The sequence below is a fragment of the Hevea brasiliensis genome, chromosome 13 (genome assembly GCF_030052815.1).
Source record: "Hevea brasiliensis isolate MT/VB/25A 57/8 chromosome 13, ASM3005281v1, whole genome shotgun sequence".
Taxonomy (NCBI): Eukaryota; Viridiplantae; Streptophyta; class Magnoliopsida; order Malpighiales; family Euphorbiaceae; genus Hevea; species Hevea brasiliensis.
Genome location: NC_079505.1, coordinates 89,157,294 through 89,218,241, shown reverse-complemented (window position 1 = coordinate 89,218,241; position 60,948 = coordinate 89,157,294). Strand labels below are relative to the sequence as shown.

General features: G+C 35.2%; 2 protein-coding genes across 2 annotated transcripts; one reads left to right on the top strand and one right to left on the bottom strand.

The window, feature by feature from the left end:
* Positions 1-241: 241 nt before the first annotated feature.
* Positions 242-4,659, bottom strand: LOC110633836 (phenylacetaldehyde reductase). Its single transcript, XM_021782625.2, has 6 exons — positions 4,217-4,659; positions 3,666-3,835; positions 2,449-2,640; positions 1,569-1,731; positions 945-1,131; positions 242-547 (listed from the first exon to the last, which is right to left on the bottom strand). Exons 1-6 carry the CDS (start codon positions 4,335-4,337, stop codon positions 403-405), a joined length of 978 nt encoding a protein of 325 aa, XP_021638317.2. The 5' UTR covers positions 4,338-4,659; the 3' UTR covers positions 242-402.
* A 2,922-nt stretch (positions 4,660-7,581) lies between these two features.
* Positions 7,582-11,788, top strand: LOC110633850 (protein RETICULATA-RELATED 4, chloroplastic). Its single transcript, XM_021782641.2, has 8 exons — positions 7,582-8,441; positions 9,158-9,226; positions 9,399-9,530; positions 9,649-9,702; positions 9,794-9,838; positions 10,621-10,760; positions 11,314-11,439; positions 11,524-11,788. Exons 1-8 carry the CDS (start codon positions 7,869-7,871, stop codon positions 11,588-11,590), a joined length of 1,206 nt encoding a protein of 401 aa, XP_021638333.1. The 5' UTR covers positions 7,582-7,868; the 3' UTR covers positions 11,591-11,788.
* Positions 11,789-60,948: the final 49,160 nt, after the last annotated feature.

Below are 60,948 nucleotides of genomic sequence, written 5' to 3'. Positions count from 1 at the left end.
AAAATATTTGTAAAGTTGAGTAATCCTCAATAATAATTATCCAATAAATATCATAAAATTAGTCTGATTAGAAGAAACCTCCATGCTCCATTGCACATTGCACGTCAGTATTCAAATTGAAATTTCTCAAATTTTAAAATAATCTTATTTGGTAATCTCAAATTCAAGAAAGATGTCTTTTTTTTTTTTTTTCCAACAATTTCTTCAAATTGAAATTTCAAGTTTCAACATTATCCAAAAATAAAAGGAGCTAAATAGGGCAATTGTTCCATTTAATGCTTACAAATGTAAATCATCTTAGTAGAGACAGCAAACCAAACAAAGACCATAGAAGCACAGGTTCAGGAGCAAGGCAACCCATGTTTATTTATTATCATAAGATGGTCGGAAGGTTAGAGATGCTCAAAATATGATAAACCCTTTCTCCTTCAAGCTTTCAACTGTTTCCTTCAAGCTCACATTCAAGGGAATGAAATCAATACCCAGGCTCTTTGCTTTTTCCTTGGACAGCTGATACGTTGGCACGTAAGGCTTATCGTCTGCACACCTGCAAAGGTTTCCCAGCAAGAAAACTAATTTAAAATCTACCACTGATACAACAGAAAATAAATATGTAGAAAACAATTTAATTTAATAATATAATGCAAGCTAACATAAAAGTAGAAAACTTTTTCCTTCTTTCACATCTTTAACCAAATAATTGTTCTCTATGTGCTTATCAACCAGCACATGAATGGGAGGAACACACACATAGTTACATATTGCAAAAAAGCAACAAAAGAATGGAAAGAGACATTGTCATCCTTGTTAATTGCTGCCTGTTCTACCAAGTAACATGCACAACTTGGCTAAAACCACACAAAACAAGTGACAATTGCTACATAAATAATTAGTCGACATAAATACCCTTGAAAAGGAAGACAAAATGGCTGAAAAAGACTTACTTTTCTGGAAGTTGGAAATCAGGGTAAAGCTCTCGCAAGACGTTGACTAATTCTGAGTAGTGTGCAACTCTCTCAGCCAAACAATATCGTCCACTTGCTGACGGAATCTCAAATGCTTGTACATGTGCATTGGCAACATCTTTAACATTTACCCATCCAAAAGTTGCATTGGGGAAAGTGTGTGCTCCTAACATTCAATAAAGAGGTGAAAATAGGTAAATGCTTTCAGGAATGAGAAAACTGTATTAGAAGTCTGAATAATTTTTTTTCTTCACAAATTTGCACATTATGAGTTACAGCACTGGAAAATATAATTATTTATTAATTGCTCTGTTCTAGAGATAGAATAACTTTTAACATTCAATTTTCCCTGTTCATCTCCAAATATAATATTGGTGTAATGATGTAATAGAATTTTCAGCAACAAGATGCAGTTGTTAGGAAGAACAGCAAATTAATACAAAATGAACAATATACATACATGTCCTTTCTATGGAATATTATCCAGTCCAATTAATTCTATCCTGATTCTTTCAGAAGGGCCAATTAATAAGAAGAGATAAATGCTGATTTTATGTACAGGATAATAAATTTACAGTTGCTACCATAAAATAAATAAAATACCTTTTACCAAGCTTAAAATTGAAGCAGAACTTGTATTAAGCGTTGGTTGTAGGAGAGGACCAATCACCATTGCTGGATTTATGACAACCAGGTCTATGCCCTTCTCTTTTGCAAATTTCCGTGCAGCATCCTCAGCCAAGGTCTTTGAGAGCAAATACCAAAGCTGAAAGCAAAAATAAAAGAGAAAAATAATTAATGAGGAATATCATATACCAGAGTAGTAACATGGTACAAATAATGCTATGCTACCAATTAAGCACCATAGCTAGTGGACAGTAAATTGCCCAGAAAGATAAAAACCATCCATTGCATGCAACTTTGGAATTGAGAGCAAGTGCCATATTACAACAATGGCCTATTTGTGACAAGTTCAATCCACAATGATAATGTAAAACCACCAATCCCTTCAAAAAAAAAAAAAAGGAGAAAGAAAATCTCTTGTATTCTAAAAGGAGAAAGAAAATCTCTTGTATTCAAGAAGAGACTACACAAAGGAATATGGAGGCCTATATGGGTCAAAGGAAGGGAGGCCTTGTTTCCCTTTGTCAAGATCTCTCCCTGTTCAGAAGGAAGGGAGCATGATATGAAAAATAATCCCTCTTTACTCTCTGTATTTTGGAACTAACATTTTACGAACCCTAGCCCTAACCTATCAGTGTGTAAACTAACATTCAGGAGCTCTAAATCTACGACACTTACAGTAAGAAGCTAGGCCATGCTAGGACATAAAAACATGGTTAAGTTATAATTTTGGCAGAAGTATAAAGAATAAAACTTCACAATTGCAAAAAGCAAGATTTGGAGATGATAAATTTAAAAACATAAGCAATTGGTTTTTCTGGTAGATGATATTTTGAGATGATTTAGAGGATGTACACACCTTTGATTCCTTACAGAAGTCCGGATCAGAAAACCAAGTTTCATCCACTACTACCTCTGGAGTCCGAGGTTTTCCATTGTAAGCAACTGCAGCAACTGATGATGTCAAGACAACTCGTTTGATTGATGGGACCTTTGCACATGAGTTAAGAACATTAAGTGTTCCCTTCAAAGCAGGATCAATTAATTCAGCCTGAAATGAGAAGATAAGCTTTAGAGAAGAAGTTCTGCTTACACATTAAAAAGCAACAAATGGATATCCAATTAGATACATAATTACATTGCATAAGAGTCTGTCGCCATATGTTCATAAACACTTGGTAGAAGAGATAATTAAATGGTTCAACTAGGAATATTCCAACCAATTTTATAAGCAAGGTATCTTTGATATACTCAATTACAACCCATTCTCTTTTAGTAGAACAAACAATAGAAGGATGCTAAAAAATGATATGCATAATATAATTCTGCCAAAAGGCATAAAACCAAACATTAATATATAAGGGCCTTGGCCATAGGAGCAAGCAGCTATGGCAAGAAAAGAGAAGTTCCCAGATGAAAATGTCTACATAATCAAACATTGTAAGATTAAAACTATCCTGGATAAATTTTGAATTAGATACCAGTACAAGACAATGAAACCAGACATAAAACATAAAAGCTGTTGTATATTCTCAATATTCCAATGGTTGTGTTGTGAAAATGTGATCAGAAGCTCAAGACAATTTTATCATTTCAAAAAATAAAAGAGACAAGCAAGTCAGGTCTTCCCTACCAAATGAGTTTATGTAACACCTTAAAAGTTAAACATCTTTTAGAAAAGGTGACAGTGCAACCATATGGTGCAATAACTGAGATTGCAATGGGCTAAAATAATAAATGCTAAATCCAGGAGGCCAGCGTAGAATTGCTGGCGAATTTGAGAATTCTGAAATCAGTAAGAGCACTAAATGGACTCCGAAAGAGATCATCACCAGAGTCGTAACATTCACTGAATATCTTTAATTATCTATCTATTAACTTTTCATTATCATATCTACAGGTGCTAATTACAAGCTATACAGAACTGCACAGGTCCTGAATTCCAGAAGGAAGACAAATGTGAAAATACTTGTGGGAAACCATAAAGTTTCTTTCTTGTATTTCAGGAAAAATAAGTTAAGCACACAAGAAACAAGTAACCTTTTAATACGACCAAGTATGTAATGTAAGACTAACCTGTGGGTCCTTAAAATCATGATAAAAAGGAGATGCAGTATGGAAAACACCTTCACACCCTTCAACAGCAGCATCAAAGGAACCTTCTTCCAGTAGGTTTGCTTTAAACAGCTGAAGTCTCTCCTCAGCTCCTTTAAGTGCGCGTAAGTGTTCAGTCTTTCTGGGATCATCTGCAGAGAAAAACAAAAGAAAGCAATTAGCAAATCATTCAAACAGCATGCATTTATCTGTTCAGACATAACTTACGCTATGAATTATAGGCAGGCGGGCTCATCCCGTCATTATCAACTAAACATCCTGTCATCAATTTATTATTAAATATTATATACTAAATTTCGTTTAAATTTCAATTCGTCGGGCCTAACAGTGGAAAATGATTACAAATTGAATTTTATAACTATTTATCTACAGTCTAGTACATAATTGTGATCAAATCATCTAATCTTAAAAAAAAATGATGTAATCGTAATGTACATGTACATCTACAGTAATGAACCAAAAATGATAAGAACAATGAAAGGAATCGGATGAAGAAAGAGAAGAGACCGTACTTGGATCACGAACAGAGGCCTTGACAGTATAGCCACGGACGAGAAGGAGCTTCACAAGCCAGGAAGCAATGTAACCGGAGGCTCCGGTGACGCACACGATCTTCCCTGCTCCACCGCTCATTTTCGTTTTCTCTCTTTTCTCGTCGTCTCGTCGTCTCGTCGTTGTACTTGCAGTTGTTCTTGCTCGTATGGCAATCAGCCACTGCTGCTTCTCCTCCTCTCAGCTCGCCAAATATCTGCCCTCTTTTAAAGCAATTACAATGGTAACCGTTCGTGCCTCTTACCTACCATAAACACGCCGTGCTGTCGTATGCACAGACGTAGGCAATGATTCGGTGATAATATGATGGGTAATTTGCCTGGTGCTGAGCGTGAAAAAAATTTCTAAATTGGTAAATAAGAGGCTTATCTGCTGTTTCTTGCAAAAGAGTAAAGTTTGAAAAAGAAAAGGGAAATAAAATTTATATGGAAAGTTTCTTCCAAAAGCAAGTAATTTATTTATTTTTAATATTTTGACAAAAAAAATTGATGAGGGAAAATTATCTTACTATTATGCTTGTATTTAATAAGTAAAATTTTATTAAAAATTATTGAAAGAAAAAAAATATATAAATAAAAAATTGAAAATTAACACCATTTTCTATTCTGGCTCAAATTACTCCTTTTCGTCTCCTTTCCCCAATCAAGAAAGGCGGAATACTTGATTTTTATTTAGCCTGGGCTGTAGTCCAATCAATTAAACGGTAACGTGACTGCAGCAAATTCGAAATTCTATTCAAAATTTAATTTTCACTGGAAATATTGGCGAAATTGGAAAAAATTGGGCAAATTTTGCACACCTTTGAGGCCCATTTGCAGCTGGGCCACAAGTGTATTCAAAATCAGGTATTGTGCATTCTCTAACATGAATGAATACACTTTAAGCATTTTTCATATAAATTCTCATAATTAGTGCGCCTTTTTTTTTTTTTTTACGAAATTTTCATTTTATTTGATATTGATTTTCAAAATTTAAAATTATTTTTTAAATAAAAATATAAATTTAAATATTATTAAAAAAATATTTAAAAAAATTATTTTATTATTTTTATGATTAAAATTAATTAAATTTAATTTTTAATTATTTTTTAACTATTATATTTAAAAAATTAATTTTTTCAATATTAATTTCAATAGTAATACTAAATATACTCTTTATTATTATGTTAAATAATTACTTGATTAGAATGCCTGGACCTGGGCCCTATATAAGCATTGATTGCTTGCTCCTGGCTATCAAATTGGGGGCTGTCAGGGGCAATTAGGCCCAAATGCTGGAACTAAGTGGCCGAATTGGTCTTGGGGAGGCCAGCCGACCAAATTATTCTATTAATTGCAATTAAAAATGAGCTTCTATTAAAAAAAAATTGGAATATTAATAGAATCCCTTAGTTTCAACTTACTTTGACAGCATTTATACACATTATTGACAATTTTGCAGATGAAATCTATGTCTTCAACAAAATAATTTGGAGAATAAGAGCTCTCATTTTTGTTAATTAAATTTTTTTTTTTTAGAGAAAATAAAATATTATTTTGTTGGAGAATCAGATTGATTTAAAATTATTTATTATGTAATTCAAAATTGACGGTCTATTCATTTTTTTGGTAAAGGAAGATCTTATTAAGAGGATAAAGAAGGCAGCAAGTCTGATACAAAGTTGACTTACATAGTTACACCATGGGATTGCAAGTAAAAACAGATATCATGGGTTGTTTTTTTGAGCAATACAATGAGCAATTCTATTACAGTCCCTCTTAACAAAAGAAAAATCAGCCTTCACATAGCTACCAGCAAACCATTGAATAGATTGACGGTCCATTCAAAGGATAAATTTGGAAAATTAAAATTAGTGATTTGACTATGATTGCCCAACTTCTTGGAAGTCGTATCAATTTCCCTCATCTCTCTTATTTTTTATTTATTTTAATTAATTTTTTTCATTGATTTAAATTTTTAATTTTAAATAAATTACAATTTAATATTTATATTTTAATAAAATTAATTATTTAATTTTTATATTTTAAAAAATATATTATTTAATTTCTATATTTTATCTCTATTAAAATATTCAATCATTCTATTAATTTTTTTCTTAATTAATACTCATCAAATTATTATTTAATTTTTTTATTTTAGTGAAACTAATTAGTTAATCTCTATATTTTAGAAAAACATATTAGCTAGTCTTGTAATTTGATTCTGTTAATAGTTTATTTCATAATTATTTTTTATACCTAAATTATTATAATTCTCTCCTCATTACTTTTTTATTATCTTCTCTTATTTCTATCTCTCTATATTACTTATCATTTCCGCTTGCATATTTCTCCCCTTAATTATCTCTTTTGTTTTTATATGTTAATAAAAATAATATAAATTATTTATAGAAAAAAATTAATTAATTTACTTAAATTTATAAGTAATAAAGGAAAATTATTTTTCAGTAGTGAAAATATAAAAGTAATGTTTGAGAAATTAGAAAATTAAAAAAAATATATAATTTTAAATTTAATCTCTCCATAGTAAAATTTTTATTTGTATCTAATAAGATAATTTTTAAAATGCTATATTTTTTAAAATATATTAACTAACTAATTAATTTCATTAAAATAAATAGTGTAATAGTAATATTTTTAAAAATATACAAATTAACTACTTAATTTTATTAAAATAGGGAGACTAAATAGTAATATGAATAATATAAATAACAAAAAATTTAATAAAATTATTAAATAATTTAATTGAAATAAAATATAGAGACTAAATAATATATATTTTAAAATATAAAAATTAAATAATTAATTTTATTAAAATATAAAAATTAAATAATAATTTTTCCTTTAATTTCCCTGTATTTAATTTTTCAAATCGAATTGTTATCCAATAGTTGCAGTTTGATATGTGGGCAGCTACTATGGTTTTTCGCTTATGAACACATATATCAAATGAATAATTAAAGAAATTAAAAATTTTAATTTATAAAATTAATTTAAAAACATTACATATAAATATTTAAAAAACAATGGTAGATTCAGAGGGAAAAAAACATCACAATTTAAACGGAGCCCACAATGCCCGTGCCACCCACTGCAAACCTGTCTAACTGTGTGCTTTCACCAACCATGCACCACTTGTCCTCACACGCCTCACGCGCTCTGTTCCATGTTATTTCTCTCACCTGCATAAAGTGTTTAAATTAGTTATACAATTAATTAATATAAAAAATTAATACATTATTTAAAATTGTTTAGTCATTTTATAATTTTAAAATTAATAAACGCTTTATAATATAAAAACTAAATATAAAGTTAATTTACTCCAACCACGTAACATTTAAATTTATAAATAATTTAAAAGAAAAAGTAATTGTAAACAAAGGAGCGTGACGACCAAATGCCAGAAATTGAGGTGGAGACGGACAAAATGTCTTTGAATTTTCCCTCAAAAGTTTGTCAACTAACGCCCACCCAATTGAGGAGCGATCCAGACAGACAACACAGAAAACATAAGTAGGAAACTGTGCTCTACTGCATAAACGACCAACCAAACCAACTTTATAAACCAAATCGAAAAACACGCTTCCACCTCCCACCCACCTCTTCTCCTATCATGGCCATCGCCGCCTGCTACTTCACCGCCTCCCTCTCCAACTTCAATCCCAGTCTCAATCTCCATCGACCATTTCTTTCCTCCCACTCATCACCTCTTCTCCACCTCCGCCTCTCCCTCTCCTCGCCCTCCATTTCTCCTCTTTCCCTCCGCCACCAACACACTAACCCTTTCCCCCTCTTCGTCCCTTCCGCTTCTTCTTCTGGCGGAGATGGAAGCTTCAATAATGGCCCACCTTCCAGCGGCGGCGGTGGTGGAGGCAATGACGACTATAATAGTAATAACAGCGGCGGTGATGAGGATGGTGATAATGCTGCGAACAGGAACACGAAAGAGGCGATGATGGTGTTAGCGGAGTCAAAGCGGGCACTGGAGACTTTGCCCAAGGACTTGGCGGCAGGGATCCAGGCCGGCAGAATTCCTGGTGCGGTGGTTTCAAGGTTTTTAGAGCTGGAGAAGTCGGGGTTGTTCCGGTGGTTTCTTCAGTTCGGTGGGTTCAAGGAAAGGCTGTTGGCTGATGATCTGTTTTTTGCTAAGGTCGGCATTGAGTGCGGTGTTGGTATCTTCACTAAGGTATATTTCTTTAGATGCTACTGAAAAGGAAATGCAGTTCTTTTACTTTCTTTAATGAATAAAGACGGAAATTGGGGAGATGCTTTAGCTAGTCGTGTGGGGAAAGGGAAGATGGTGCTTTGTGGAATTGAGTTTTCCGAATTAGGAAATTTTTTCATAGTGATTCTTCAATTGCTCTTTTACCTTTTCTTTCCTGATTTCCCCCTTTATAGTCTATTGGGTGTTTTCCTTGGTGCCTTTTGATTTCGAAGATTGCTTATGATGATGAAACTGGTATTCACAATTGGCTATCATAAGTCACCTTTTGGCTCGCGATTTATCGTTTTGCTTATTTTTGTTCTGAAATTTTAAAAATTAAGGAGGATGACTGTGAAAGTATGAAAAAGGATTTTGGAATATTACTTGGAATTTATCCAATCCCAAGCTCTCACCTTTACTAGGAGGCCAAGGTTCTGAGCAAGTGATCATCATGATCTCCTCTTGTTGCGATTTGTGACTAGCAGAAAACCAAATTAGGAAACTTTTCTTTTGCTGTACTTGTAATTATGACATGCTATTTGGAAAAAGGAAAAGAAAAAGAAACAAATGCATGCATATGAAAAAGATTTCAGATTGATTTTTTTTTATAATGTTTTATGCCTTAATCCTTCTTTCTCTCCATTGTTTATGGTTTATTCTAGCATCAGGGTTTTAACCTTAATATGATCTTTTTTTAGACTGCTGCAGAATATGAACGTCGCAGAGAGAATTTTTTCAAGGAGCTGGAAATTGTTTTTGCGGACGTGGTATGATTGCTATCATCAAGATTATGTCTTGTCAAATTGTTTCCCTTTTGTTTAGTTTGTAATCCTCATTGCATTTGGAAGGTACATTTTGATTGTATCAGCGTGAGCCAAAATGTTATACTTCATGACATTTGGGTGTTTTGAGAATTTCGTTTTTTTATTTTTCTCTTAGGTGATGGCCATAATTGCAGATTTCATGCTTGTTTATCTTCCTGCTCCAACAGTATCCCTCCGACCACCTCTTGCAAGCAGTGCTGGACCTATTGCAAAGTTCTTCTACAGCTGCCCTGATAATGCATTTCAGGTTTTAATTTTACCCATAAATTATATACATTACCTTTCATGCTCTAAAAAGCTTGTTTCTGACTTCTCAGAAAAAAAAAATTCAGATAATCACTCTGTTTTTCAAATCCTGTTTGTAGGTTGCTCTTGCTGGAACTTCCTACTCATTTTTACAGAGAATAGGTGCTATTGTGGTAAGGAATTGTTTGGGGTGCAGCACATGATCAGTTTAAATTTCTGGAGTTATATGCTTGAGAATAACCCATTTATATATATGTCATGCAGCGTAATGGGGCAAAACTTTTTGCTGTTGGCACCACCTCATCACTGGTAAGTTCTTACTGCTGAGAAGTTGCTTGACTAGATGTGGAATATTTGTATGCATGTCTGTACATCTATCTCATTTTGTGACCTTAATTTTTGCTTTTGGGAATGCCCTCACAATCATTGGGAAAATGATGCAACCTAATTGGGAGTTGTAATAACAGCAGATCACCGTAAAGCTAAATAGCTTGAAATACTTTGATTAACTGCATTATTTCCCTTTAAATATACAACTTAGGGTAAGCAATGAATGAAGTTTTTTTTTTGTCCTTTTCAAATTTTTTGCCAGTAAACAGAAAAATAGACTTATTGTTGGACCATGACTCATCCTTCAATGAATCCACTAGTGCACTTACTGTTAAATGTTACCTCAATGAAATTCATTCGGATAATGTGTACCTCGCCCCTCTTAACTAGCCCATTACAATGCTTTATGCTAAGGCTTTCTTTGGCGTTGTGCCAATGGCAACTGTCCATTTTATACATTGTGCAGGGAAGAACCCTTCTGCGGCTCAGGCTTTTACTTTTGAATAAATCTGAGCTCATTTTGAGCATTATATGATCTATAATGTTCTTCTTGTTGTGTACTGTAAACATTTCTATTTCTCTATCATTTTGGAAGTGCGCGTGTATATGTCCTTTTTATCATAGTTTTCATAATTTTATTCCTTTTTTTCTTGTGTTTGTCGCAAAAATCAGGTCTTCATTTTTTTTTTTATCATATCATTGATTACAAGGTCCTTAATTTTGAGCTTGCAAGTATTTGATGCAACTTATTTTGGTTTTAGGTTGGCACAGCTGTGACGAATACATTGATCAACGGACGGAAGGCTGTGGATAAGTCTTCAGCAGGTGAAGTTGAAAATGTGCCTATATTGTCCACCAGTGTTGCCTATGGTGTCTATATGGCAGTTTCTAGCAACCTCAGGTATTTGCTTTTGTTCATGCATGTGTGGTTTTAAATTTTTAAATTTTCTAGATGATGATAAGAAGTCCATATAGCACTAATGATTTAAGAAACAGCACAAGGTCCCATGCCCTTTTTGGGTGGCTAATTGTCTTTCTCACCTCTTAGAGGTGAGGACGGTCGAGGTCCAGTGTTTGAATGGCAGCCTACCTGCTTCTGGTCAGGGCCAGAGTGCATGGGTGGGGTAACCTATTTCATCATGGAAACTGAATGGATGTTGTTGTAAGACAACATTTTTATATATAAGTTTGATTTCAGGCGTCAACATGTTCAATATTAGAACCTATATCTTCCATTTTGTGTAGATTATAGCATTTGACACAGTAATTAGCAAAATAACTGTGATGCAATTCACCAAAATACTTTTCAACCACAAAAATGATATGCGAAATTCGAAAACGTTGCTGTTTCAATCGCATTGGAATTATTAATTGTTGTGACATATGCAATAGCTCCCCCATCGAGGGTTCTTGGCATTGGAATACATTACTGAAGGATCAACTCTTTTGAACAGGTATCAAGTACTGGCCGGTGTTATTGAACAGCGGATTTTGGAACCTTTATTACACCAGCACAAGTTTATGCTTAGTGCAATTTGTTTTGCTGTTCGAACCGGCAACACATACTTGGGTTCATTGTTGTAAGATTCTATACTTGCTGAATTTCTTTGAACTTAATAAATTTTCTATCTGTAGAACCTTATATACACAATTTGCTTGAATAGGTGGGTGGATTATGCTCGGTTGATAGGAATTCAAAAGGCTCAGGAGGAGCAGAAAGAATTGGCTTGATTTATGAATATTGGTTTGCAACATTATGGCAGTTGCTTGTAGTAGGGTATGTCAGTTAAATTTTTGTGAGAGCTTTTGTGGGTGTTGAAATGGTAGAATTTTGCAGATTGAAACGTCAGAATTACTTGATAAAGCTGACATTTTGAACATGTAGTGCAAGTAGTAAAGAATATATATATGTAATTTTTTTTATTTGAATATCTTTTGTTATTGTGAAAATAAGGGAGAATTTGCCATCTAGAATGGGTCCTTCCTCTTTCACTTGTTCCATTTCTATGCATGTGAGAGTGGATTCTAAAGCTAAAAAATAAGGATAAAATCGGAAAAGGGTTAAAAAGGACATTTGGGGAAGGTACCCACTTAGTTGGGAATTCTTGTAGGCACATGCCTTTAGCGCGCGTGTGTGTGTGCGCGCGCGCGCCTCGTGTTTGGATGCTTTTTCTCATGTTCCAGTATTCACAAACTTGTATGCTATACAGTGTCCGTATACGAGGAGCAAAAGAAGATACTTACGTTTATTATTATTTTTTTTCAAAAAATTTGAATTTCCAAAAAAAATAAGAAAATTAATATTATGAATAAAGTATTTCAATTTTAATAATAAAAATTTGAAAATGAAAATACAGCATTTACAAAATAGAAACAAAAATGTCAATTAAAAAACTAAATAAGAATAAATTAATAAAAATATTAGATGTTCTCTTTCATCTTAATAATCAAATACATAAATTTTTTAATACATATTAATTATAAATACTTTAATTTTTATTTAATTAAATATACATTAAATTGATATAATTTTTTTTAATAAATATTAATATATAAAGTCAGATCATATCGTGCCCAGAAGCTTAAAAAAAAAAAAAGAAAAAAGAAAATCATGCCATCAATCCTTGGCATATGATATATAGCAATAAAAAATATTGAACCTAATGCGAAATTGTAGGAGATCATCAAATATTTTTGATCCATTGAAAAGTATTATATTTTTAAAAAAATATAAAAATGGGATATTTCTTTTATTATTTTAAGTTATATATAATAGGATGTAATGAATTTGTTAAATTCTCTCAAATCTAATTGTATTAATTAATTTGATTTGGAAAAAAGATTAAACAACTCATGTCTTTTCGATGATAAAATAAGATCAAAATTAAGATTTTAAGTAAAATAAGTCTATATAATTTTTAATTAAGGCCAAATAAGTTATTATATAATAAAATATATTTTTATTTTTAATAATAAAATATTAAAAATAATGATTTTAATATTTAATAATTTTTATTCATCATGTCTGTAACAACCTGATTTTTTTATATATAAAATATATTTTTAATTAGATTATTTATTTATTTCTATTTTATTCATTGTGTTGAATTAGTATTTTCATAATAATATATATATATATATATATATATATATATATATATATATATATATATATATATTTATTTTTAATTTTATGAATATTACGACTCAATTTATGGGTCGGACCGACACTAAGACCTGGGCCGGCATAAAGCCTCTGAGGTCCGCAGTAAGCCTTATTGTTCTCAAATTCATAACCAATGCTTAAAAACTTAGGCCCAACATGTAAATAAAATAAAATTAAATAAAATAAAATATTTTTATTCGGTTCAATCCAATCCAATAACCATAAAAAATTGAAAAGTCAGGGGAGCCCCGCTCAACCTTGATACCATCACTTACAAATTGTTTAAATACCATGCAAATCTTCATTTATTAATCTCAAGAATTTAAATTAACACGATTTCTAACAAGGTCCATACTACTACTAACACATGCGGAGTTATAGATTTCATATTTTGAAAAATAATAAAATAATTAAATAATCGATGTTAAACCTGCAAAGAAGAAAGCAAGTTGCTCTGTAAAAGAACTCTTCCTTTAGCCTGGAAAAATAGGTGAACAGGAGTGAGCGTTCGACTCAGAGAGTAAAACACTAATTTTAACTACAAATTCTATAGCTATCTAAAACTAATGTATCGTAAGGAATTGAATGCAACATCATCATAAATTTAATACAAATCACATCATAATAGTAAAAAGGTAATTTAGAGCACTCACACACCCAATATTGTTCAAACAGTACATATATGGGAGCCGATTCCTTATACAGCTCTCTTAATCTAACCTCTGCTAGCGAGTGTCTCTCAAGCTGGACTTTCACTTAATAAACCAAATGCGGGGGCCAGGGAGTGTCTCTCAAGCCGTGCCTACCCCTACTTATCCACAAAGGAACGGGTCCCAGTAAGTGTCTCTCAAGCCACATCTACCTGTCCTATCCATATCTAATACCACACACCACACGCACGCCAACACACGCACACTACTCCAAATTACCATAAATAACAAACATGACACTTCATCAATTAAGAATGCCTTATAAAATATGCCTAGTGTTTAACTACATAGATACATATTTATAAGTGATGCATAGGCATGCTTGAACATATAATAATATTGAAATTATAATTAAAATTAATATTAGAAGACTGTAGAGGTTAGGTGAAGAAAGATGGTTGACCCTGATCACCTACATAATTTTATTGTGAATTTATTAGTGCTAATTCAAATAAAAATAAATTTAAAGAGGTAATCCTAATTTATACCAAAAATTTGGCAGAGTTTCCCTTATACCTAGTGAAGGAGCAAAAGCATGGTGAGTAGTTCAGTAGAGCATTGAATTTCAAAATTTTTCTTCTAGGGTTATATGCATTATGCCACATCTCTTATGTGCTGTCACGACCCAACCTATGGGCCGGACCGGCACTAGGACCTGGGCCAGCCTAAAGCCCCCGAGGCCCGTACTAAGCCTAACTATTCACTAATCTAACTCTAAGGCCCATTTGGGCCCAATTTCAAGAAATCAACAGGACAGAGTCTGACCATAAAATGAACCTTCCAACGGGGAGTTTTTGACTCACCCGACCTATAAATACAATAAATAATCAATTGGGGAGCTCAGCTCACCCTCCACATACTCATATCAACATAAAATAAATGGGAGCTCAGCTCCCTCATCCAGTCCATCAAACATGCATGTGATAAAAATTTTACAGTTTTAAAATAACAATTATATTACAGACCCAAATCAATTAAATATTTCTTACACATGCGGAAATTCTAGAAGTTTATAAAATTACACAAACATGAACAAACGACCTGCGAGGGAGAAAAGCAGGTTAACCTCAAAAATATCCTCCTGTGGCCTGAAAAAATATTGAACAGGAGTGAGCGTTCGACTCAGAGAGTAAAATATCAATTTTAACCATAATCTCTATAACTATCTAAAACTAATGCACCCTGTAGAATGAAATGCAACATCAGCAATAATTTCACATCACAACATCAAAAAGGTAATTTGGAGCACTCACACACACCAGTAATATCAATCATAATATATGGAAGCTGATCCCCTATATAGCTCTCTTAAATCCAACCTGTGCCAGCAAAGAACTCAAGTCGGACTTTCGCTTAATAAACCAAATCGGGGTCCCAGCGAAGAACTCAAGCCGTGTCTACCCCGAAGGACTGGGTCCCAGCGAAGATCTCAAGCCATGTCTACCCGTCACACCCACATAGTCAACACCACATCACACAGCACATAGTCAACACCACATCACACGCACGCCAACGCACGCACACTGCTCCAAACTACCACAACAACATCCATGGCACTTTAACAGTTATGAATGCAACATAAAATGTGCCTAGAGTTTAACTACATAGATACATACATATAAGTAATGCATGGGCATGCTTGAACATATAATGATAGTGAAATTATAATTAAAATTAATATTTTACTCACAGACTTGATAGCGGTCACTGTGGCGGCTGGGCGAAGGAAGAAGGCTGTACCGGCTCATCTGACAATTTTATTACAATCATTTAATAAATTTGACTCAATACAATCTAAGAAAAGACCAAATACGTCCTAAGTCGTGCCGAAAATCCGGTAGAGTCTCCCCTATACCTAGGACTTACCCGACTTGCAAAAGGGCTTAAAATACACTTTTGTATTCACAATTCATATATCCACAACTCAATCACATCATACAGCCCCTCCTGGGCCCATCCAAACAGTCATCCATCACAATATGTAAAATTTCAATTTAGTCCTTATAATTGACTCTTTTTGCAAAAACTACCCAAATGAACTCTAAAAATTCTAAAACTTTTCCCCGTAGTCCTTAGCAATATTACTAGGCTAATGCAAAAAGAATCATAATTTTCTGAGCTACCACGAATATTTTACGGATTTTTAATCTCATTTAAGCACTAGAAAATTACGAAAAAGTAAGGTTCGGGTTTACCTATGCTGATTCCGACTTCGAGGACGTGCTTGGGACGTCTAACAATGGTGGGGTAGCCAAAACCTCGATCCAATTCAGAGACTTTTTCGGTAATCGGTCTGTCTGGTCGGAAATTCACAGCCTCGGACAACTGTCGAATTTCTGCGAATTGAAGATACCTACATGAAGCCCACAACACGGGGGTTAGTACATAAATTTTACAAAATTTTCTAAGCTCAATTAATGCTCGAAAAAACACTATGAAGTTTCGTGGGACCCACTAAAAACGGTGTCGAAAAAATTTGAAATTTATATCGCCTCGAAGTTCTCGACGAGTGGAGCGCTCTGGTACTCTCGGTTTTCTTGTGGGGTTCACGGTTTACGAGAAATCTAGCCCAAAAATCAAAATGGGCTAAAACTTCCCGGGCAAAAAATTAGACAAATCACTTAATGGATTTCGGTGTTCTTGGTGTCAATGGAAAGCTCTTGACGAGTAGATGGATTTAGACACAAGACCCGGTCCGATTGGTGGCCGGATCGGTCGAATTTCAGCCGGGAAGTCGAAGAGTCGCGCGCACGCGTCACGTCGCTTCGTGCGATGTTTGCCACGCTTCTGACGGTGGCCGAGAGAGAGGCGACTAGGGGTTGCGCCGTGGGGGGTGGCGGGGAGGTAGGCGCGATGGGGCGGGAGAGAGAAAATGAGAGAGAGAGAGAGAGAGAGAGAGGAAGGAGGAAATGTGCGCGGGAGAAAAAGAGACGAAGAAGAAGGAGCCGGTCCGATTCTACTGGTCTGATCCGGTCTGGTTTGATTCAGCCAGTTCGATTCGGAATACAAAATTTTGAATTTTTACTCTGCCTTGGGACCGAAAATGAGGCCCAAAAATTCAAAAAATTCTAGAAAACTCAAAAAAAATGCGTAGACTACAAATATATTTTTAGTTTTGCCACGTGGTCTTTAAATTAATTTTTAAAAATCATCAAAGTTTATATTTTTGGAAAATCGAACCCAATTTCTAAAATATGAAAATTTCAAATAATTTCCTAAAATTCAAATAAAATAAAATATCAATATTTACCCAAAAATAATAAATTTTAAAAATTAGGGGTGTTACATGTGCCTAATTAATTTCAATGCTCAATTGCATATTAAAATACTTTTAATATGTATTAGAATCTATGTTTGCTGTCGACACCATATTTTGGCCGATCCCTAGAATCAATAAACCTTGAAACCGATCCCCAGAATTAATAAACTTTGAAACCGATCCCTAGCACTAAATTTTCCTTTGCCAGCCAACTACATTTCCGACCTCTCTTTGCCATATTACCGATCTCTCTTCACAGAGAATTGAATCAATGCTAAGCCCTCGTATCATCTAAAGTCTTGCCAAGTAGCTCACCGATCTCTCAAGCTAATTATCAAATTTCCTGACCGGTCGATTACATTCCCGATCTCTCCTGTCAAACAAAATTGAATCAATACTAGATCTTTATGTCACTGGTCTTATTGCCGATCTCTCATTTTAAGTTTAGGAATAATTAAGATTCCAATCCGATGTAATGATGATCTTGATTTTAAGTGGGTTCACCAAATTTTCAATTTTAATCAAGTCCCGATTAACGTTGATTCCCTATCGATCTCATGCTCATTATGTTTTCCGATCTCTCACACTTAGGATAATAATCTCTTTTAGTTACTTCGATGTACTCAGACAATCAAGTATTAAGTAATTTAGAGATTTTCCGATCACAATCATTCATTAAACAAAAGAGGCATTCCATTTCATTTCAAAAAAATTGTACAAGTCATTCAGCTGAAGGATCACCCCTAGTCTGATCTACATTTTGTCCGTCTTCTCCCTCACCCTCCTCCTCACTATCCTCACCCTCGCCTCCGGGAGCTAGGTCGGCCATCCAAGAGAAGTCCTCCTCTGGGTAACGCTTCTGGAGCTCGGCTAAGAGATCCTTGTGAGCATTCACGTAAGCACTGGCTATTCCTGTCACTATCTCTTTATCTTTTGCCTTAAGCTCCTCGGTAAGATGAGTGACCTGAGCAGCTTCGTTGGCCCAGAGCGCCTGGACTTCTCCAAGAGCATGATCCCTCTCAGCCAGAACATGAGTCTGTTCGGCCAGCTTATCCTCATAGTACTTCATCCTCCCCTCAATTTGAGATATGTAATCTTGAGCGGATGAGAGTTGGGATCGGAGGGATGCCACTTCTTGACTCTTCCTTTCGACTTCTTGACTCTTCTTCTCGACCTCCTTACCCAGGCGGTAAGCCTTTTCCTGAACTATATGCTGGTTCACCAGGCACTCTACATTCAGACTCATGGAGCGGGTTAGGATGTCGTCAAGATTGTCCGGAGACAGTCTGTCCCGATCCTCCCGAAGGCAGATGGAAGACCCCAAGACTTTGGCAAAATCGGGATTCTCCCGAACAGTCCGGTTATTCTCCAGAGAAGCGATCAGCACTTGGGCGCCACGAGAAGGGGGCCTCGCAGGAGGTCGAGAACGACCCCCTTCTGTGCTTGGAGCAACTGGAGGAGGTGGAGCCGGCTCTTCCCGTTGAGGAGGAGATCGGACAGCTTCTGCGATCTGCGGTCCCGAAGGTCGAGGCGGGTCCCCTTGTATCTCCCCAGGTTCATGGCCGGGTGTTTGAAGTAGTGCCGAACGCTTCATCTCCTTTATTTTTCGGGAAATCTCTCTTTCTTTCTTCCGCTTCCTGGAACCTTCACCACCCGCCATACCTGCACAAAAAAGAGGTCAGTGAGATCGCTAAGGTCCAAAGATCTGAGAAATAGAAAAATACCGATGCCAAGATCAGAGAGTTGAAGCCTGTGATTTTTGCCCGTGATCAACTCCATCGTCCAATGATGCAGCTCGGCAGTCACCGCATCTAAATAGGAGTACTTTAGAGTGGCAGCTTAATTCTTCAGTTCCATCACTACTAGGCTTTCCTCCTTATTCAGGGTAATACGCTTCGGAATCAAGGGCCCCTGGTGCCACCAGTTACGGGGGAAGTCCTCAAAGCAGGTCGGATTTTTGCTCCTCAGAATGAAGAAGCGGTTCTTCCAATTCTTAAGGGAGGAGGCGGTCGGTAAGAGCCGCAATGAGGCTTCGCTGAAAGAACCAATGCTCGTCGTCCTTTGGCGAGTTAGCTGTCTTGATTCGCGAACACCTTAGCCGTAGGTCTGATTCCCTTAGCTCGGCACAGGCCTCGGAAGGCTACCAAGATTCGCCATGAGTTAGGGTGAATTTGGGCAATGCACACTCGGTGAAATTTTAGGACCTCCTTGAAGAAGTCGTCCAGAGGGAACCGAAGACCAGCCTTTAACTGTTCCTCGTATACCATAACCATGTCATTCTCTTCAAAGGAGTGATCGGCTCGGTGATCGCCGTGACACCGGATAAGTTCATATGAATCGGGCTCAATGTTGTACTCCTGGCTAAACGACTGCAGATCGATTTCTTGCAAGATCGACGGCAGCTCGTCCATAGGAAGATTCTCCCTCCCTGAGGAAGGTACAGGCCTCGATGGTGCGGTTCGCCCCCGAGCTGGAATGGAGACCCTAGAAGGTTCTAGTCGTGCGCTTGGACCAACCACCTCTACTTCATCAGACGACCATGAAACATGGACGGAAGGTGGGCTTGCCGCTCTCTGACCTTCGGCGCCGCTCATTTTTAAGGAAAACAAAGAACTTAAAGCTAAAAGAAGGATTAAAACCCTTATCGGAGCTTGAACGGAGTCGGAAGAACTTGAGAAAACGAGAGAACTTTGAAGTTATGAGCAAGAGACTGAAGATCACATATAGGAGCAAATGGCTAACCCTTTACCCCTATTTATACTCGTCCGAGCATTTAATGCTCACGATGTCCCAGGCAATGCATCGGTTAATGGGATTCGTCAGCTGTTCTGACACGTCTCTCGAACACTCCAAATTCCATAAAGAGAACGACTAATTAGAGATCGGCATATTAAGATAAATGTTTCGAATTGTGGATCAGTTAAGGGTTGTTCAGTTAGGAACCAGATCGGATAAACACATCAGAGATCGGAAAATAATCAATGCAATGATAACAAGATGAGAATTGACTTTTAGATCGGATTACATCATTTGGGCGATCTCTAGGGATAGGAATAATAGAGATCGGAAGATGGGGGATCAGCATGAGAGATCGGAATATTAGTGTGGGAGGGATCGGAAAGCAAAAAGAATAAGACAAATCCCAAATAACCATCGTCAGAATCAGAGCCGAGGTAGTTAAAGCATGGCAGACGAGATCTCCACTGCACGCCTAAGAATCGCCAGCAATGCTGACAGGTGCCAGGGTATGTCATGGCAGTCGTGTACATCCCAATCTCCACCGTTGATCTCACTTGTAAGGACAAACCCGGAATCCTTGGATCAAGAGAGAAGACAACAAGACCAGCGTCTTTCGCTCTTAGCCCTCAGATCGTTCCGGACAAGAGGATTTGAGACCGTCAGATTGAAAGAAGAAAAGGACAAATATTCTGGAGAATAATCTCAGCCGTTCATTTTGGTTCTCTTTAATTCTCAAGCATCCGATCACGTCCTTCAAAATCCAGACCCTCCATCTCCCTCAAAATAAATCCTGACCCTTCATGGGGAGCACCCGATTCCTATAAATACCTGCCTGAAAACTGTTCAAAGGGGGACGAAAAAATATAGACAAGAGGCAGTAACTATAGCAGAATAACTCTGAAACTTAATTCGGTTTGTTACTCTGCTATTTTTCTTTTTTGGAGTTTTCGTAGAAAAAACTTTTGAAACTAGTTTTCTGAAGTGTTTTCTTGCAAAAAGGGATTCTTGAATACTGAAAATTTTAATTTTCAGTTCGTTCATTATCCTGTGGCACTCCCACTTTCTGTCTTTGTTATCCTCTATTTCCATTCATATTGTCTAAGCTCAACTCCACTCAAGCTCGGTTATTTTGACCTGTTTACATTTTAACAAAGGATACTTCATTTCAAGGCAAACCGTAGTCCTCCGGCTGCCAACTTGCAATCTTGCTACTTTTTGCGATTCTGTAGTTAGTTCAATAGACTCGACTCCCTACAGGTCAGTGTTAATATCGCCATTTCATTAAGTCTACTTCTCGTTTTACGTATTTCCTTTTGTCCTCTTTCTTATGCCTGTTGTTTTCTTTAAGTTCATGTCACGCTAAAAAAAATACAAAGGGAAGATATGCTCCAGTTTACTCCCGTGTTGGCTAATCCACACTTTTGTTAATCTTTATTATTTCTGAACACAAGCCATCTAGCCCCGAGTTACGTAGAAGCAGCTAGACAAAATGTAGGTAACTGTGTTTAAAGTGTCTCTTTGGAAAAAGAGAGTCTAAATAATACGTCAGGGAAATAGCAAGAATGAATCACTAGGCTGACGTGGGAAGCGATCCAGCATAATGCCATAAGGCAGAATAAAAATCAAAACTCAGATAAGTAAAAGGGTACAGATAGGATACTGGCAAAGTGACCTTAGGGGAGGTTAGCAAAATTCAGTCCGGCTTCCCTTATTTAGTCACAAAATATCAATCAGTTAAAAGAAGCCTTATCCCCAGCACCTTTGAACGCCAGAATCCTTAACCTTAGGTCCTTATGACATGCAGCTGAAATTAAAATTCGGGAGATTGGAAAGATCCCATTCAGGCTCCTGTTAATTTAAAAGAGATCGGAGGAGAATTCTTATCCGGTCTCAACTTAAAATTTAAAATAAATACTCAAAGGAGATCGGAGGAGAGTTCTTATCCGGTCTCAACTCAAAATTTTAATGAATATTAAATAGAGATCGGAAGAGAGTTCTTATCCGGTCTCAACTCAGGAGGATTCTTATCTGGTCTCAACTCAAAATTTTAATGAATATTAAATAGAGATCGGAGGAGGATTCTTATCCGGTCTCAACTCAAAATTTTAATAAATATTAAATAGAGATCGGAGGAGAATTCTTATCCGGTCTCAACTCAAAATTTTAATAAATATTGAATAGAGATCGGAGCAGAGTTCTTATCCGGCCTCAACTCAAAATTTTAAATAGAAATCGGAGGAGAGTTCTTATCCGGTCTCAACTCAGAATTTTAATAAATATTAAAGAGTTCGGAGAAGAGTTCTTATCCGATTCTTAAATTAAAATTTTAATAAAATATTCCTTTCTAAATAAAATTAACATACAACAGTAACTCACTAAGGTTGTCTCATTTACTTATGTATCTGGGTGATCCAAATTTAGTGAAAAATTAAAATTTCCTTTTGACAAAAGGATTAACATCTCCATTAAATCCCTCCTAACTAATGCAAAATTAAATCTACTTACCCTTATAAAGGGACGAGGTGGGGTGCCTAACACCTTCACCACCCGTTTACGGACCCCGAACCTAGAATCTCTGCCTAGAAGTGGTTTCATCTCAATTTATTTTCACAAATGGTTTTCTTTAGTTTCCCTCAAAACTAAGGTGGCGACTCCTCACTCTTTCCCACTTCGGTGAGGGTTCGTTCAGGCGACCGCAAAATCCCCTTGCGACATTTGCCATTCAAGATTGTGAATTAACAAATTAATTCATTTAAACCCTAGTTTAAAAGAGAAGTTAGAGCACTAAGCTCTTTGATGCACTATGGATGTAATTGGCATCTTTAGGAAGCACCTAGGACCCCAAGTGTTGTCCCTCTAGCTTGTCCATACCAAGATCACCAATGGGCAGCCCCCAATTTGCTTCTCAAGCCTTTGTCAACCAATTATAAATTGGGTTTTTGCCTTTAGAGAGGTAGTATGTATGTATAGGACACTAGAAACAATTTCTAGTAATTTTAATTCAAAGGATTTTGGGCAATTCTCTTTGATTGATGAGACAAGATGAAGAGGAGAGGGAGAGAGGTGTGCCGCCACACTTGAGAGAAAATAAGAGTGTTATGTTTTTTTCTTTTCTTTTTCCTTTTATATAATTAGGTCATTAAGTCACTTAAACCCTATGCCACATGTCACTACTTCATTGCATCTTATTTTTAAATGACTCAATCACATTAAGCCAAGTGTCAAAGTTAGACTTAATCTTGACTTTGATCATCTTACATGATAGGAAGACAAATGACAAGCTTATATGATACCATGTGTCACCATCTCATGGTGCCACATGTCACAATGTGAAATGACCAAATTACCCTTATGTTGTAATTTTGAGTTCTCAACCCAAAATCATTATTTTTCCTCTTCAAATCAATTTATATCAAATATAAATTAATTAATTAATCTCTATTAATTAATTTCTCACAATTAAATTCATATTTAGACACTTTAAATATAAATTTAACTTATGCTATACATCCAATAACCCAGATTTGGTTTCAAGTCATGCTAAGGACTTTGTAATGTTATTACAAACCAAACCTATTTAATTAATCAATTAAACTAATTAATTAATTAATTAAATCACATTTTACTTGGTAATTATTTTGTGTATGTGTGTGACTCACTAGGCTCATCATTAATTGGCAATGAGATATGATATTAACTCTTAATATCATCAGAACTCTTTTTTACTATAAATGATTTCTCTAAATCATTTTAGGCATCTCATAGACCATGGTTAACACCTAGCATAGCGTGCCATGGTCACTTAATCAGTAATAAGGAATACCTTAAATGAACCTTTAATCATATGTTACCATTCATTAGAATCTCTCTGTTACAAAATCCCAATTTGAGCTAGAGTCATGGTTTATGTCAAACCCCATTTGCTATGAATATTATGTTCTCTTTTAATTCCAATTCTTGATTAATTAGATTTTCTTGTCAGAAACTCTTTTCTAACTAAATCTGTCTGTCCTGACTAAAAACTTGAAACATCAAGAGCAATTAAATAAACATAGGATTTTATCCCTATTTACTTAAGGTAACAGATTCCATCTTGATTAACACCTATCTCCATATATAACTAGTAGGAGCCAACACATGCCCATATACCCATACACAGTATAAGTATGAAAACAGTATCAAACTCAAACCACCTATATACAAGATAACTGTATTATCTCAGGTCTAAAGATTATATGCATTGATATGATATATGACAATGCATTGACAAGAGTAAACTCTATGTGCTTGTCATATGCGTCACTGGTTCGGCCTACTTATCATGTATAAGTGCCTATCATATTTGTTATATGGCACAAGACTCACCATTCCATCTTATTTATATCTCATATAAATACCTTGGGAACAAACATGATTACAATATTTCTAGATAAGTTATGTCCTGTATGAAGCATCCTCGATTGTGAACCAATTTATGATACTTTGTGCTAGAAACACTGTCACTCATATTCTTAACAACTTAAGAATAGAATTTCTAATAAAATATCAATGGACCTTTTCTATTACACATAAATACATTATGTAAACAGAAAAGTGAAATTGCCTTTTATTAATAAAATATATATAAGATACATACTAAATGATATACTCTATGGCATACTACTAACAATCTCCCACTGGCACTAGAGCCATTCATTACAATATCTTAGAACCATCTTCTCAAGATGTCGGTCTAACTAAGCTTATGACATAGGCTTAGTGAATGGATCAGCTGGATTTTCAGCTGATGCTATTTTCTGCATGGCTACATCGCCTTGCCTAACTATCTCTCTGTTAATGTGGTAGCGCCTTTCTATATGTTTGGATTTCTGGTGAGATCAGGGTTCCTTATCCAAACAGTCTCTTTTACAGCATCTGATGCGGCAATATACTCAGCCTCTGTAGTGAAATCAGCAGTCGTACTTTGTTTGGAACTCTTCCAACTGACTGCACCTCCATTACAAATAAACACAAACCCAGAGGTAAACTTTTTATCATTGATATCTGATTGGAAATTAGAATCAGTATAACCATCCAATTGCAAGTCACCACTTCCATAAATCAAGAATAAATCCTTAGTTCTTCTCAAGTACTTAAAGGTATTCTTGACAGTAATCCAGTGTTTCAAACCTGGATTGGATTGAAACCTGCTAGTCAAACTAACAGCATGTGTGATATTCAGCCTATTACACATCATTGCATACATTAAACTTCCAATAGCCAAAGCATATGGAATCCTGGCCATTTTATCTCTTTCTTCAGGTGTCTTTTGAGACATCTCTTTAAAAAGGTAGATACCATGTCTTACTGGTAACAATCCTCTCTTGGAATCAAGCATGTTAAACCTCTTTAACACCTTTTCCAAGTATAGACTTTGGGATAAACCATTAATTCTTTTCGCTCTATCTCTATAGATGCGAATTCCAAGAATATAGGTTGCCTCCCCTAAGTCTTTCATGGAGAATGTATTTGACAACCATACCTTGATAGTTGTCAACATACCCATGTCATTACCTATCAACAGAATGTCATCCACATATAAACAAAGAAAGTGATAGCACTATCACTAACCTTCTTATATACACATGGTTCATCCACATTTTTTATAAAACCAAACTTCATCAAAACGAATGTTCCAATTCCTCGAAGCTTGTTTTAACCCATAAATGGATCGCTTTAGCTTGCATACCTTGGAACCATATTGGGATTCAAAACCCCTAGGTTATTCCATGAAAATGTTTTCATCAATGTATCCATTGAGAAAAGCTGTTTTGGCATCCATTGGCCAAATCTCATAATCATAGTATGTAACTATTGCTAATAGAATCCTAATTGATTTAAGCATGGCAACAGGCGAGAAAGTCTCCTCATAGTCGATTACTTGCCTTTGGCAAAATCCTTTCGCTACTAGCCTTGCTTTATAGGTCTCTCCCTTTCCATCAAAATCAATTTTCTTCTTAAAAATTCATTTATTCCCTATAGGTACAATACCTTTAGGTGGGTCAACAAGATTCCAAACTTGGTTCTTATACATGGAATCAATTTCGGATTTTATAACTTCAATCCATTTTGAAGAGTTTATATCTGATATAGCTTCTTCATAGGTAAGTGGATCATCTCCATGATCTACTTCTTCATGAGTAAACAACTCTTGTTCATCTTCATGAAGGAAACCATATCTCACTGGTGGGTGAGATATCTTGGTTGATTTGCGAGGAATTACTGTAGATGTTTCATCAATAGGTGTAGGTTGACTAAATGGATCTATATCCATTTGATCTGTTGGTTGGTCAGAATTCTCCAATTCTAACTCTATTTGCCTTCCCTTGCCACCTTCTTGAATAAATTGTTGTTCAAGAAATATGACATCTTTGCTTACCACAACCTTTTGTGATGTAGGCAAATAAAAATAATATCCAAAACTTTCTTTTGGATATCTAACAAATCGACCTTTTTCTGATCTAGTTTCCAATTTATTAGTGTTCAGCTTTTTAATGTAAGCTGAACAACCCCAAATCTTAACATGCTTAAGACTCGATTTTTTTCCATTCCATATCTCATAAGGTATGGAAGAAACTGATTTTGATGGAATCCTATTCAGAATATGCAAAGCTGATTCTAATGCAAATCCCCAAAAGGAGATTGGCATATCAGTGTAGCTCATCATACTGTGTACCATATCTAATAGGGTACAATTCTCGTTTCAGATACACCATTCAGTTGTGGCATTCCTGGAGGAGTCAGTTGGGAGACAATTCCATGCTCTTTCAAGTATTTATCAAATTCAGTACTTAAGTATTCACCTCCACGATCAGATCGAAGAGTTTTAATATGTTTTCCTATTTGATTTTCTACTTCACATTTAAATTCTTTAAACTTTTCAAAGGATTCATATTTGTATTTCATCAAATACAAATACCCAAACCTTGATTTATCATCAGTAAAGGTAATAAAGTAATGAAAATTGCCTCTAGGCATTTCCTTAAATGGACCACATACATCACTATGTATCAATTCCAAAATATTTTCAGCTCTTAACCCTTGTCCAATAAAAGGTGATCTAGTCATTTTGCCTTGAAGGCAGGATTCACAAGTTGGAGTAGGTTCAAAACCCAATGAGGATAAAATCCCTATTTTCTCCAGTTTTGCAATCCTATCTTCTGCAACATAACCTCATCTTAAGTGCCAAATATATTTTGAACTTGAGTTGATTTTCACCATGGCATTACATTCATTTAGATTGCTATACTCTGGGCAGTTCCTCTTCCAGTGCCCATCCTTCTGGCCGTGGAAACACTTTCCCTTGCCTTTATCAGCTTCGGTCTTGCCCTTCTGTTTGGCTATCTTCTTGGAAGGTCCTAGAACTTGAGATTTCTTTTTCTTATTGCCCTTCTTCTTGTTGGACTTTTCAGCAAAAGAAGATACAATCAAAGCTACCTCTTTTCCTTTATTGCCTGACATATTCTTTTGGGCAATAACCAGCGTGTTAAGTAAACCAACCAAGGTGTATTTCTGCTTAGTCATATGAAAATTTGTCACAAAATTCCCAAATGACTCAGGTAGGGACTGAAGGATCAAATCCGTCTGCAGTTGGAAATCCATATTAAAGTCAAGATGTTCCAACTACTCTATAAGTCGAATCATCTTGTGGACATGATCCCCAACATTCTGTCCCTCAGACATCCTCATTCGAAATAGCTGCCTAGATATCTCATACCTAGCATTCCTACTATGCTCACCATACAACTCTTGTAGGTGTAGGAGGATCTCACTAGCACTTTGCATATTTTCATGCTGCTTCTGTAACTCATTACTCATAGAAGTAAGCATGTAACACTTGACTCTCATATCATGCTCCTTCCACTCGTCCAAAGTGTCATGTTCCTCTTGAGTGGCCTCTGGAGGTAAGGGACCAGGAACAATTGAGTGTAGAACATATCCAACACATTCTAGATTCAGGAAAAGTTTTAAATTTCTTAGCCAATCAGAAAGATTAGGTCCCGTCAACCTATTCTGATCAAGTATGCTCGCAAAGATATTGGATGGTGGTGGTTGTTGTTTACTCATTATTATCAGAAGAATAACTGTAGAAAATAACTAGATTAATTAGTAAATGTATCAAGTAATTAACCAAAATGATTATGGTCTTTTAATCAAATTGGTCCTCCTACTAACTTGGCGAATCCTCCACTTTCAAAGTAGGAAACGGAAATTCTAGTTGGATGAATTTCTAGTGGGTGATTGAATTCTTATAGTCTTATTGATCATCCTCAGGCACACCCATTATTGGAATTACAATAAACTATAAGTGAGCAACTCATTGCCCATCACATCTCATATGAGGTTCAATCCTTTATCTAGCCCCTAATGCTTAAAATCTCAGGCATATCCATTATTGATTTATCTTGCATTAGTTAAGTTGAACCCATTAAGCCAGTAAACATGCAAATAATTTTCGTGTCCTCAGGTACATCCATTATTGGGCATCAACTTATTTACATATTTAAAACATCTCATGCTTAACAATTATTCTTAAGAAAATCTCTTAAATTAAATGCATCAAATGCAAGTATTTAAAATTTCTTAAAATAATTGCCTCAATGGAGAGCCCATGATATAATTACTTTAATTATACCATTTTCAGCTTAATTATTTGTTTGGAAGATTTAGTAGTCAGCTTGATTACATATTTACAACATCTCATGCTTAAAAATTATTCTTAAGAAAATTTCTTAAATTAAATGCATCAAATGCAAGTATTTAAAATTTCTTAAAATAATTGCCTCAATGGAGAGCCCATAATATAATTACTTTAATTATACCATTTTCAACTTAATTATTTGTTTGGAAGATTTAGTGATCGGCTTAATTACTATTATGGTCTCACTTTGCACATTATCCAATTAGCATGCATATATCATATACTTGCACACATTCCCATACATCTCATGTATACATGGATAAATAATAAATATGGTATGATCATGGACTTTCTAAGAGATTCAATTCTGAGTCACCAAGAATTGAATCAGGGCATTCCTAGGTGCATTTCATTTATTCATTTTACAAGAGTTGCTGAAAGAGTACATAATCAACACTTGATCTTGAATTCCTCCCACTGGTCCCACCAATGCTCTTGACCCCCTTGATCTTCTTGCAATCCAATTATATTGTAATCCTTGGTATACCAAGGCGAATTTATAAGAATATGGACTTTAAAGTCCTTAAATAAATGAAATTACAACCCAAATTATTACAACACTTATAATACATGACACCAAAAATAAAATTAATTATTTTACAACCCAAAGAAAAATAAAAGAAATAAATCCAATCACATTGATCTTTTATTGTCCATGATCATCCATCATGCATATTACCATTTAACAATTAAATAAAACATACATACTAAAATTAAATTGAATATCTCATATTCAACTAAAAAATTTAGATTTGAATCTCATTCAAACAAATTTAAAAATTCAGATTTAAATCTCATTCAAACAATTGAATTAAAATTTAATTGTGTGATTAAAATTCTTAATTAAACAATTTAATTAAGTATGGGCCTAATTATGGGCCTTAAAAAACCAAGCCCATACATCAAAACCCAAAACCATGCGCATGGTTGGTGTACAAAACCATGCGCATGGTTGGTGTACACAACCATGCAAGCCGCCACACATGATGACCTCAACATGCATGCCGCCACCATTGGTTAATCCATACAGCTTTAGATCAATTCAATCACACAATTAAATCTCAATAATCAATCTAAATGGCAAATATAGTGGCTTTGATATCAATTGAAGGAGTGGAAGCATGGTGATTAGTTCATTAGAGCATTGAATTTCAAAATTTTTCTTCTAGGGTTACATGCATCATGCCACATCTCTTATGTGCCTAATTAATTTCAATGCTCAATTGCATATTAAAATATTTTTAATATGTATTAAGATCTATGTTTGCCATTCAAGATTGTGAATTAACAAATTAATTCATTTAAATCCTAGTTTAAAAGAGAAGTTAGAGCACTAACCTCTTTGATGCACTATGGATGTAATTGGCACCTTTAGGAAGCACCTAGGACCCCAAGTGTTGTCCCTCTAGCTTGTCTACACCAAGATCACCAATGAGCAGCCCCTAATTTGCTTCTCAAGCCTTTGCCAACCAATTATAAATTGAGTTTTGGCCTTTAGAGAGGTAGTATGTATGTATAGGACACTAGAAACAATTTCTAGTAATTTTAATTGAAAGGATTTTGGGCAATTCTCTTTGAATTGATAAGACAAGATGAAGAGGAGAGGGAGAGAGGTGTGCCACCACACTTGAGAGAAAATAAGAGTGTTATGTTTCTTATTTTCTTTTCCCTTTTATATAATTAGGTCATTAAGTCACTTAAACCCTATGCCACATGTCACCACCTCATTGCATCTTATTTTTAATTAACTCAATCACATTAATCCAAGTGTCAAAGCTAGATTTAATCTTGACTTTGATCATCTTACATAATAGGAAGACAAATGGCAAGCTTATATGATGTCATGTGTCACCATCTCATTGCAGGAGCGGAAGCATGAAAAACATAAGTTTAGATAATTGAATTCAAAAATTTTTAATCTAGGGTCACATGCATCATGCAAGATTCATTTTTATCTATTTGATTTCAATGATAAACAGTATATTAAAACTCTTTTAATATATTTTTGGATATATATGTGCCATTTAAGATTTTAGAATTAACAGATTAATTTATTAGAACCCTAGATTATATCAAGAACAAGTGCACTAACTTTTTTGATGCACTGCAGTATATTTGGCACCTTTGGGATGCGCCTAGGACACCAGATGTTATCCCTCTAGCTTGTTCACACCAAGATCACCAATGGCAGCCCCTTGAACAGCTTCTAAAGCTTTTCCAATCAATTAGAAAATCAGGTTTTGTCTTTTGAGAGATTACAGATGTAAATAGAACACTAGAAATAATTTTTAGTATTTTTAATTCAAGAGATTATTGGCAAATCTCCTTGAATTGATGAGAGATGAAGAAGATGAGAAAAAGAACACTCCAAGGTTGGCGGCACCAAGAGTATATAGCAGCTTGTATTTTTTATTCTTTCATCCTTACACTTATATAGCTAGGTCACCACTTAAAACCCTTGCCACATGTCACCTTCTGATTGGCTCTAGGTTTAATTGACCCAATCACATTGTGCCAAGTGTCAAACCTATATTTAATCTTGACTTTAATCATCTTACATGATTAAAAGACAATTGGCAAGCTTATGTGTAGTGCCATGTGTCACCATCTCATGGTGCTACATGTCACCCTATGAAATGACCAAACTACCCCTGTGTCTTAATTTTGAGTTTTCAACTCAAAATAATTATTTCTCTTCTTCTAATCAATTTATATCAAATATAAATTAATTAATTAATCTCTATTAATTAATTTCTCATTAATTAAATTCATATTTAAATAATTTAAATATAAATTTAACTTATACTATACATCCCATAACTAAGATTTGGTTTCAAGTCATGCTAGAGACTTTGCAATCTAATTGAAAATCAAACATATTTAATTAATCAATTAAACTCTTTAATTAATTAATTAAATCATATTTAATTTGATAATTACTTGTGTATGTGTGTGACTCACTAGGTTCATCACTAATTGGCAATGAGACATGATATCAACTCTTAATATCATCAGAACTCTTTCTTACCATAAACGATTTCTCTAAATCATTTTATGCAGTTCATAGACTATGGTTAACACCTAGTATAGCATGCTATAGCCACCCAATCAGTAATAAGGTTTACCTTAAATGAACCTATAATCATATGTTACCATGCACTAGAATCTCTCTGTTATAAAATCCCAATTCAAGTTGGAGTTATGGTTTATGTCAAATCCCATTTGCTATGAACATTATGTTCTCTTTTAATTCCATTTCTTGATTAAAAAGATTTTCTCATCAAAAACTCTTTTCTGATTAAATCTAGGGGTGACCATTCGGTTCGAACCGAATCGAACCGAACTGAATCGAATTAAATTATAAAAATTGAATCGTAAATTTTAGAAATCAGACCGAACCAAAATAGGTGAAAAACCAAATCGAACTGAACAGCTCTATTTCGGTTTGGTTCGGTTTAAATTGATCGGTTTGATTTTTTATTGATTTTTTAATTTAGACTTGATTTTTAAGTTATTTGGTCTAATTTTAACTTTGGTTTAAACTTAATAACCATTAATCAATGAAATTAAACAATTAATATATATAAAATTAAATATAATTCATACATTTTTCATAAAAATAAATTAATTCAAAAATCGATTCTGTTCGATTTAGTTTGATTTAATTATATAAATTACTATTCGGTCCGGTTCGGTTTAATCGATTTTTTTCTTTTCAAAATCGAACTGAACAGAAATAACTGAAATTTTTATAATGTAAAACCAAACAAAACCGATTGAACCGAATTGACTCTGTTTAGTTCGATTTTTCGATTTGAATCGAATTCTGCTCAGCCCTAATTAAATCTATCTATCCTAGCAAGGAACTTGAAACATCAAGAACAATTAAATGAGCATAGGATTTTATCCTTATTTACTTAGGGTAACAGATTCCATCTTGATCAATACCTACTGAAACATCAAGAACAATTAAATGAACATAGGATTTTATCCTTATTTACTTAGGGTAACAGATTCCATCTTGATCAATACCTACCTCCATATATAACTAGTAGGAGCCAACACATGCCCATATACCCATACATAGTACAAGTATGAAAGCAGTATCAAACTCAAATCACCTATATACAAGATAACTATGCTATCTCAGGTCTAAAGATTATATGCACTGATATGATTTATGACAATACATTGACAAAAGTAAACTCCATGAGCTTGTCATAAATATCACTGGTTCAGCGTAGTTATCATGTATGAGTGTCTATCATGTTTGTTATATGGCATGAGACTCACTATTCCATCTTATTTACATCTCATATAAATAACTTGGGAACAAATATGATTACATTTTTTCTGGATAAGTCATATCCTTATTGTGAAGTATTCTCGATTGTGAACCTATTTATGATACTTTGTACTAGAAATACTGTCACTCATATTCTTAACAACTTAAGAATAGAATTTCTAACAAAATATCAATGGACCTTTTCAATTACATATAAATATATTATGTAAACGGAAAAGTGAAAATGCCTTTTATTAATAAAAATATGTACAAGATACATACTAAATAATATGCTTTACGGCATACTACTAACACTCATGGTGTCACATGTCACCATGTGAAATGACCAAATTACCCTTATGTTGTAATTTTGAGTTCTCAATCCAAAATCATTATTTCTCCTCTTCAAATCAATTTATATCAAATATTAATTAATTAATTAATCTCTATTAATTAATTTCTCACAATTAAATTCATATTTAAATACCTTAAATATAAATTTAACTTATGCTATACATCCAATAACCCAGATTTGATTTCAAGTCATGCTAGGGACTTTGCAATCTTATTGCAAACCAAACTTATTTAATTAATTAATTAAACTCTTTAATTAATCAAGTAAATTACATTTTACTTGGTGATTATCTTGTGTATGTGTGTGACTCACTAGGCTCATCACTAATTGGCAATGAGATATGATATTAACTCTTAATATCATCAGAACTCTTTCTTACCATAAATGATTTCTCTAAATCATTTTAGGTATCTCATAGACTATAGTTAACACCTAGCATAGCGTGCCATGGCCACCCAATCAGTAACAAAGAATACCTTAAATAAACCTTTAATCATATGTTACCATGCACTAAAATCTCTCTGTTACAAAATCCCAATTCGAGCTGGAGTTATGGTTTATGTCAAACCCCATTTGCTATGAATATTATGTTCTCTTTTAATTCCAGTTCTTGATTAATTAGATTTTCTTGTCAGAAACTTTTTTCTGAGTAAATTTGTCTGTCCTGGCCAGGAACTTGAAACATCAAGAATAATTAAATGAATATAGGATTTTATTCCTATTTACTTAAGGTAACAGATTCCTTCTTGAACAATACCTATCTCCATATATAACTAGTAGGAGCCAACACATGCCCATATACCCATACACAGTACAAGTATGAAAGCAGTATCAAACTCAAACTACCTATATACAAGATAACTGTGTTATCTCAGGTCTAAAGATTATATGCACTGATATGATATATGACAATGCATTGACAAGAGTAAACTCTATGTGCTTGTCATATGCGTCACTGATTCGGCCTACTTATCATGTATAAGTGCCTATCATATTTGTTATATGGCATGAGACTCACCATTCCATCTTATTTATATCTCATATAAATACCTTGGGAACAAACATGATTACAATCTTTCTTCTAAGTCATGTCCTGTGTGAAGTATCCTCGATTGTGAACCAATTTATGATACTTTGTGCTAGAAATACTGTCACTCATATTCTTAACAACTTAAGAATAGAATTTCTAACAAAATATCAATGGACATTTTCTATTACACTTAAATACATTATGTAAACGAAAAAGTAAAGCCTTTTATTAATGAAATATGTACAAGATACATACTAAATGATATGCTCTAGGGCATACTATTAACACCTAGGACCTAACAAACCTGCAAAAAGATTCAAATAACACTTCTAAATTCTCAATTTCCACAATCACATCTTATTAATATTATATGACCCCTCCTGAGACAAACTTGAAAAATTACGTTTCAGTCCCTATAATTGATACTTTGTAAAAACCCACTCAAACAAACCTTAAAAATTCTAAAATTTTACCCCGCGGTCCTTAATAAAGTTATAAAGTTATTGCAAAAGGAATTGTAATTTTCTAATCACTCATGAATATTTTATTCAAGAATATTACTCAATTCTATAAGTTTCCAATAGCTAACATATTCTTAATTCAACCCAATTCAATATTCACATATTTAAACCTCCATCCTCAAGTTTTAACCAATCATATAAAATTTAAATACCATAAATCCAGATGATCTTATATGCTCATATGCTAAAAATCTAACTAAAACCCACATATATTTTTCAAAAATATTCCACAATCACTTAAAAATTCAACAAATACCATAAAACATCTCCAAATAATTTTACTTTCATCATATATTTTTCTTAAAATTTTTCTCCAATTTTTTCTGTTTAAGAAATATTGCATTTAAGCACCATAGACTGAGAACTAATGAAAATAATCTTACCAAAAACTTATCTTTGTCTCAAAAATTCCAAAAATTTATGAGGAAGCTTCTGGAAGTTGAATTATCCCCAAAGCTCACCCGAGTCACCGCCATAACCACCACGCATGGTGGCCGGCCGCCGACGACATCTGCTAGAACTAGTTACATCAAAATGTTCCTCTCCTTCTCTTGTGTCTATAGGTGGTCTTGGATTGTTAATCCAACGGTCGGATTGTTGGAAAGTAAAAAAAAGTCAATTTTCTCTCTCCTCGCCGACCCCAAAAATGACCACCAACTGATAGTGGCCATACCGATTCCTGAAATGGCATTACTAGAAACTCATAGTGGCCATACCGAGTCCTGAAAGCAGTTTTTGGAATACTCTGCTCTTGCACCTTCAACTGATAATAACCAGATCGCAAATCAATTTTGGAGAATATAGCTGCACCCTCAACTGATCAAACAAGTCATCAATACGGGGCAATGGATATCTGTTCTTTATTTTCACCTTATTCAACTGCCGATAGTCAATGCATAACCGGAGAGTGCCATCCTTCTTCTTAACAAACAATACTGGCGCTCCCCAAGGTGACACACTAGGGCGAATAAAGCCCTTGTCAAGCAGTTCTTGCAATTGTATTTTCAACTCTTTTAATTCTGCAGGTGCCATTATATATGGTGTTGTGGAGATTGGGTCCACACCAGGCATAACATCAATCTCAAACTGCACCTCTCTTTCTGGAGGTAATCCTGGCAATTCATCAGGAAACACATCCGAAAAATCACATACAGTAGGGATGTCCCTTAGTGCTGGACTCCCCACTTGAGTGTCTATCACATGTGCCAAGTATGCTTCACATCCCTTTCTGATCATTCTTCTGGCTAGTGCAGCCGAAATGATGTTTGATGGCAGTAAATGCCTCTCCCCATGTATTACCACATCATCGTACAAAGGGAGACCAAAAGTGACTGTCTTCAGTCTACAGTTAATCATGGCATGATGCTTGGCTAACCAATCCATGCCCAAGATGATATCATACTCTCTGAAGGGCATTTCAATCAAGTCTGACAGGAAAACATGTCCTTGGATCACCAAAGGACAGTCTCTATAGATTCTATTGACCCGGACCTCTTGTCCTAACGGACTAGTTACTAGCACTTCAAAACCCATTTGCACACATGGAACAGCAAGTGAACTAACTATGCTAGTACTAACATATGAATGGGTTGAACCCGGATCAAACAACACAAATACTTCTTGATCAGAGATAGAGAATGTACCAGCTACCACATCAGAAGTCTCAGCCTCTTCTCGCTGTCTCATTGTGTAGATTCTGGTTGAAGCACTTCTTTGTCCCGACTGACTAACTGTGCCTTGACTGCCTGAAGCAGTGCCTCTACCTCTGCCAAATGACTGTGAACCTCTGAGAGCAGGACTCTGAATAGATCCCTCGGCAGTAGTAGGAGCTGGACTATATCTCGGAGCACTAGTACAGTCTTTAGCTATATGGCCCTTGCCACCGCAGTTAAAGCAGGCTCCAGTGGCCCAGTAGCACTCCCCCCCATGAATCTTGCCACAAGTCTCACAGTGGGCGTAATGTGAACCCGCCGATCACCGACCAAACCTAGGGGGTCTCTGTCCAGAGAATCGGCCCCTACCAAATCTTCCACCTCGACCCCTGCTGGGTCCACTAAACTTCTTCTTTTTCCCAGAAGTCCCACCAGAACTCGGCTCTACAGACTTTTCCCCCTTGTCTTTCTGTGATTTCTCAGCTTTCTCTGATTTTTCTTTTACTGGGGTTGCTTCTGATTCTATTCTTTCCAACTCAAGTGCTTGAGACATGAGCTCTGAGAAGTTGCTGTGTTGGAATCCTACAACTTGCATCCTTATGCTGGGCTTCAAACCCGTCTCAAATCTCTTGCATCTTGCCTTGCTAGTAGTAAGGAGACTCCCCGCATAGTGACTCAGGCAGGAGAACTCTCTCTCATACTCTGCCACTGATTGGTTTCCTTGTTTCAAACTCAAAAATTCTTGCAGTTTCTGGTCAACATATGCATCTGGGATGTATTTCTGTCTGAATTCTCTGATGAAGTCATCCTGTGTCAACATCGTGGTTCAAAAGCCGTGGGGATGGTCTTCCACCAATCATACGCATCCTTGCAGAGCGACACGTAATACTCAAACTTCAACTCATCTTGGCGGCGGCTTCTTAAATACTGGCCCATTCTTTCAAGCCATTGCTCGCCTTCTAAAGGGTCCATCAGACTTTAAATTCTGCAGCCCCATACTTGATGAGTTTATCATATTGTCTAGCCGGAGGCGGTGGTTGTGCCACGTGGTTGGGGTGGAGCTTGAGCAGCATACCTCACCATTTGTCAAACATCGCAGCCATCTGCAGGCGAATTGTGCAGTGGAATGCGGCATTTGTGGGGTCGTGTCACGACCCACTGACATTCTGCAAAGCTGGGGCTTCCCCTTGTGCCTCAGCATCAACAAACTGCTCAACTGAGCGATCCCCTTTTTCCATTTCAGGCTGAAGTTAGGGTATCTCTTGAACAAGTAACACATGGAGATTTCCCTCCGTTAGTTCATATTCATGATGTAATGCACTGTATGTAACAATTATGGACATTGAGCAGTTGTACTTAACAAGAAAGACACAAATTCATAGGTTAAAACATACTTTAAAAATTTGTTCTGATACCACTAAAACATGTCACACCTTACCCCTCTGTAAGGCATAACATGATCCCGTAGAATACCTAATGAACTACCGAACTTCACCTATCGATAATTCATTAAGTACCCTAAAAGGGATTTTAAAACAATTTTCTTATTTTTGATAAGTGGTGAGCATTTCTAATAAGTATTTTAAACATGTAATTAAGTTAAAAGCTAGTTGGAAATTTTAGCCCATTTTATTTTTCCACAAATTTTATAAAAATTTTGACAGAGTTCCCTCTGTATTTTGAGAAAACAATTCTTCAAATACCTGTAAAAAGCACTTCAAAAAATTTTCTTAACAACTGCTTCAATTTCAAACTCAATCTCAAACAGTTTCTCAACACATTTATCAACTTTCAATTTCAAATCCAGTATCCAATGATCATCAAAATACTAACAATCCATTTCATTCAAATTAAATAAAATAGTTCCATTCATATTTCGTTAGAAACAAAACAATTTAAATAGATCATTACAAAATTTACATTAAGAGAATTTCAAACTACAATATATATTACAACTTTATACAAATTTTATACAAACTGCTCAAGACCCATTTTTACATGTCCATACATTTATGTGCAATATATACATCAAAAGAAATATTTACAGTTAGGGTATAAATTATACCCGAAGACTTTAAGCTGATAGCTCCTCACACCTCAGCAGCTCAGTCTGCTGCTCCTCTAGTCTCTGTATCTGCGACAGCAATAGAAGCTATCGCTGAGTACTAGGACTCAGTGGTGCACAACATACTAAAATAATCTTTATGCAAAACTTAAATCACATTTATTCAAAAATTTAGCTGAATATGAGAATTAAGTACAAATCATGCATTGTGAGATTTTAAATGCAAACCAAGTTCATTTCAAAATATCAAAACACATTTCATAAAACCCACAGTTAGATCATGCCATTCGAAACAAATAGAATCTCAATAGCCAGAGGCTAAAGAGAAATCACATCACAAGGCTAGCTAGCTCAAATATATGGATATCCATTCACATCCTCTTCTACTGGCACACCTCAACACTTCTCCAGAGAAGGAATCAAAATTCGAAACTAATTACCTTCACTGGTCGTGCTAGTGAGGTGTTCAAATATATGGTCATAACACTGTGGTTTCAAAACTTATCTTAACAATTTGCTAAACATTGTCATTTCAATATACATAATAACTTTCAACAATTTAAATCAAAACATCATAAGAATGTCATAATTCAATATTTCACATTATTCAAAACAGTATGCAAAAGATGATTATAAAAAGTATACGTTGTGCACAAACCTCAAACTAGTCGCCTCTTGGCCTTGACTCGGTTCCTCGGATTTTTTCCCTGTATTCTTTTCAACTGAAACACACAATTTTATAATGTTTCAGTACTAGAACTTAATATAAATCCAAAATAAATTTAGCTTCACATTTACCTAGTTCTAACGTGTTAAATTCGACGTTCTCGAAATTTTTGTGTTTCGGGTTACTATTCACTACACTATTCAAGTCAAATAGTTGACTTTCTAAGGCTTAATAGGTATGGGAACTCCAACTTCACCCACATACCACATTTTGGTCACTAAACTTGTTGGTTTTGGTTGTTTACTCAAATCCTAGGTCTTTTAGGCAAATTTGGTAAATTTCAGTTTTGGAGTCCTAAGTTGCACTGTTCCATTGGTCACTTTATTGTTGGAATTTGACAAAACTTTCTTCATAGAAAATGTTCCCCATTGTCTTAAGTTTATTCTCCTTTTTGAATCACCCCAATTGGAGTTTTGTAGCTCAAGTTATAGCCAAAATACAATTACTGTTCACGTGCACTGTTTATGCTGCAATTTTGGTTCTGGTAGATTTTTGATCCAACTTCGTTCAATAATTTGATCAAATTAAGTCCATAATTTGGTCTAATTTCCTTCATACGAAATGTTCTACTATGTCTTAGGTTTCCATCAGTTCAAGATTCACCTAAATCGGAGTTTTCTAGAGAGAGTTATAGCCATTGAAACCTTACTGTTCAAATGGTAATCCTGCAGTTTTGCAGGTTCAGTAACTCAACTTTGCTCAATAATTTGATTAGGTTAATGGCATAATTTGGGTTGGTGTTTTTCATGAAAGTTTTAGATCTATATAAAATTTCAGGTCATTTTGACCTTCCTAGCTCAAGTTATGACCAAATGAACAATTACTGTTCATTTGGTCAGTTTGTGCAGTGGCAGACTGCTCTTAACCAACTTTGGTCAATTGGTTCACTAGGTTTTGGTCAGTTTTTGGGCATGGTTCCTTAACGAAAATTGTGTCATTTTATGTCTATTTTCATCCCCAATTGGTGGCATATCAATTGGACTTGTAAAATTTCCGTTTTAGTCCTTCAAAGTTGGCTTAGTCATGCTGCCAGCAGCATGACCATTTACCCTACGAATTTGACTTTCATTCTAACAATTCCCACACATCTCCTTTGGTCATTATTGACCATTTTTCACTTCACAATAGGTTCAAGACACCATTTACTCATTTCTTACATTTATGGTTCATAAACCCTAAGTGCAAAACCCTAACTTCCATGTTTAGTTTATTTATTGAATTATAAATGCATATTTAGTTATCATTCACTTATTTTCACTTAACTACTTTCTAATTTGCATCAAATCACCCATTTCAAACATAAACCCTAGCTGGTTGAACTCATATATAGTCCCTCAATAATTGTTTTCTTTCCATTTAAAGTTAATTTCTAACTTATATCAATTACTTAAACAAAAATTCAATAGACAATTTGAAGAATTTGTTACTAACCTCTTGTGAAGTTTCCCCAAGCTTCAATTTCCCTTTTATTTTCCTTCAAATTTCCTTCTCAATAGGCTTGCCAAGATCTAAGAACAAGTTTTATTTAGGAAAATTATGGGATTTATGGGGTTGATTCAAGCTTTAAAAGCTTGAAATTAAGTAGCCATGGAGGATTTAGTGAGAAAAGAGGGAGGGATGAGGAGCTACGGGAAAGAGAAAAAAAAGAAGAAGAAGAAGAGATAAAATTTGGCTTTTCAATTTTTGTTTTTATGCCCATAATTGACTTGGTCAAAAAAGGTTGGAAAATTAAAATTAATTTTGACATCTTATATGATGTCATCATCATGATGTAATAAGTATCATTTTTATTCTTTTTCTTTTTCTTTAATTCTTCAATAGTTCTTTAATTTAATTCTTGATCCCGAAATTTTCTTTTCTCCGATTTTATTTGTGATTAGGTCGAGTCGTCACTCTCGGGTCAATTGACCAAATTGCCCTCGCGGTTCATCCCAGTTTGCAAGTAATTCCATATTTCTTTCGGCTCCCTGACCTAATTATTTGACTGGCTTAACAGTTCTTTTTCATGATTTTCTCTTTTCCACTGTGTTTATAAGGGTCCTAAGGATCGCAGCGTCACTTTTTACGGTTCGAAATTTGAGTTTAAAATGACTTCGCAGTCATTCCCGAGAAGGTCACCCATCGCTGTGACTCTCGACTCGTTTAACTTCTTCTGTTCTGTTTTTCTTGTTTATACTTAACTAATTGAACATTACTAATTATTTGTGTTTATGGTTTATCTAGTTGTCTTAGGTGTGGTTCTAATTCCCTTAATTGTCCTGACCGACACCGGTCACCGGAACAGTGAAATATACTAGGCTATACAAATAGGGGTGTTACACTATCTACATGCATTGCTGAGGAGGTGACAACCTTGTACACTTCTGACACTTTCATAGATCTGGACTTCAAAATCTCTGTTTAGTATTCGTTGGGCTTTAACTTCAGTACCTGCGCGAGGAAACAAATCCATCGCGCTAAGCATTGCTGCTTAGTAGTGCAATAATATAACAAGAAATAATATATACAAATAAAAATAATTGGAGCATATTTTCTATACTCAAGAATTTTACTGGGTTCATATGAAATTTGTCATACAGTATATTTTTCATCATTTATGTTGCTCTCTAGAATCTCTTTTGTCATAAGTTTACAATAATCATTTATATAATGTACAAATAAATCTAAATATTTAGTTTATGTTTATATTATTATGGAGGATGCATTTCTATTAATTATTTACTTTATGCTTATTTTACTATTCTTTCATTTACTTTCTTAATATTTTCTATGTGTTGTGGATCATTTCGTAATAATTAAATTCTTAATACTAGTTTAATACCTTTCGGATTTTTCTCACTGATTTATCTAGTTTTTAATATTTTTAATTTATTTCAATAAATTTTTTTGCCCAGGTAACCTATGACAAGCTGACTAAACTGGATAACGGGTCGTTAGCACTAGACACCGTGGTGCCTCGGGCCGTCATACCATGGGACGCAGAACGTCAACCACGTATGCAGTCAGTATGGCTAAAAATCCATGATAATACATAATCGGGCATAAAAGCCATGAGTGCGGGTATAAAGCTATTAATACCGGCATAAAGCCATGAATACAGGCATAAAGCCTTTCGCAGTACTGCTAAAACAATACCCTATTGGCATGCCAATCTATCCAATCTGACACACGTGTCTAGGCAATACATGGGCACATAATATCATTAAATATTAATATATTATATTTTATGATTTCATTATTTCATGATAAATTTCAATTATAATTTATACATTCATTTGATCATTTATATGATCACAATTCACATCAATTATCCTTTTATACCATTGTACTCAAAGTACGTTTCCTTTCTCCAATAATGAGAACTAATGTCTCATTCATACATTAATATGGTTCATTTATTCATTAATTATGTTATTCATATTGATCACAATTCAAAACAATGGTTCACATATACCATTGTATTCAAAACATTTTTACTTTCTCTCTGTCACACCTTACCCCTCTGTAAGGCATAACATGATCCCCTAGTATACCTAATGAATTACCAACTCCATCTACTGATAACCCATTAAATACACTACAAGGGATTTTAAAACCTTTTTGAACTAAAGTGATAGAACTAACATTTTTGAATTATTTGGAATTTCTGTAAAAATTTTGGCAGAGTGCCATCTGTATTTTGGATAAAACAGTTCTTCAGAAAACCTGTAAAAAGCACTTCAATATTTTTCCAAATCTCAACTTCAACATATTTCTCAACACAACATATTTATCAACTCAATTTCACAGTGATTTTTCAAAGACTGAGATAAAAGAAATATAATACAATTTTTACAAGTCAAAATAACTCATAATTTACTTTACAACTTCAATGTACAATTTTAATTTACAACTGCTCAAAACCAAAAATAATATGTACATACAGTGGTCATACATTACAGTACAAAATGCAAAATGTTGGTATTGTCACACCTTACCCCTCTGTAAGGCATAACATGATCCCGTAGAATACCTAATGAACTACCGAACTTCACCTACCGATAACTCATTAAGTACCCTACAAGGGATTTTAAAACAATTTTCTTATCTTTGACAAGTGGTGAGTATTTCTAATAAGTATTTAAAACATTTAGTTAAAATTAAAACTAGTTAATATTTTTGGTCCATTTTAGTTTTCCGCAAATTCTATAGAAATTTTGACAGAGTTTTCTCTGTATTTTGAGAAAATCGTTCTTCAAATACCTGTAAAAAGCACTTCCAATAATTATCTAACCACTGCTTCAAATTCATACTCAATCTCAACCAATTTCTCAAAATTCACAAGTTCAAAAATTCTCAAAATACTGTCCATCAATATCATTTATTCATATTCCATTCAAGATAAACAATTTATATATTCATCATACTAAAATTTACATTCAAAAAGTCCAAATTAAAATTTATTACAACTTTTATACAAACTTTGTACAAGCTGCTCAAGACCCATGTACATGTCCATACATTTATGTGCAATATATACATCAAAAGAAATATTTACAGTTAGGGTATAAATTATACCCAAAACTTTAGGCTGGTAGCTTCTCACACCTCAGAAATTTCACTGCTGCTCCTCTAGTTTCAGATTCTGCACAAAGAATAAAGCTATCGCTGAGTACTAGGACTCAGTGGTGCACAATATACTAAAATAATCTTTATGCAAAACTTAAAGCACATTCATTCAAAAATTTGGCTAAACATGGAAATTAAATACAATTATGCATTGTAAGATTTTACATGTAAACCAAGTTCATTTCAAAGTATCAAAACACATTTCATAAAACCCACAGTTAGATCACGCCATTCGAAACAAATAGAATCTCAATAGCCAGAGGCTAAAGAGAAATCACATGAATCTCAATAGCCAGAGGCTAAAGAGAAATCATATCACAAGGTTAGCTAGCTCAAATATATGGATATCCATTCACATCCTCTTCTACTGGCACACCTCAATACTTCTCCAGAGAAGGAATCAAAATTCGAAACTAATTACCCCCACTAGTCGTGCTAGTGAGGTGTTCAAATATATGGTCATGACACTGTGGTTTCAAAACTTATCTTAACAATTTGCTAAACATTGTCATTTCAAATATACACAATAACTTTCACAATTTAAATCAAACATCATAAAAATGCTATAATCCAATATTTCACATTATTCAAAACATTATGCAAAAGATGATTATAAAAGTATATGTTGTGCACAAACCTCAAACGAGTCGCCTGTTGGCCTTGACTCGACTCCTCGGGTTCTGTCCCGGTATTTTTTTCCACTGAAACACGAAATTTTCCAATGTTTCAGTACTAAAACTTAAAATAAATCCAAAATAAACTTAACTTCACATTTAGCTAGCTTTAACGTGTTAATTTCGACGTTCTCAAAATTTTGTGTTTCGGGTTACTATTCACTGCACTATTCAAGTCAAATTATTGACTTTCTAAGGCTTAATGAGTATGGGAACTCCAACTTCACCCACATACCACATTTTGGTCACCAAACTTGTTGGTTTTGGTCATTTGTTTAAAGCTTAGGTCATTTTGGCAAAATTGCCAATTTTCAGTTTTGGTTCTCTGAAGTTGCACTGTTCCATTGGTCGGTCTACTGTTGGAATTTGACAAAACTTCCTTCATAGAAAATGTTCCTTATTATCTTAAGTGTATTCTCATTTTTGGATCACCCCAATCGGAGTTTTGTAGCTCAAGTTATGGCCAAAATAAGTTTTACTGTTCACATGTACTGTTCATACTGAGATTTTAGTGCTGGCAGATTTTTGGTCCAACTTTGGTTAATAATTTGACCAAGTTAAGTTCATAATTTGGTCTCACTTTCTTCATATGAAATGTTGTACTATGTCTTAGGTTTCCATCGGTTCAAGAATCGCCTAAATCCGAGTTTTCTAGAGAGAGTTATAGCCATCCAAACATTGCTGCTCAATGAAAATTCTGCAGAATCTCAGTACAGTAATTTAATTTTGCTCAATGATTTTGAAAGGGTTAATGGCCTAATTTGAGTTGGTGTTCTTCATGAAAGTTTTAGGTCTATATCATATCTAATTGCTGGTAAAATTTCAGGTCAATTTGACCTACCTAGCTCTAGTTATGACCAAATGAACAGTTACTATTCATTTGGTCAGTTTAGTGCAGTGGCAGCCTGCAATCAATCCACTTTGGTCAATTGTTTCACCAAGTTTTGGTCAGTTTTTGGCCATGGTTCCTTAATGAAAATTGTGCTCTTTTATGTCTATTTTCATCTCCAATTAGTGGCATATCAATTGGACTTGTAAAATTTGAGTTTTGGTCCTTCAAAGTGGGTTTGGTCATGCTGCCAGCAGCATGACCATTTACCTCCGAATTTAGTTTTCATTCCTATCATTCCCACACAAGTTATTTGGTCATATTTGACCATTATTTCACTTCACAATAGGTCCAACATGTCATTTATGCATTTTTCCCAAAATTTGGTTCACAACCCTAGCATTTAAAACCCTAACTCATCAATTTCACTACTTTGTTGCAATTAATCACACTTAATGGTTTTAATACTAATCATTCAACCAAGAAAGGTTTCTAAACTCATTCAAATGTATCATATCCATGCAAATCATATTCCTCTCAAGCTGCCCAAAATTTCAGTTTAATTCTTCCCCCATATTTGTTTCATTTAAATCAAGTTCTAAGCTCACTTTCAACCATCACATGTGCATTTGAATGGATAAATGAAGAGTTTAGCATACTAACCTTAGGTGAACCTTAAATCTTCACTTTTTGTTCTTCTTCTTCCTTCTTCTTCTTGCTTTCTTATGCTTCTTCTATACTCTTCAAGATGCAATAATGAAATTCATGTGGAGTGTCACACCTTACCCCTCCGTAAGGCATAACATGATCCCGTAGAATACTTAATGAACTACCGAACTTCACCTACCGATAACTCATTAAGTACCCTACAAGGGATTTTAAAACAATTTTCTTACATTTTGGAAGTGGTGAGCATTTTGGTAGGAATTAAAAACTATTTATTCAAAGCTTAAGGACTAGTAAAAATTTTTGTGCAGTTAAATTTTGCCGCAAATTTTATAAAAATTTTGACAGAGTTCCCTCTGTATTTTGAGAAACCAGTTCTTCAAATACCTGTAAAAAGCACTTCCAAACATATTTCACAACTCCCAACCACCAATAATTCTCAAATCAACTCAATCAAGGCACTTCAAATAATTTCACAATACAAATCAAGATTTCTCATCTCAAAGTATTTAATATCTTCATTTACAAAACATAAAGTAGAAAATTCATGTTTACAAATATTAAATTTACAGAAACAAACCCAAAATAATATTATTACAATTTATTTACAACTGCTCAATTTACATTGATACTTATGACATTACAGTATTTACATCAAAATAACCATAAGGGTATAAAACAATACCCGTACAAAAGCTTGATGTGATCTTCAACTCAGTAGCAGCTCACTCTGCTGCTTTTTCCTTGCTCTTATCTGCGACAGTAAATTAAACTATCGCTGAGTATAAACATACTCAGTGGTGCACAATAAAACTTTAAAATGCGATACATAAATCATTTATTGATGAAACATAATTTGAATACTTCACAATCACATTTCACAAATATCAAAGCTCATAACAACTCATTTTGTCAAATAATATATTAAACAACAGTTTAGTCAAACAATTGCGTAAACACAGTGTTGCCAAAGTCGTACACAACTTAAGCCATGACACAAAATTTCCGATCAATGCCGTGTTGTACACCACGACAAAGCAATCTCAACCCCATTAATCGAAACCAATGAGGGAGGTGGCTAGCTAGCTAATGAGTACTCATCCGATCTACAACCTCAACTGGCAAGCCAGAGAGGGAGGAAAATAATCGATCTCAACCCCATAAATGGAGAAGGAAATGTGATTATGTGATGCTAAGTGTGAACATAAAATCCATTTCAAACATTTCATTCAAATATTGCATACAAAAATCAAATCAATTTCCAAAGTTATAATTTGATCACAAGGTGGCAACACAAAAGTTCATATGTTCATAATGCATGCTAAATCAATTTTTCAAGAGTAAAATGCTTAAATAGGGTTTATTGTGCACAAACCTCGCATTTAGTCGCCTATTGGCCTTGACTCGACCCCTCGGGTTCTGTCCCGGTATTCTTTTCCACTGAAACATGAAATTTTACAATGTTTCAGTACTAGAACTTAAAATAAATCCAAAATAAACTTAGCTTCACATTTACCTAGCTCTAACGTGTTAAATTCGACGTTCTCGAAATTTTGTGTTTCGGGTTACTATTCACTGCACTATTCAAGTCAATTAGTTGACTTTCTAAGGCTTAATAGGTATGGGAACTCCAACTTCACCCACATACCACATTTTTGTCATTAAACTTGTTGGTTTTGGTCATTTTCTCAAAACTTAGGTCATTTTGGCAAAATTGCCAATTTTCGGTTTTGGTTCTCCGAAGTTGCACTATTCCATTGGTCGATCTACTGTTGGAATTTGACAAAACTTTCTTCATAGAAAATGTTCCTTATTGTCTTAAGTGTATTCTCATTTTTGGATCACCTCAATCGGAGTTTTTTAGCTCAAGTTATGGCCAAAATAAGTTTACTGTTCACGTGCACTGTTCATACTACAATTTAGGTGCTGTCAGATTTTTGGTCCAACTTTGGTCAATAATTTGATCAAGTTAAGTTCATAATCTGGTCTCACTTTCTTCATATGAAATGTTGTACTATGTCTTAGGTTTCCATCGGTTCAAGAATCGCCTAAATCCGAGTTTTCTAGAGGGAGTTATAGCCATCCAAACCTTGCTGCTCAACTGAAAATTCTGCAGAGTTTCAGTACAGTAATTTTAACTTTGCTCAATGATTTGAATGAGTTAATGGCCTAATTTGGGTTGGTGTTCTTCATGAAAGTTTTAGGTCTATATCATATCTAATTGCTGGTAAAATTTCAGGTCAATTTGACCTACCTAGCTTGAGTTATGACCAAATGAACAGTTACTGTTCATTTGGTCAGTTTTGGTGCAGGGCAGCCTGCAATCAATTCACTTTGGTCAATTGTTTCACCAAGTTTTGGTCAGTTTTTGGTCATGGTTCCTTAATGAAAATTATGCTCTTTTATGTCTATTTTCATCTCCAATTGGTGGCATATCAATTGGACTTGTAAAATTTGAGTTTTGGTCCTTCAGTGGTTTGGTCATGCTGCCAAAGAAGATGACCATTGACCTACGAATTTAGCTAAATTTTCCACCATTCCCATACAATTTATTTGGTCCTAATTGATCATTATTTCATGTCACAATAGGTTAAACATGCCATTTATGCATTTCTCCAAATTTTGGTCCATAAACCCTAGCATTGAAACCTTAATCTCACTAACTCTTGCATTTAACTACTTCTAATAATTTTAATGTTAATCATTTCACTAAGTAAAGCTTCTAAACTCACTCAATTGCATCATATTCATGCAAACCACACTCCTCTCAAGCTGCCCAAAATTTCAATTTAATTCTTTCCCCATATTTGTTTCATTTAAATCAAGTTATTAGCTCACTTAATTACCTAAACATGCATTTGAATGGAAAAGTAACAATTTAACATACTAACCTTTTGTTAAAGCTTCAAAACCCTATCTTTTATTCTTCTTTCTTTCTTTCTTTCTTGCTCAAACTTCCTTTCAAGTGAAATCAACAAGGTTTAAGGTTGGTAAATAAAATTTCTAGGTTGGGATTTAGGGTTCTTCAAGCTCAAAATGAGCTTTAATGGTGATTTAAGGTGAGAGAGATTTGGGAGAGGGAAGGAGGCGGCAAATGAAGAAGAAGAAGAAGTAATTTTTGTTTTTCTTTCCTTTTACACGTTTTTGCTTATGAAAGACCACTAAATCCAAATTAATTAATTCAATTTATTAATTTAGTTATGACATCATTCAAGATTTCATAACTTTAGATTTTTCCAACCTCTTTCCTTTTTTTTCTATTTTTTTTTTTCTATTATTTCTTTAATTTAATTCTCGATTCTGAAATTTTCTTTTCTCCGATTTTATTTGTGATTAGGTCAGAGTCACTCTGGGTCAATTGACCAAATTGCCCTCGCTGCTCATCCCGCTTGCAAATAATCCAATATTTCTTCCTCCCCGACCTAATTATTTGACCGGCTTAACAGCTTCTTTTTCGTGGTTTTCTTTTCCATTGTGTTCATGAGGGTCCTAAGGACCGCAGGTCACTTTTTACGGTTCGAAATTTGAGTTTAAAACGACTTGTGATAGCGTTCTCGAGGAGGTCACTCATCATTGTGACTCTACTGCTTAACCTCTTATGTTCTGCTTTTTCTTATTTATAGTTAACTAATTAAACATTACTAATTATTTGTGTTTATGGCTTCTCAAATTGTCTAAGGTATGGCTCTAATCCAAAAAATTGTTCTGATCGACACCGGCCAAGAATGTTGAAATATACCAGTTATGCAAACGGGGGTGTTACAATTCTCCCCCCCCTTAAATAAATTTCGTCTCGAAAATTTACCTGGTATCAATGTCTGAATAGCTGTGGGTGCTGTCAACTCATGTCCTCCTCTCGTTCCCAAGTAGCCACCTGGCCCGAATGATGGTTCCACAAAGACTTTTACCAACGGTATCCGCTTGTTCAGTAGTCGCTTCACCTCATATGCCGAATCTCTATGGGTTCTTCTTCATATGTGAGGTCCGATTCACTTGAATGTGCTCTACTGGTAGTACATGAGATGGGTCTGATCGATACCTCCTCAACATAGACACATGGAAGACATTATGTATCTTCTCTACCTCTGGAGGTAGTGCCAAATGATAAGCCAAAGGACCCACTCTCTCCAGAACCTCATATGGACCAATGAAACGAGGACTCGCTTTCCCCCTTTCTACCGAATCTCATAATTCTCTTCCAAGGAGAAACCTTGAGGAAAACTTTCACCCATCGCATACTCAATATCCCTTCTTTTCAAATCAACATAGGACTTTTGACGGTCGATGCGACTTTAAGTCGATCTCTCGATCACCTTGATTTTCTCTTGATCTGTTGAACAATTTGGTCCGATCATCTTTCTTTCACCCACGTCATCCCAACACAACGGGTTCTACATTTTTCGCCATACAAAGCTTCATATGGAGGCATCCCAATGCTTGATTGGTAGCTGTTGTTGTAAGCAAACTCAATCAAAGGCAAGTGTGTATCCCAACTGCCCTCAAACTCAATCACACAAGCCCGTAGCATATCCTCCAAGATCTGAATTACCCTCTCGCATCGCCATCCGTCTGTGGATGGAATGCGATCTTGAAGTTCAATCTAGTTCCGAGGCTCTCAAGACTACCCTAATCTAGAAGTGAACCTAGGATCTGCATCGATACGATAGATACCGCACTCCATGCAATCTCACAATCTCATCGATGTACAACCCGCCAATCTGTCCAAATCGTAGTCCATTCGGACTGGCAGAAAATGAGCAGACTTGGTTAGTTTGTCAACAATGACCCAAACTGCATCATGACTCTTCTGTGTCCTCGGAAGTCCCATCACAAAATCCATTGTTATTCTTTCTCATTTCCATTCAAGATCGGTAGTGGATGTAACAACCAGTGGGTACTTGATGCTCGCCTTTACTTGTCGACAAGTTAGGCATTTGGACACAAACTCGCCACATCTCTCTTCATACCCATCCACCAAGAATGCTCCTTTAGCCCTCTATACATTTTTGTACCACCAGGTGCATGGCAAAGGAGACTCATGTGCTTCCTTCAAAATGATGCCTCAAATCAACATCATTAGGAACACACATTCGGCCTTGGTGTAGCAGTAAACCATCATCTCTGATTGAGAACTCTGGTTTCTAGCCCTGCCGAACTTCTTCCAACAACTTCTGATACCTTTCATCATTACGAGCACCATTACGACCGATCAATCAACACTGGCTGTACATGCCATGCAACTGCTGTCTGCCCCTCATCATTAATCTCTAAATTGGCATGTAAGGATCTCACCTCATGTATCAAAGACAAAGGAGTAACCCGTAGACTTGCCATAGTCTTGCGACTTAAGGCGTCAGCCACAACATTAGCTTTCCCTGGCTGATAGTCTATCAGACAATCATAGTCTTTTATCAATTCTAACCATCTCCTCTGTCTCAAATTCAACTCTTTCTGGGTGCCCAAATACTTCAAACTCTTATGATCTGTGTAAATGTAACACTTCTCCCCATACAAATAATGTCTCCAGATCTTAAGAGCAAACACAATAGCTGCAAGCTCCAAGTCATGTGTTGGATAATTCCTCTCATGCGGTTTTAGCTGGCGTGATGCATAGGCAATAACATTTCGATCTTGCATCAACACACAACCTAACCCATTGTGAGAAGCATCGCTATAAACTGTGTACTCTTTACCCGGAGTAGGTAAAGTTAGGACTGGAGCCTCTGTCAAACATCTTTTTAATTCATCAAAACTTTGCTGGCATTTATCTGTCCACTGAAATTTCACATCTTTTCTAAGTAGCTTGGTCAATGGAGATGCTAACATGGAGAATCCCTTCACAAATCGACGGTAGTATCCAGCTAACCCCAGAAAACTACGAATCTCTGTGACATTTCTGGGTGGCTTCCAATTAAGGACAGCTTCAATCTTGCTAGGATCTACTTAATGCCCTCTTCTGACACTACATGCCCCAAAAAGGATATCTCCTTCAGCCAAAATTCACACTTCGACAATTTGGCATATAGCTGTTTCTCCCTCAAAGTTTGCAGTACAATCCGCAGATGTCTATCATGCTCTTCTGCATTCCTCGAATAGACTAATATATCATCGATAAATACCACCACAAATTGGTCGAGGTATGGTCTGAAAATAGTGTTCATCAGATCCATAAAAGCAGCCGGAGCATTGGTTAACCCGAATGGCATGACTAGAAATTCATAATGGCCATAGCGGGTTCTAAAGGCAGTTTTAGAAATACTCTGCTCTTGTACTTTCAGCTGATAATAACCTGATCTCAGGTCAATTTTGGAGAATACACCGCACTTCTCAACTGATCAAATAAATCATCAATACGGGGCAATGGGTATCTGTTCTTTATTGTCACCTTATTCAACTGCCGATAGTCAATGCATAACCGGAGAGTGCCATCCTTCTTCTTAACAAATAACACTAGCGCTCCCCAAGGTGACACACTAGGGCGGATGAAGCCCTTATCAAGCAGCTCTTGCAACTGCACTTTCAATTCTTTTAGTTTTGCTGGTGCCATTCTGTATGGCGTTATGGAGATTGGGTCCACACCAGGCATAACATCAATTTCAAACTGCACTTCTCTTTCTGGAGGTAATCCTGGCAATTCTTCAGGAAATACATCCGGAAAGTCACATACAGTAGGAATGTCCTCCAATGCTGGACTCCCCACTTGGGTGTCTATCACATGTGCCAAGTACGCCTCACACCCTTTTCTAATCATTTTTCCGCGGGCAATGAAATGATGTTTGAAGGCAATAACTGTCTCTCCCCATGTATTACTACATCACCATACTGAGGGAGATCAAAAGTGACTGTCTTCAGTCTACAGTCAATCATGGCGTGATGCCTGGCTAACCAATCCATGCCCAAGATAATGTCATAATCTCTGAAGGGCATTTCAATTAAGTCTGACAGGAAAATATGTCCTTGGATCACCAAAGGACAATCTCTATATAGCCTATTTACCCTGACCTCCTGGCCTAATGGACTAGTTACTAGCACATCATAGTCCATTGGTACACACTGAATAGCAGTAGAACACATCATACTAGCACTAACATACGAATGTGTGGAGCCAGGATCAAATAACACATGCACATCTTTGTCAAGGATGGAGAAATTACCAGCTACAACATCTGATGTTTCAGCCTCTTCCCTTTGACGCATGGTATATACTCTAACTGGTGCGCCACTGGATTGATTTCCTTGTTTCAAACTCAAAAATTCTTGCAATTTCTGATCAACATATGCGTCTGGGATGTATTTCTGTCTGAACTCTCTGATGAAGTCATCCCAGGTTAGCACTGGTGGTTCTGCCAAGCTGTGGGGGATGGTCTTCCACCAATCATATGCATCCCCTTGCAGTAGAGACACAGAATACTCAAACTTCAATTCATCATAGCAGTGCAGCTTCTTAAATACTCTGTCCATTCTTTCAAGCCATTGCTCTGCCTCTAAAGGGTCCACCGTACCCTTAAACTCTACAGCCCCATACTTCAATAACTTGTCGTACTGTCTGGCTGGAGGCAGTGGTTGTGCCACAGGTGGTTGGGGTGGAGCTTGAGCAGGCATACCCCCAGCCATTTGCTGAAACATCGCAGCCATCTGCTGTGCGAACTAGGCAGTGGAATCGCGCATTTGTGGGGCCGTGTCTGACCCACTAACATTCGTAAAGCCGGGCTTCTCCTTGTGCCTCGGCTTCAACAGCATCGCTTCGATCGAGCGATCTCCTTCTTCCATTACAGCTGAAGTTAGGTATCTCTGAACAAGTAACACAAGGAGATTTCCCTCCGTTAGTTCATATTCATGATGTAATGCACTGTATGTAACAATTATGGACATTGAGCAGTTGTACTTAACAAAGAAAAGACACAAATTTATATGTTAAAACATACTTCAAAAATTTGCTCTGATACCACTAAAACATGTCACACCTTACCCCTCTGTAAGGCATAACATGATCCCGTAGAATACCTAATGAACTACCGAACTTCACCTACCGATAACTCATTAAGTACCCTACAAGGGATTTTAAAACAATTTTCTTATCTTTGACAAGTGGTGAGTATTTCTAATAAGTATTTAAAACATTTAGTTAAAATTAAAACTAGTTAATATTTTTGGTCCATTTTAGTTTTCCGCAAATTCTATAGAAATTTTGACAGAGTTTCCTCTGTATTTTGAGAAAATCGTTCTTCAAATACCTGTAAAAAGCACTTCCAATAATTATCTAACCACTGCTTCAAATTCATACTCAATCTCAACCAATTTCTCAAAATTCACAAGTTCAAAAATTCTCAAAATACTGTCCATCAATATCATTTATTCATATTCCATTCAAGATAAACAATTTATATATTCATCATACTAAAATTTACATTCAAAAAGTCCAAATTAAAATTTATTACAACTTTTATACAAACTTTGTACAAGCTGCTCAAGACCCATGTACATGTCCATACATTTATGTGCAATATATACATCAAAAGAAATATTTACAGTTAGGGTATAAATTATACCCGAAAACTTTAGGCTGGTAGCTTCTCACACCTCAGCAGCTCAGTCTGCTGCTCCTCTAGTTTCTGTATCTGCGACAGCAATAAAAGCTATCGCTGAGTACTAGGACTCAGTGGTGCACAATATACTAAAATAATCTTTATGCAAAACTTAAAGCACATTCATTCAAAAATTTGGCTAAACATGGAAATTAAATACAATTATGCATTGTAAGATTTTACATGTAAACCAAGTTCATTTCAAAGTATCAAAACACATTTCATAAAACCCACAGTTAGATCACGCCATTCGAAACAAATAGAATCTCAATAGCCAGAGACTAAAGAGAAATCACATGAATCTCAATAGCTAGAGGCTAAAGAGAAATCATATCACAAGGCTAGCTAGCTCAAATATATGGATATCCATTCACATCCTCTTCTACTGGCACACCTCAACACTTCTCCAGAGAAGGAATCAAAATTCGAAACTAATTACCCCCACTAGTCGTGCTAGTGAGGTGTTATTATTTTTGGTCATGACACTGTGGTTTCAAAACTTATCTTAACAATTTGCTAAACATTGTCATTTCAAATATACACAATAACTTTCACAATTTAAATCAAACATCATAAAAATGCTATAATCCAATATTTCACATTATTCAAAACATTATGCAAAAGATGATTATAAAAGTATATGTTGTGCACAAACCTCAAACGAGTCGCCTGTTGGCCTTGACTCGACTCCTCGGGTTCTGTCCCGGTATTTTTTTCCACTGAAACACGAAATTTTCCAATGTTTCAGTACTAAAACTTAAAATAAATCCAAAATAAACTTAACTTCACATTTAGCTAGCTTTAACGTGTTAATTTCGACGTTCTCAAAATTTTGTGTTTCGGGTTACTATTCACTGCACTATTCAAGTCAAATTATTGACTTTCTAAGGCTTAATGAGTATGGGAACTCCAACTTCACCCACATACCACATTTTGGTCACCAAACTTGTTGGTTTTGGTCATTTGTTTAAAGCTTAGGTCATTTTGGCAAAATTGCCAATTTTCAGTTTTGGTTCTCTGAAGTTGCACTGTTCCATTGGTCGGTCTACTGTTGGAATTTGACAAAACTTCCTTCATAGAAAATGTTCCTTATTATCTTAAGTGTATTCTCATTTTTGGATCACCCCAATCGGAGTTTTGTAGCTCAAGTTATGGCCAAAATAAGTTTACTGTTCACATGTACTGTTCATACTGAGATTTTAGTGCTGGTAGATTTTTGGTCCAACTTTGGTTAATAATTTGACCAAGTTAAGTTCATAATTTGGTCTCACTTTCTTCATATGAAATGTTTTACTATGTCTTAGGTTTCCATCGGTTCAAGAATCGCCTAAATCCGAGTTTTCTAGAGAGAGTTATAGCCATCCAAACATTGCTGCTCAATGAAAATTCTGCAGAATCTCAGTACAGTAATTTAATTTTGCTCAATGATTTTGAAAGGGTTAATGGCCTAATTTGAGTTGGTGTTCTTCATGAAAGTTTTAGGTCTATATCATATCTAATTGCTGGTAAAATTTCAGGTCAATTTGACCTACCTAGCTCGAGTTATGACCAAATGAACAGTTACTATTCATTTGGTCAGTTTAGTGCAGTGGCAGCCTGCAATCAATCCACTTTGGTCAATTGTTTCACCAAGTTTTGGTCAGTTTTTGGCCATGGTTCCTTAATGAAAATTGTGCTCTTTTATGTCTATTTTCATCTCCAATTAGTGGCATATCAATTGGACTTGTAAAATTTGAGTTTTGGTCCTTCAAAGTGGGTTTGGTCATGCTGCCAGCAGCATGACCATTTACCTCCGAATTTAGTTTTCATTCCTATCATTCCCACACAAGTTATTTGGTCATATTTGACCATTATTTCACTTCACAATAGGTCCAACATGTCATTTATGCATTTTTCCCAAAATTTGGTTCACAACCCTAGCATTTAAAACCCTAACTCATCAATTTCACTACTTTGTTGCAATTAATCACACTTAATGGTTTTAATACTAATCATTCAACCAAGAAAGGTTTCTAAACTCATTCAAATGTATCATATCCATGCAAATCATATTCCTCTCAAGCTGCCCAAAATTTCAGTTTAATTCTTCCCCCATATTTGTTTCATTTAAATCAAGTTCTAAGCTCACTTTCAACCATCACATGTGCATTTGAATGGATAAATGAAGAGTTTAGCATACTAACCTTAGGTGAACCTTAAATCTTCACTTTTTGTTCTTCTTCTTCCTTCTTCTTCTTGCTTTCTTATGCTTCTTCTATACTCTTCAAGATGCAATAATGAAATTCATGTGGAGAATTTTAGGGAAAGCATGTTTAATTTAGGGTTTCAAAAGCTTGGTTAGACTTATCCATGGTGGAAGATGAAATAAGTGAGAGGGAAGAGTGAGTCACGTTTTTCCCTTTTGAAGATGATGAATTTAATTTTTTTTTTCTTTTGTTTCTTTTATTTATTTTGCTATGGAAGACCATAAATATCAAATTTAATAAATGTTTAATAAATTTGTTTATGACATCATTAATGATGTCATCAACTTTGACTTTTCCAACCTCTTTCCTTTTCTCTTTTTTTTTTTCTATTTATTTCTCTATTAGTTCTTTAATTTTATTCTCGATTCCGAAATTTTCTTTTCTCCGATTTTATTTGACAGTTAGGTCAGGAGTCAGCTCTCGGGGTCAATTGACCAAATTGCCCCTCTCCGGTTCATCCCGGTTTGCAAATAATCCAATATTTCTTCCGGCTCCCTAACCTAATTATTTGACTGGCTTAACAGTTCTTTTTCGTGGTTTTCTCTTTTCCACTGTGTTCATAAGGGTCCTAAGGACCGCAGCGTCACTTTTTACGGTTCGAAATTTGAGTTTAGAATGACTTCGCAGTCATTCCCGAGGAGGTCACTCATCGCTGTGACTCTCGGCTCGTTTAACCTCTTATGTTCTGTTTTTCTTATTTATAGTTAACTAATTAAACATTACTAATTATTTGTGTTTATGGCTTCTCAAGTTGTCTTAGGTGTGGCCATAATCCCAATAATTGTCCGGACCGACACCGGTCACCGGAACAGTGAAATCTATCAGGCTATGCAACGGGGGTGTTACAGGTATACTCATTATACCCGGTAATCTCTCACTGGAGGTACTAGCAGCCTAGTCTGCTACCCTGTCTGTCTGTCTACCTGCGACAGCAATAAAAAGCTATCGCTGAGACAATGTCTCAGTGGTGCACAACATTACCCAAATACAATTTAAATCACAATTCATAGTGGATACTTAAAACCATAGTTAATTTCAAGACAGTAATTATCAACAAGAATTTAAACTCCATTTCTCAATATCACAATAAATTTTAATAAGTCAGATCATGGTTGAATTCAAAAGACAGTATATGTCAATCAGAGTTTAAATTCATTTCACAATCTCACAATACATATCAATAAATCACACACAGCTTAATCATGTTCCAAGGTTCAATTCGTCCCAAAAGCCGATGGCTAATGAGGTATTCAATTCGTCCCAAAAGTCAATGACTAATGAGGAATAACATAGCTAGCTAGCAAAAATATGAGTATTCATCCAATTCGTCCTCAACAGGCACACACCTCAACACTTCAGCCAGAGAGGGAATTCAATTCGTCCCACTAGACAAGCTAGCGAGGAATACAATCAATATACATGATAGCTGTGGTTTCAAACCATTTCCAATACTTTTCAATCAATAAGTATCCATCAATATCATTCAAATAATTTCTCACAATTTCAAACCATTTACAGTGCTTTTCAAGAGATAAATATCCATCAAATATCATTCAAACAATTTTTCACAGTTTCACAATTTAAAACAATAATATACAACTAGTCAAAATTTATTTCAATTGAAAATAATTCAAAGAAATAGCTGTTGTGCACAAACCTCTGATAACTATCTTTTGGTCTGGACTCAGTGTTTCCTTCCCTTTTCCTGAGTCTTTAGTAACTGAGAAACACAATTCGAAGTGTTTCAGTATTAAATTAAATTGTCTCCAACGATAATGTTCGATAAGTAATTCACTGAAAGCTATTATTTGCTTAATCACCTAATATACTGACCCTCGATGCGTTCTAGGTAAATTAGGTTTTAGTGTCACTAATATGTCACATTCGATAGTGTTTTAGGGTTGGTACACGTTACCAATTTCATTTCCTTGTTTAGTGCATTTTATTGCAACTTGCTGGATTCCGGTATACTAGTTTGACCTAGCCGGAAGACCTAGTTCCCTCGGTTTTTGGGTTTCGGTCAAAACTACAAACTTGTAGATCTATGTCTTACGGAACGCAGGGAAAAATTTTAGGTCATTCTGAGTTATGTAGACCAAGTTATGGTCATTTTACTATTGCTGGTCAAATGGCATCAAATTTGGTCAATTTAGGTCAATTTTGGTCAACTTTGGTTCGGCCAGTTTTTGGACCCGAACTTGTGCAAGCTGTTTGACTTGCTTATGGTCATTTCTGGGCTTTGGTATCTTCATAAGACTTGTAGGTATGGGTCTTAACTATTCATGGTAAAAATTTCAGGTTAATTGGACCTGTTTTGAGTGAGTTATGGCCTAAACACTAACTGCTGCCCAATTGGTCAATTTTCAGGCCTCTTTTGCACTTAATCCGAATTGGTCATTTTTCATGCTACCTTGCAAGCAGAATTTTGGTATGCTTTCTCAATGAAAGTTGGCACAATTTGTGCCTAGTTTCACCTCCAATTGGTCTCATACCAATTGGAGTTACACATTTAAAGTTATGGGCTAAAATGTAGGCTGTCCTTAATTACATTGCACAAACATGTATCAATTACACATTTACCTTACTCTAAGTCCACTTCCCTTACCAATTCTGATTTGGTACATTACCAAAACCATATACCACTTCACTTTAAAGTCACTTTGGGCAGATTACAAACATCCTTAACACACCAAATAAAACTCTAATTCATAAAGTCCAATTACAACCACAAATACACATAAACACTACTCATTATTTCATACAATTTCCACAACTAATTTATATACATATCCATCAATCCTCAATGTCATAATTCTGCTAATATCTTCATGAATTCATACATTCATCATGGAGTCTCAAGGCTACCGAATTGTTCCATAATGCCAAAGTTTCACATACTTTCTTCAACTTCAATTTCAAATGCATAATCACCATTACATATGGAAATAACTTACTAGGACATCAATTCACCCTATTCAACATGAATTCTCATCAAACATATGTAAGAATATTTCATTAAACATACAACTCCATGGCTGTTCAAAAATGGATATATCAAGAACTCCTCAAACTTGAAAATTTTCTTCACAAAGCACACACCCATAACATGTATATAAGGTTTAACAAAGTAATATTCAAAATCTCAAACTTACCTATTGTTGGGACTTGCTAAACCTTCACTAAACTTCTTGATTTTGGTATCCACTTCTTCCTTGTGAAGTGGGGATAATTTTTAATGAAGCTATCTAGGTGATTAGAGGTGAAATAAAGGAGTTAATGGAGCTTGAAGCTACACGGCAATGGAGGATTTTCTTTTCTTCAATTCGGCATGGTTGAGAGGATTTGGAGAAGATGAAGTGCAGATGGTGAAATGGACTTACACCTGCCCCATTAGTGTTTAATTAAATTCCTAGTGGTCCACTCACCAAATTTAAATCATATATTATGTTAAATGTGTCATTTACACAATTTTCACTCCACTTTTGGCTATTTACATTAGGTACCACCAAATTAATTTTTCATTTTATTTTCTAAGTGTAATATTATTTATTTTTAATGGACATTTAGGTCAAAAGACAATTCGGGATGTCAAATGACCATAATGCCCCTATTCGGGTTGCATTCCCAATTTTTCGGTAACACCGGGTTTTGTCTGTTTTTTGATTTCTCACTTTTCTTTGTATTAATTAATTAATTTTTCTTTGATATTTCTAATGATATTTATACTTCAATTGATGTCTCTTTAAGTCCTAAAAATATTTTCCAGGGTTCCATGATCCGGGCAGATCAACGGTCCATGTGACTTCGGTCAAGGTCACCCATCGCTAGGGTTCTCGGCTCACTTAACTTGGTTACCTTTCTTTGCTATTATTTTTCCTTTGTTTTTCTTGTATTTTCTTTTCTTGTATTTCATTATTTTATGTCTCCTCACTCATATCGAAATGTAGTTCTAGGTATCCTAGCTGTCCGGATAACACTGGTCACCGGAACAGTAGAACGCACTATCGAACATAGGGGTGTTACAATTCTCCCCCCCCTTAAATAAATTTCATCTCGAAATTTACCTGGCATTAGTCTCTGAACAGCTGTGGGTGCTGTCTCCTCATATCCTCTTCACGTTCCCAAGTAGCTTCTTAGCCTGAATGATGGTTCCACAACACTTTAACTAGATGTATCTGTTTGTTCCTCAGCTGCTTCACCTCATAAGGTAGAATTTTTATGGGTTCTTCCTC

Bases quoted from the DNA above. Each gene is read 5' to 3' on its own strand.
- LOC110633836 (XM_021782625.2), bottom strand. From the start codon at position 4,337: ATGAGCGGTGGAGCAGGGAAGATCGTGTGCGTCACCGGAGCCTCCGGT. The intron at 2,641-3,665 runs GTTAGTCTTACA...TTCTCATTTCAG, and splicing joins ATGATTTTAAGGACCCACAG to GCTGAATTAATTGATCCTGC. The intron at 548-944 runs GTAAGTCTTTTT...AAACCTTTGCAG, and splicing joins GATTTCCAACTTCCAGAAAA to GTGTGCAGACGATAAGCCTT.
- LOC110633850 (XM_021782641.2), top strand. From the start codon at position 7,869: ATGGCCATCGCCGCCTGCTACTTCACCGCCTCCCTCTCCAACTTCAAT. The intron at 9,703-9,793 runs GTAAGGAATTGT...TATGTCATGCAG, and splicing joins AGAGAATAGGTGCTATTGTG to CGTAATGGGGCAAAACTTTT. The intron at 10,761-11,313 runs GTATTTGCTTTT...TCTTTTGAACAG, and splicing joins GCAGTTTCTAGCAACCTCAG to GTATCAAGTACTGGCCGGTG.